The sequence below is a fragment of the Pocillopora verrucosa genome, chromosome 13 (assembly GCF_036669915.1).
Source record: "Pocillopora verrucosa isolate sample1 chromosome 13, ASM3666991v2, whole genome shotgun sequence".
Taxonomy (NCBI): domain Eukaryota; kingdom Metazoa; phylum Cnidaria; class Anthozoa; order Scleractinia; family Pocilloporidae; genus Pocillopora; species Pocillopora verrucosa.
In genome coordinates this window covers 9,202,556-9,266,334 of record NC_089324.1, presented here as the reverse complement: position 1 = coordinate 9,266,334, position 63,779 = coordinate 9,202,556, and the positions used below count along the sequence as shown (strand labels likewise).

Genomic DNA, 63,779 nt, shown 5'->3' with positions numbered 1-63,779 from the left:
TTTAAGGTGGCCAAATTCTACCTGAGGGTCACTTTCATGGTAAGCACCAAATGTTTCAGCGAGATCCAAAAGATTAGATTAGGTTTTTCCAAGCAGGTTGATCTTAGTTTCGCAAATAGATGAAGGTATAGCCCGAAAAAATTGTTCTGATTAACAGGTTCACCCTGGCCAGGAAATATTTGTCGGGTTTTGCTCTTTATTTTTTGTTTTGTTAGTAGAACAATGTGAACAATGAGTTTGGAGAAACAAAAAATACATTTGTAATAGATTTATCCTTCAGATTATTGTGGTTATTTGATTCAAATACCATGAAACATACATCTGCATATATTTTTTGTTGTTAATGTTGCATAACAAGGTAATCCGTTCTTTGTGTTAAGCTGTTTTTCATATTTTCACTCAATTTCCTATAAGCTCCTCGTCTCCAGATGCAAGTTATGCAGTGTATTTGCTCTGAGTGACACCGAAGATTCTGACCTGCGACAGCAATTCCAACACAACCATGACAAGTTATGTAACCAATGTGAAAGTTTGCATTCAACCCTGAATAATGTATTACTGCGGTCGATGAAGCATCTTTACCACAGAGGACAAAGATGAAGCTTTGTTTCTCGCTAGCTCTGCTACCCTTGCCATCCCGTCATGGAAGTGCCATTTTAGGAGGTCGACCCCCAAGATCAGGCTTTTTTGGACGTGATCAATGCCCTTAATTCTGGAACAGTATTCATTGTAAATGACTGGGCCATGAAGTTCTTGCCTCAGAGATACCGTGAGTTGCAGACAGACTGGTTGGTATGCAAGGTATTTCTTGGGACATGTCTGTGGTGTACAGACGGATAAAGGGTGTGCTACAGTGGCAAGCCTTTATCCATGTGATTCAGTCCTGTACCCAGGAAGTTCTGTTGTAACCGCGATTGTGCAACAAGTTCTTGCCACATTGAAGCCAGAGTATCCTAAAATCAACAAGGCCTACTTTAGGCAAGATAACGCTGGCTGCTACCATTCCTCCTGCACGCTAATGAAGTGCCATGAAATTTTAGCAAACACCAGAGTGAAGGTAGTCCGTGTTGACTTCAGCAACCCTCAAGGCAGGAAAGGAGCTGCAGATTGACTAGCTACAGGCTGTAAAAGCCACATTAGGACGTTTCTTAATGAAGGCCATGATCTCTGCTTTGCCAGCAACCTGAAGGAAGCTCTGCTATCCCACGGTGGTTTGGAAGGTGTACGAGTGTTTTCTCTTGATACCAAAGAAGAAATGCCAGACGATGCACAAACCATTGCAGAATCACCGAGTTGAACAACTTTGAGTTTAGTTCAGTGGGCTCTATTTCCTGTTGACGTGCATAATTCTGTCGGCCAAGGGAAAGTGATCAAAATAGAAAAATCCTCTTCTAGTGAGTTCATGGTTCTTAAATGAAACCAGGCCGTCCTGCTAGTTTATGACAGTCTGTTCTGTAATATTTCGATTAATTAGGGAAAAATTTATCCCCAAGGCATCATAAAAGACTTTTCTATCAGAGGTTAAATGTTTACAAAATGCTGCTCAAACAAACAAAATACAAGAAAAAGGGGTGGGTATTTTAAACCCCTCTTACATGGTACTCTGTCATGGGCTGCCTTTGAGGGTTGCGTGTTAATGCAAGATAATCATTTCTTAGCTGTGTGGATGTCATATTTATATTTCTCTTATTACTTTTAAAGGCCCTCGACAAGGATTCTGCAACCATCATATTTTGCAGAGGATTTTTGTTCCTTTAAAGTACCTCACACAAATTGTCAGGGGAAGAAAATGTGGCTGAAGAGATAGTTTTTCCATGGAACATGGCTAGGCAGCAGGGGTGTATTCATGTCCTCAAGACAGCTGCATTTGTATTTCTCAAAAGCTTTCAGCCATACAAAAGTACTTGTCACTTGAAAAATGTACCAGGGTACCAGAAAAAACATTCTTTAATGGATATGGCAAAAATTGGCCACAAATAATGCTTGGAAGAAGGTGTGGAAAAGCTGCCATTGCTTAAAGCCCCTGTGCGACAGGAAAAAATCTTTTGTTTCTCTGAAAGAAGGCTGGGCCCTTCAAGTAGTAAAGAAGGTTTACAGATTCAGTGAAAATTAAAAGTCATACCTTTTATATAAATTTCAAGTAGGGCAGATCTCAGGCCATAAGCTTGACCCAGAGGTAGTTGCACAAGAGATGTGGCGTGCCTGGGGCACCAATTGTACACTACTATTCTAGTCATCTGAATTCCTCACAACCACCCAGATCACCTCTTTCTTATCAAGACAGAGTGCCTTGGTACACCTGAGAGATCCTGATGAGTCTGATATCCAAGCAGCTTAAGAGGAGAGTAAACTATATGCAAGGCAAAGGAGACTGTTGCATCAATACAACTTGTCCATCCCCTGATCTATGATCAATATGATCTTTGTTAATGGTGTTAAATGACTCTTTGAAGATCTAGAAGCTACCCATGTTGTAGCACATGTGTGAAGACCTTGGCCTCCATATACCACCAAAGCCCATGCAAAACATGGCCCGATAATTTTCTTAACTGAAAGAGAATATCAGCAAATGTACTTGTCAAAAGTCATCGTGACGCGAACTTTCTCTTCAGCTTAGCAGAATAGAAAAGTGAGGAAGAAATGACTGAACTGTGACTCATTCCTATTGTCAGTTACAGGTTATCTTAATTTTATAGATGCATGTGGAGTATTAGAAGTTGTTTTAGCTTGTTTATGTTTTTCTCTTAATTATGTCAATATTGACCCTCACTTTCCTTTTCTGGTTTTCACATTGGTAATTTAATTTACTCATCGGTAGACAAACTAAATAGTGAGTGAAGACAATGTAGGTGTTACTCTTGTTTGTTCACAAATCAAATTTTGCATATCATAAAAATTAAGTAGATGCAGTAATTCTTTTGAGTTTAAGTTCATCGAATCCAGTGCATCCACTTGCAAAATATCTGTAAAAGTCACAGTCCAAAGTCCCCCTCAAGAAAAATATTAAAAGATTAAAACCATGCCTTTTCCGAACATTTTCAAAGGGTATGAAAAAATCCTTAGCATTCGGTGGTCTGTATACAACAGAAAACAATGAGGAGCTAGTAGGAAGGTGTGTTTGCAATGGTGTGTTTGCAATGACCTCAGGTGACAAATCTTTTCAATGAACTGCTTAAAGATGCTCTGCATAGTAAAAATTTAAGAAGTTGTTCATTTAATAAATGCTTTGAACCAAGGAAAGGAAAAGCTACTAGTAAGTAAAAGTCAGAGACATAGGCATTACATTTGTTGAAATAAGTGCACAAGAGGCTGTTTATACTGTTCTGCAACTTCCAATGAAAAAGGCATCCAGAAAAGTAATTTCCATAAAACTTCAGCTCCAGAGGACAGAGAAAAGCAACAATCAGTATAGGAAGAGCAGGTTGCCAAAATCCTTCATATATAAACCAGAGCTGGTTAAACTATCTAATGGCAAGGAGCCAGCAATGTACATGCTGCAGTTACAGCAACAAAAACAACACCTGACGACCAAAGTATAGCCAAACACATAAGCACCATAATATACCAATCTCAGACCACAAAATTAGTCAACCACAGTTTAAGCACAAACATCATCATATCACCTGCATGTTCACACTCAGACCACACCATTGCTCAACTGTAGTTCATGAACACATACCATTGCATCACATTCTCATTCACCAGCTCAGACCACACCATTTCTCGACCATAGTACACGCAAACACACCATTACATCATATGTATTCAATAACTCATAACACACCATTACCCAACTACAGTTCACTCGCCCACTATTCTGTCACATACATATCCACCAACTAAAAATGATCAGCATTGGCTGTTAGACAACCGATAGACTTGTTGAATGCTCAAAATATTGGAAGACATAGCTGTTATAAATTATCGTAAAGGAACTCAGAGTAATAATGCTTTAAATATTCTACACATTACACAAAAAAGGGTTGCAGAGATTCTCCTGTCAGTTCCACAACACAAAGCCATAGGGGTCAATGGGATCAGTGCAAAGCTGTTAAAGATCACATTCAGTGCCATATCAAGCCCACTATGCAGGCGGATTAACCAATGCCTTAACACAGCAACCTTTCCTTCCTTGTGAATCTCTATATAGTCACCTCAAGAGTAAAAATATGCTGCACCAGCTTCAATCTGGTTTCAGAAAATCCCACTTGACTGAGACAGCTCTGATACATTTCACTGATCAGCGACGCTTTGATCTAAATCGCAACAGCGTAACTACAAAAAGGCCTTCGATCTAATCAACCATGAAATACTCCTATCCAAGTTCAGTGCCTATAATATTGGAGAAAAAGAAGTTAAATTGCTTACAAACTGTCTAAGTGGTCGTCTCCAGTATGTTAATATTAATGCAATGTTTTCCCACATGAAACCTGTACAATACGGCGTACCTCAGGGGTCTGTGTTGTTCCTAATCTTTGTGAACGATTTACCAGCCATGGTACAACATTCTACCATTGACATGTGGATATTACAACTTTGAGCCATTCATGTGATGTCAAGAATGCACCAGACACACTATCTACAAACTTGCAAAGTGATACCCAGGGAATCATGAAAAGGTCTAATGCCAAGAAAATGATCCTGAGTGAATCAAAAATGAAATGCATGTTTGTCACTGGAAAGAGGCTATGCAAATGTATGGAAAACGATAAACTCTCAACTCAAGTGAATGGGAACAGCTGGGACAAGTTGAGTTTCAAAAACTTCTAGGTGTGTTGATTAATGAAAAATTTAGCCTTGTTGACCACATCAGCGAACTTTGAAAGAGACTGTCACTATGAATTGCTGTATTAAAGACAATCAGGACTTCCTGTTCTGTGGATAATCTCACCAAAGTCCTAAAGCTACAAAAACACGCAGCTCATGTTATATTAAATGCAGACACCAGGGACAATAGTGTTAAGCTCTTCTCTAGATTAGGATGGCTTCCATTTTATGATGAAGCAAAATAAATAAGTGCCCAGTAGGTGATTGCCCTCAATATATGAAAAGTTTATTCACTAGGAATTCAGATATACATCACAGGAGAAGTCGATTCGGAGAATGGAACCTAGTCTGCAAGAGATTTAATAGGGAAACTGAGGGTGGCAGGACATTCTAAGTAAGTGGTGTAAAACTTTGGAATTCATTTCCAACCTGTGTAAAATAAAAAATTAATTTGTCACCTTCAAATTCTGATGTATGTAAATGCCTGTAAGTATTGCAAGAAGGTTCCAAAAACCCAGTTACGCCTTCCACCTCAATCTATTCACTGTCATGCAAGACAATATACATTATGCTGCTTAACCTTGAAGACCTTCCTCCAGCAACTTCTGAGAAAAAACTTTTAGCGTCTGGCGTTGAAAAAAGTGACTTGACCAAAATCTACCTCCTACCATTCGAAGCCATGAGAGAAATTAAATTGACGATGTTCCAATACAAAATCATTTACCAAATTTTACCAACGAATAGCTTGTTACACAAAATGAAAAAAAATGCCTCACCCTCTTGTCTCTTTTCTCCTTCTAAGTGTCAGACCCTGTGGCATTTGTTAATAAACTGCATGCACACAAGTTCTTTTTGGAATAGATTCCAGGAGTGGTACTCAATCTCTAGTAATACAAAACTGCTGCTGCCAGAACTAGAGGTTATGTTCAGAATTATTTGCTGTCACACCTACTGTTTAGCCCTCAACCTCTTCATGATTTTGGGTAAATACTTCTTATATGTTAACACTTTAAATACCATAATGTACCAATTCGATGATTTTGTCTCACTTGTGCACGAAAAAATTTATCTAGAAAAATACATTGCAGTCACTTGTAATAAGGAGAAAGAATTCAGGAACAAATGGAAATTTTTTCTGTCTCTATAAAATTGCATTGTGTCCTTTTTCTTGTTACTTTTTTCTACCTATTTATTTCATAATCTATTAAATTCTAGAAAATTAATACCCTATGTAGTGTAATTCCCAAACAAAAATCTTTTTAGTGACTCAAACAATTAACATGCAAACAAAAATGTAAATGGATCAACTGTAATTAAATTTGACTAGCGTAAGCATCATGTAAGAAGTATAGTGTAAGTACATACAAAAGTATAATATATAGAAAAAAATAAAAAAATAAAAAAAATTTAAAAAATGCCTGAATGACTGCTTTTGCCATTTGAATAAGGACATTCACCATTTTAAAGTAAATTGGCATTGCCATTTTGTTTTACTTTTTAGAATTCTAGTTTTTCTCTTTTTGCATCTTTATCAATGTTATATCCTTTATATCTGTATTTTACATAATATTATTCTGAGTGCACATTTATATAAATAGGATACTTTTAGTATATACAAAGGATATATTTGATGTAGGAGGGCCACAAGTTATTAGTATTGTAACTGTTTCGTGTTACCCTTCATAAATAAAGTTGGATTGATTGATTGATTGATTGATTGGACTGCAGCGCTAATAGGCACACCAACACATCACACAAACATACACCACTAACTGACCACAATTCACATACAACTTTGCAAATGCATTTATCACTCCTTCCCAAACACTTGACTTAAATACATACCCAATACCATTGTCCTGTCGCATGTCTCCTCCAAAAAGCTTCACAGAATTGCTTAAGCTGGTAGATGATGACTGTGAGAATGTGCCATTGGTAGACTCACCTGCTCCACCTAAAACCATTGGCAATTCAATTTGAGTGGTTGAAGGCAGAGGTGGATGGCCTAAGAAACGAAGTGAAAAATCTGAGAAGGACAGTGAGGGAGCTAAAGGTTATAGAGCTTTTGAAGTCAGACTAAGCAAAATCTCAAGTCAAACTTCTGGCAAGTCAGGTGGGCTGGCAATTTTAAACACGAAACTCTATTTTGAAAGAATGAATGAACATATGAATAACTTTTTATTAACTGTATGGGAGTATTTAGCCTCAGCAAAAGTAATGGGGACACTATTTACCATTTGTTGTGATATTTTAGACTTAGACAACTCCCTTTAAAATTAGAAGCTCCTGATTTTCTATGAGAGCAGCCCTACCTACGATCCACCATGTGTTTTTCACTAGAATGAAAAAGGACCAAGTTGTTTTTGTTGAGTTTATTCCTAGCATATACCTTTATTGTCTTGTTTGGAAACATCATATACTATCTTTCAACATGGTGTCAGGAGTGGGATCCCAAAGTATGGAGGGACAGTCGTTACATCCACACAACATCCTAGGATTACCCTGGCAAGTAATGGGAATTGACCTGTTTGAATATGCAGGACAAATGTAATTAATAGTCACTGCCTTCTATTCAAAGTATTTTGTGCTTTGCCAAAACACTGTCACTTGTGTCATCAACAACTTGAAGAAAATATTTGCAAGATTTGGAATCCCAAATGAAGTTGTCAGCAACAGCAGATAACAGTTCAGCAACACAAGGAATTTGTACTCCAGCAGTCATGAGTTTGAGAATTTGCTGAGGAATGGGGACTTTATCACACCACAAGCTCACCAGAGTATACCCAATCAAACGGGGCAGCAGAGTAAGTTGTGCAGATTGCAAAATGCATTTTGAAGAAGGCTTCAGCAGACAGCAAAGATCTATTTGAAGGGCTCCTGAAATACTGTAATACCCCATTCAAAGTTATTGGTGTATCCCCACCACACCTGTTAATGAGTTGATGCACACACACAATTGCACAATGTTACCAACACACAGATGCCTCTTATTGCCACAACCAGTGGACCTGGATTGAGTAGTGAAGGCCCTCAAACTGTACCAAGAAGTTTCTAAGAAAACCTACAACAAACAAATTAGGAATTTGCCTCCACTTGAACCTGGAGACAAGGTATGGATTCGTCCAAACAGAGACAGGGTATGGTGTAAAGCTGAAGTATTCCCACTATCATACTTGATGCGGAATGAACAAAGGTGTGTTTACAGACGAAACAGAAGACAGATAATCTTGCTTCCAGAGGATCATCTCATAACCCCATAGTTGTCTGAGTTCCTGTCAAATACCCAGATTTGTGATATTCCTAAGAGTACATCATCACTTTCAGCTGTGAATCAGTTCCAAAGAAGCCAAATGGAACCAACAGAGAAGCTAACAGGAGATGCAGAACATGAGCCCATTACAACCAGATCTGGGTGTGAAGTCAGAAAGCCACAAAGACTCCATGAGTTCCGTTAGATAAGAGATGTGATATTTGAGAAACTCCTGATTTTCTATGCGAGCCACCCTGCATATGGTTTACAATGTGCTTTTCACTAGACTATAGAAGGACCAAGTTGTTTTTTTTTAGTTTATTCCTAGCATATACCACTATCATCTTGTTTGAACACATCATATAGTATCTTACGACACCTTTAAAGTAATTTAGTTAAGAAGTGAAATTCCTTGTTACTATCCAAAATATTTGAGTTTCAGAATTTTCTGCTAGTAAGACAATTTTTGAACAGTTTTGGCTGTGTGGATAAAGCAGGCCTAAGAATACAAATAATAATAAATCAATGGCTTTGTTTCAAAGTAAATTAAACTTGGAAACATTCCTATTTTGAGATGTTTTTAAATTTTAATGTCAAATGCTTGGCAATCCACTTTTTACATCTTGGATTTAATTAAGACTTGGTTGCTAAGACCTTCTTTTTCCTCAAAGTCACAACCTTCGCATACAAAATACCTCTGAGTTAGATGTTAACTTTCACTGAAGTCTGCATCATAACTCAAAATGATCACTAGTGCAGGAAAACAATACCATGTAAAGATTTGCTTTTAGGAGTTTTGCATGTTTTGGGTTTTTAAACACCAGCTTGAATGACAAACGTAACAGCATTATGTTCTTCAAGCATATATTGATGCTTAGATAAAAACTTTTCTTTCATTTTGGTAGCCCAGGTAAAATGTCAGGTGGGATATAGGCGGCATCCCAGTAATCCCATGCAGGATCCCACATTTCTCAAACTCATTAATAATGTACGAGTTAATTAACCAATTGTGTGACCTCATTTGGGTCACATGGATACCCCTTGATAACCGGTAAAGAACAGATCCAAACATGCATGATTAGATATCCAAACACACAGTTTGGATATCCAAATACGTGTCAATTTACAAAAGAATGCAGTACTTTGTACTGAGTACTCTTAGGCTTTGAGCCTTAGGCTTTGAGTTTCTTTTGAGCAAAGAAACTTCCTCTTAGCAACTTTTCAGCAGTCATTCAGTCAACTACTTCTTCAATTTCTCAAATTACAAACAAGGATGTTGATGCAAAGTGTGACTGCTTTTAATTAAAAAGCTCAAGTTGTGAAAAAAACAACACCGTCCATGACACTGACTAACAACTATGCACATGTGATAATAAAACAAAAAGAAAACAAAAACTGACTTTTTGTGTGGTCTTTCTGTTTTTGTGTCTATTGTTAATTAATTAGGCCCTTTTGAGAAGCCATTTCATAAACTCACCTGCCCTTATTTATGAAATGTTACTTCCCACCTGGGATGAAAATTTGATCCCATCCTGGAACTGGCATTAAATGTGGGATTCCTGCATCCCACCCGTGATCTTAAGAGGGATTTCTGCATCCCACCCGGGATTTTAGGCAGGACTTATGCATTCCCCTTGGGATCCTTTATCCCACCCAGGAAAATACTCTCACTCATGATCTTGGGAAAGATCCATGTAAATTAGTGGTGCATCTTACCTACATGTATGACGCGTAGGTAAGATGATTCCAAAACACGTTCAGCATATCTCTAACATGAAGGGCACAAATGGAAAGTCTCCTTTGAACCCAATGATTCTGGCAGCCACAAAAGGTACATGTAACTGTGCACTACATAATATTTACCTAAGAGTCTTTATGTGTTCCATAATTCCATTCAGATGTCCTGCTCAAGGTTCTGAAATTAATTACTTAAAAAAGCGTTGTGACACTTGATAAATTTTTCGACTTGTTGAATGTGACAATTACTTAGTTTTGATCAAGGGCTGAGTGAGTGCTCATGGAACTTGGTAATTGCTAAAACTCATGGGAGAGTGTTCATTAGGTATTGCAGACTGAAGAATTCTCTGGCTATTATGTGGAATTATCTGGCCATATTTTGATGACCTGTATTGTACCCTTGAAGTAAATTTTTTCTTCAAGATTCACTTGCTACTTTATACTATCCTCTTGCAACACATACTTCAATCCTTAATGAAAACCCTTGATAACTATCAGCAAAAGCTGCAGCTGGAGTATTTTTTGGCTTCTTTTGTTACATTTTTCATTAGACATAGAAAATCAGGTATATACCCATGCAAACTGAATTCCCGGTTTTCTGGGAATTCCTCGGAATTCTCAAAAATTCCAGCTGTGCAAATAAGCTCTGATTTGAAAAGCTTAAAATTACTGGAATTTCTAGGAGAGGAAGAATGAAGAGGGAAGAATCCTCTCCAATTTTGTGACATCTTGAAATTGGTAGGAATTCTCAGCTATACAAACAACCTACAGTTTAAGAGGGTGGAATTCTTGGGAATTGAATTGAGGCAATTTAAATGCCCTGAAGTCCAAATAAATTCCAAGAAGTTCTCAGTACCTTGAATGTGAAGGTTTTAAGACAAGAAGTAATCTTAGAGGCTTAAAACAAAAGGTATAAAAGGTATGCGATGTTGTTTGGTCCAGCTGCAATAAAGCAGATATGGAAAGTCTTGAATCTTTGCAAAGGTGGGCCTCGAAAATTATAGTTAAATCTAAATGTGGTACAACATCCACTGACTATCTTAAATTTCAGAGTTTAGAAGATTGCCGTAACGCTCATACTTTATGTTTAGTAAAGAGGTGTTTAAATAATGTACCACAGTTTTTAAAGAATTATTTTAAGTTGAATAAGGAAGTTATTTCAAGAGAAACAAGAAGAAGCAATTTTATATACTTACCTGCAGTAAGAACTGAGACCACCAAGAAAAGTTTTATTATGATGGCTCAGTTGTGATTATAATTATTTAGTAAATAAGAATTAATTTTAATTGTTATACTGTTCTATTATTAACTTACAGTTACTTAGTTTCTTATTATTTATTTTGAACTTTTTATTAGTTTTAATCTAGGGCTCCTATTGATAACAGATATACTTTTAAGTATTTTAAAGGGATTACCCTAGTTAAATAAAGGTTTGCTACTGCTACTATGCCATACAAAATTTTCAAAGAGATATACATACATGTATATGGTTATAACTTAAATATCATGAAATTTATTATTCAAACTAAGTTTTAGCAAATCTTTACATTAATATGGATTTTCTCATGAAGCAGGAATCAATTAAGTTAAATGCAAATTGCCAATTAATCCTATGTACTCACATCACAGATTTTCTTTCTAGCCTCAAAGGACTCTTGGATTCCATGATCATAAAAGTTTTAATTGTGATGCAAAATTTCATGTCCACAGATGTGCCAAAATCATAAAACATTCATCAGCTGTTCCTTGGTACACAACCTCCACGTGTAACAATAATTACATTGTTATCTACACTTAAAGAACTTTGTTAGATATTATATAAGTTATTCCCTAATCTACATTACTGATTGCCTTTGCTAGAAAAACCTTAGAACAGTCATGCTCAGTTGCCTCAGACACTGAGAGAGGCTTTTTGTTAGGTTATTTTCTTACAAATCATCCACACACTCCACAAATATTTGGCATGTGGACAAAACAGAGGTGGTCACTGTTCCATTTGAGAAACAACACCTTTTAAATGACCTATTCAGTTGGCTTTATTTGAAACTCTGATCTGAAAATATTTTTAAAACAAGACTTGTTAATAGTGAGAAGTACAAAGCAAGTTTCTTTTCAGAACTTAATTTCTTAAATGTCCCAATCACTGGACCTCCTAAAAAATATTACTTCTTTATATTTTTGGTGCAAAATACAAGTCCTTCTTTATATACAAATAAAAAGTGCAAGTCGCACTGCAATAATAACAGCTCTAGAGTTTACTTGTTGTTCTTCTCTAAGTCAACTATCTGCAAAATTGTTTTATATTTTGTAGGTTTAGTAAAAAGCTTTACTTGTTATATAAAATGACAACCTTGTATCTTTGCTGTCAACATCCCCTTCCAAGGTTGGGAACACTTCAGACTCCATAGAGTGAATTTACATCATTATTTTCATCATCATCAGAACATAGTTCTGAGGTATCCATCCTCCGTAAGCAGAAGTCAGAATGGTTTTGGTTGAGACTATATTGAAGGTGTTCGATGAAAGTCCACCAAAGGATGACATTTAAGAACTCAAGACAATTTATGATTAAGGCACTAGAATGCATAATGATGGCAGCGACTATTCAATTGTCTTTAAAAAAATCTGAGATACACTTCCTTGAGGAAAACCTTGAAAATTGTTCTGTTGAAAAACCAGTACTTCTTGGGTTATTTCAATGGGAAAAGGGACAAGTTCAAGGATATGCTGGAGAGGTTTCTTCTTATTAGTTCCACATGTTTTGTAAAGAAGGCCTTGCACTCAAAGGAGCTCCATCAAAAGAGGTTTTCAAAAAATGGTAGGCAGTTTCTTTTATTTTTAGCCAATTTTTTGCCTTTATCAATTTGGCGTGAGCCTTGTAGAGACCTGATCTTTTGACCTTTTGTAAAAACTTACACAATGCACTGGGTGGAAAAGTGTTGAAATATTTTAAAACATTTCATATAATAGAGAGCCCTTGGGAAACACTCTGAGTGTGTAATCTAGAAAGACTATTTCAAATTATGTACTTGCAACGTCTCCTGTCTTTGAACACAATGGTGGTAATGTGCCAATCCAGTTTTTGGCAAACTGTTTACCTTCATAAGCAACAAAACTCAGCATTGACTCAGTGGACCAACAAAGGTGACAATTCCCTTTGAAAACAGAGTTTGAAATATAATAAAACATACCAGTAGTATTCGAGTTTTGCATAACCTGTGAAACTGATTTAATTTTTTTGGGTATTTTAGTGAAGGAATTCTTTGAGCTTTTTGCATACTGAGGGAAAGGCTTTGCTTGATTTGAGTTGACCTGATGTCAAAAGGTCTTGACCCTGGCTGCCATGGAAGCTTTGATAGAAAACATCTCTGTACTGCTCAGTAACTCTAAGCAAACAGAGTTGTGAACAATATTTGTCAGCAAAATTAAAACTAGAGTTGAAAAATATAATAGAAAAATAGGGCAAAACTATAACTTTTTAAAATAAAAAAACAACAAAGTATAAAACAAATGGCAGTCATATAGTCTTCATTGATCTGGTTAATTTTTTCCACTTGCTTCAGGATGGGAAAGGGGGCTGCACTTCAAAAGCCAGCACATTTCATGACTACTCCACAACAAGTCACCCCACCTTACAAAACACCTGGAAGCTAGATTGTGCTGCTGAGATTCAAATATGCTGTGTGTATTTGTCTACCACGGCGTTGACCTTGAGAAGTGTGCCACAGTTAAAAACCTCACAATGGCCAAAAGGAGTATACTCAAACAGCTGGAGGAAAAATATGTCATCAATCCAAAGGCGAATCTCTGCGCACATTGACAAGGTTTTATGTCAAGATTCCTTTACCATCCCCTTAGAGCAGCAGCGATGATTGGCTAATATGTGGACAAAAACATCCTGGAGAAGGATGCGTTTGGAGAATTCATGCACCAAATGGAAAGCCAGGTATCAACCAGTGAGGCACTAGCCATAACAAGAAGATGGAATCCAACCTGGAATTCCAAATTCTTCATGGTTGATTACTTGACCACCGAAATAGCTGCAATTGAAGAACAGTTTCCAGGAAATGTGGCATACATTTGTGACTTTCATAGGATACAGGCTCTTCAGTGGTGGGCAAGATCAAAGAAGAACAATCTATCGTCTGCAAAACAAGAAATGTTTCTAGAGTTCATGAAAGGAATAGGCAACGCATCTTATGAGGATAAAATTAAAGAGCAAGTAGAGGCACTGAGAAAATCCAACCTTTACAGAGATCATGAAACTTTGAAGAACTATGTAGAAAACACCTGGCTATCATGTGCTTATCGATGGGTCCAGGCATTTCATAAACAGCAAGCAAACAACATAGTAAATACCAAGAACAAAATTGAAGCATAGAACAAAGTATTTAAACATGAATATTTACCAAGATCGATGGACATGTTTGTTTATGGTATTACCACCGTTTTAGTGGAATAATTTATTCCAGATTCCTATATCAGCAATAACTGCAAAGCAATTTGAAATTCAGTAGTGCTTATGGAAGGTAAATTTCCTCTGTTCCTGTTTACCTGCAAGACAGACCCCCACAATTCGCGAAGCACTACTCGGAAACTTGCTTTCAGGCTGGCAAATATAAAAGCTGGTGATGTATCCCCTTTTAATTCCAGAAAGGTGAATTTCATGTGATAAGTTCCAGTAAATCGAAGCATAAACATCTTAATCAGTAAACAATTCCAAGGTGCACCTGTGAAGTGTGGCAGAAGTCCCAATACCCTTGCAAGAATTTCTTTGCAGTGTTCAAAGCTTACCACGAGTGGGACTTTAATGCTCTTCCAGAGGACTACAAAACCAGTGTATTTATCACTCTTGACACCAAACATTTCAATGTTACTTTCCTGGTCTTCAGTGAAGAAGATACGCCTGCTGCTCAAATAAGAAAAGACAATTCCATTGAAGAGACAAAAGATGCTTTTAGTGAAGGCAGCTCGTCAGAACTGCTGGATATCATAGAAACACAAGTTGGCAGAGGACCAACTGAAGGGATTAAAACTGGTCAGCCTTCCCTCAGCACAAGACTTAGAGAGAACCTTCAGGAGCAACTAAATGTTGTGAAAGATGTTGCTTTTCTTGTAAATAACAAAAATATACTCAGGGAAGTGTAAATTGGTGAAAAGGCAGTCTACAACATGCTGACGAAAAATTGTCCCAAAACCTCGCTATGCACCCACAAGTGACATTTCACTTTAAGTTTAATACAGAAGTCACTATTCTCAGTAAATCATGAGGTGTCAAGGTACGAAATCTTTACCCTCACAAGATAATAAGTATTACCATTCGATAGGCTAGCTGCTGGAAGAAGTGCATTTGATTAAATATACCTTAACAACTAATAGTTTCTGCCTTTAAAAGAATTTAAGGGAATACTGCATATTCTTAATGCATTTTTTCCAATGATTAATTGTCATTTTTTATCGTTTTTTTTTAGTTTGCAAGGTGTTTGGGCAAAGAATCTTCTGTTGATGCACTCCTTGACATGGCAACTGAACATAAACGAATAACGTCTATGGTATTTGGCTGTTGTAAGACGTACAAGGGGGGAACGTCCAGTTCTTTAGCCTTGAGTTTGGCATACATGTAGGTATCACTAGCAAAAAGGTTGTTATAAATCCCAGTGTTCTTGGGTATTACTACAAAATGTTAATGTAAGTGTTGCCAGTATTAATTTGAATTAATATTGGCATCTTAGTGGTATAAATAAAGGAACACTTGTGTGTACTTTGTCTTCTAATAAATTGGGTCTTTAGTGTTCGTTTTGAAACACCTTTTTTTATCCTCCATTCTTTCGTTTGCTTAATGATTATTTGAATAACATTTTTTGGTATCCGTAATAATTACTTAATAAACGATGTTATGTAAGTTAGATCGTGTTACAGGTTTGATAAATAAGTGTCCTGATTATGTCAAGTTTGTTGCTATTTGCTGCCAAGAGAGTGCTATCGTGCTATCTTCTAAGCTACAAGATATTTTCAGCTATCCAAGCTACCATTTAGGAGCTTCTCCAATGTAAGCCATGTCGTTTTCTGTTTATGTTTCGCATGATTTAATTGTTAATTTGCTTTATTGTTTTTTTATCGGTTTATTTACTAAGTGTCCTATTTAACTATCTAGACAATAGTTGAGGTCACACTAGGCACTTTTACCCAAGGGAAAATTGATTTACCTGGGGAAAACTTAGCTGAGTCCACCTGCGGTAAATTTATGTCAGGTTTCATTTTCCCCAAGTGAAAAGGTCACACTGAAGAAAATCACATCCAGGTTTTTACAAGGGATTGATGGGACTAAATTTCATTCAGCATAAACATATCTTCTGGTGCATAAATCGAAAACATGTTTGAGAATCATGCAGATCAAAGAGAAATGGTTCTCCTTTTTCCATTCCTTTTTTTTATGTTGTTGCAATGAGCAAAAGCAATCACAACAACAACAGACAGATTGCTCAAAAGTCCCAGAGAAGACAACAAGCTGCTTCACGCAGTGTGTTAACTGCTTTTGCTTGGCTGGAACGTCGGCCTTGGTGTATTGCGTGGGTTCTTCCAAGCCCTAAGTACTGGTTCAAAAACTTGCTCAATTCAAATGCTTTGAACATGTAGTGGAAAGAAAACTTGTGGGTTACAAGGGAAACATTCCATTTCATTACACAGCTGTTGCTCCTCTTATCCAGCAACAAGATACTATACTTTGCGCAGCCATACTGATCAAAACTAGAACAGTAATAGGCTTATGGAGGTTAGCTACTGGGGATAGTTATTGTTCTTGTGGTCTTATGTTTGGAATTGCCAAGTCTACTGCTATTGAAGTATGCAAGGACTTTATTCAAGCACTCTGTCAGCTTAAAGACCAATTCATTAAATTTCCAACCTCTCCTGCTCAAGTGAGGTAAAAAATAATTTGAGGTTTCAGAGAGAAGTCAACTTTTCCCAATGTTGTTGGTGCAATTGATGAAACACACATACCAGTATCAATAAGAGCTCCAAAGGAAAATCATGAAGATAACTGTGACACTATTAAAGTTTCATCATTCAAGGGATTGTTGATGCCTCCTGTGCCTTTTTGTCTGTATCAACAGGCTTTCCTAATAACCAGCATGCATGATGCGTGTGCATTGTGACTAAGCAATTTTTTCTCACTAGCCGAAGAGAATAGAATCTTAACCATGCCATGCATGGATATAAATGGAACACAGATTTGACCCCTCATTTTGGGTGACTCTGCTTACCCTTTCGAGTCATGGCTGATGCATCCCTTTTAAGAAAACAGACGTGGACAAAAGAATTGAGAAGGACACAATGAAGATTCCTCAGACAATAACTGCATATTCTGTCTCACACAACATTGTATTGTAATGAACAATGATTTTGGCATATGTTTTAAATAACCATCTTGTGCAGTATGTTGAAGAAGATGAATTAGAAGCCAATGACATAAGACAAGCAATTGTTGATTACTGGTATTAGTTACTTCATTTAAATGTAAATAGACAGCTGTTTGGTAGAGAAATAACTCAACAGAGGAACTATTAGCACTAAAAATGTTTCAGTTCAGTAAAACAGTTCAGTATACCAAGTGATCATGCTCCTCTGCTTTTGTCAGCATTTGTTGTTGACCCTGCAGCAATGCAGTCAGACTTTCTCGTTTGCCAGTTTTCTTTTGTTTTTCCAGTTTTTTTATAATTTGGACTGGCTTCTTATTGTTTTTTATCTGCGGTGCACTTTTCTGCTTTTTTTGGCAGAGCTTCAAGGATTTTCACCTGTGTGGCTTTGTCATTGTCCACTTCTGCACAACCTTCTCCATCAGAATTGGAACTTCTGCCTCTTGTTGATGGTGAAGTCAAGTCTCCTGTTGAGGAATCCTTGTCTGGATTATCAGTGCAAATATCGGTTTTGCATGTGTATCTTGGGCTAATCTTGTCCCTGCACCCTAAAATGGAGTCAAGCTCTTCCAAGAATTTGAAAGACTCACGTTCTCTTCTGGTGGCTTTGTTGTTATCTTTGATCTTCTTGTAGTTTTCAACAAGGCTATTCCACTTCTCCTTTAGCTGCGTCAAAATTTCCTCGCTTTCAATTGCTTTATCCTGGCAGCTCTCTTTGAATGCTTGTAAGATAGTTTGCCATATCGCCTTTTTCTCTAGGGGCTTTTGGCTTGCCTTGGCATCCTCCTGGTAGGACAAAATTAATGTTCTTGACTCGATTGAAGACCAATGATTGCAGCGTTGAGCAGCATTGCTTGGTTGTGAAGTGGAAAGAATTTTGCTTGATGAAACTATGCTTGAGTTAAATGAAGTGAAGTTTTGGGGTGAATTAATTTTGTAGAAACACTCCACTTGGTACTGGATTCTGTGAATGTAGCCGATTGAAAAGAAAGCCATTATAGATTGGGTCCTGTTTATCACCATAAGCATACTGGTTTCTGAAATGAAATACATAATAATAATAATAATGATAATAATAATACAGTATTTATAGAGCGCTAATTCCCAATGGTCCAAAAGCGCTTTACATAATAAAAATAACAAAATCCTAAACCTACAAAACTACATTGTCATTCTATAAAAATTCCCAATGGTCCAAAAGCGCTTTACATAATAAAAATAAGAACAAAATCCTAAACCTACAAAACTACATTGTCATCCTATAAAAACATCATCATTCTATACAACATCATAACTTATTTTAAAAAGCCACGTCTTGAGCTTAGATTTAAAAGAAGAAAGGGAATTACAAGATCTAAGTTCGAATGGAAGTGCATTCCAAACAGAAGGTGCGGCAATAGTAAAAGACCAGCCACCATAAGTTTTAAGATTAAATTTAGATGTAGAAAGTAAAAATTGATTGGAGGATCTAAGAAGTCTACCAGGTGTATAAGGCTTGATGAGATCAGTGATATAGCTAGGTGCAGCACCATGAAGCGCCTTAAATGTAATTACTGCAATTTTGAAAGTTATTCTTTGTTCAATTGGTAGCCAATGAAGTTGAATAAGCAACGGCGTAACATGCTCATATCTACTAGTAAGGTGAATAAGCCTAGCAGCACTATTTAGGACACTCTGTAAACGTTTCAAGATACATTTAGGCTGACCGTAGAGCAGTGAGTTACAATAGTCGATCCTTGCAGTAACAAAGGCATGAATTAGAGTTTTACATGTATCGTAAGAAAGAAACTTGCGAATCTTAAAAATATTGCCTAAATGAAAAAACGAAGACTTGCAAACAGCAGTAACGTGCGGCAACATCGATAGAGAGTTATTAAAAATAACTCCAATATTTTTAGCAGTAGTTGAACAGTCAACAGTGTCAGAGGCAATCACCAGGTTTGTTAACGCAGGACGTGGGCGATAGGAGGATGAAAAAACTATAATTTCAGTCTTCCCACTGTTCAGCTTCAGCTTGTTATTTAACATCCAAAGGTCGATATCTTTAACACAGTCATCAAGAGCAGATGTACATGTTGACATATCCTCAGGCGATGACGCTGTGTATCATCAGCATAAAAGTGATAAGATAGACCATGAGATCTTGCAATATCACCTAAATGGGAGGTGTACAAAGAATACAGCAAGGGGCCCAAAACGGAACCCTGAGGTACACCATAAGGTAAGGCATGCACATCAGAAGAGACATCTTGGATTCTGACATACTGAGTGCGATCACATAGATATGAACGAAACCAGTCCAGTGCCTGGTCACAAATGCCAAAACGGGTAGATAGTCTAGCAAGGAGAAGAGAATGATCAACTGTATCAAAAGCAGCAGACAGGTCCTGTAGAACCAAAACAACAGATTTTTGATTGTCAGTGGACATAGCAATGCCATTGTAGACTCTGAGAAGAGCCGTTTCGGTGCTAAGGTGAGCACGGTAGGCAGACTGAAAGACTTCACACAGACCATTGTTGTCAATGTAGTCAACAAGCTGCAAAGCCACTACTTTCTCAATGACTTTGGACAAGAAGGTGAGGTTAGAGATCGGCCGAAAGTTCTTAAATTCTTGATAATCAAGACTCGGCTTTTTCAACAAAGGACGAATTACAGCTTGTTTAAGTTCAGTGGGCATGACAGAGGTCTCCAAAGACAGCTTAACAATTTTCCAGATCACAGGGCAAAGGAGATCAAGACAACCAAGGAGTATTCTAGAGGGGACAGGGTCAAGTTCACAAGACTTTGATGCCAAAGGGTGCACAATTTGAAGTAAGGTCGAATATGAAGGACAGCTCAAACGATGGACTCTAGTTGTTGCTACTGTGGCTTCATTAAATAAATAACTTCATGTCGAATAGTAATAATCTTCTTACCAAAAAAGCCAATGAATCTATTTGCAAGATCCACCACGGAAGAGCAAGATGGATACTGCGGTGCAGGACTCCGATGTAACAGCTTACCGACAATGCCAAACAGTTTCCTCTGATTAAGGCAATTATCATCAATAAGTTTGGTGTAATATTGTGAGCGGACAGAGAGTAATAGCTCATTGACAATACGATTTTGTTCAATAAGATGCAGACGATCTTCGGGAAATCTAGTCCTACGCCATCTCCTTTCCAGTCGGCGACGAACTCTTCTCTCCAGTTTAATCTCCTCACTAAACCATGGAGCAGCGGGACGAATGGTAACCATGCGCGATTTTAATGGCGCATGCTTATCCAAAACACTAGATAACTCCGAATTATACAAGTGAAACAGCGTAAGTAAATCATTGGATGATTCAGACAAAAGAGGAGAAATTGCAACATCTTGTCGAAAATGCTCCAAGCTGATGGCTTTTAATTTCCGACCACAAATACGCTTCCTTTCCCAATTAGGCTTAAAACGAAGATCAGCACAAACAGTGTAATGATCCGATATCTCTGAGGAATTATCAACTGAAATAGCATTTAAAATATATTCAGCATCACGAGTGATGACCAGATCCAAAGTATGTCCAGCTCTGTGGGTGCAACTACGAACATGTTGTTGTAAATCAAATGACTCCAATAAGCTCAGGAAATTAGCCGCCGCAGTATCAGTTGTATCATCAACATGAAAATTAAAATCACCAGTGATTACAAGTGAGCCAGTTTTAGTGATATAGGATTCTAACAGCGACGAAAATTCATTCATAAAAAGCTCAGTTGAAAGATTGTTTCCAGATGAGGGTGGAGGACGATAGACAATAAGGATGGAAACAGATTGCAAAAAAATCTTAACTTCACTGTCGATGGCTTCAAAGGAAATGAAGGTGTCCAGATAGACCTTTGATGTCTGCTTAACTGGCAACGAACTTTTGAAAAGCAATCCGACGCCGCCACCTCTTCCATCACGAGCAGAGTGTAAAAAGCGATAGCCATTTGGGATAAGACTTCCGATTACTAAATTATCATAATCCCCAGTGTTGAGCCAGGTCTCGGTAATAGCAAAAATATCAAAATCCTTGTCCACAACATAGTCCTTGATAGAGAGATACTTATTGCGGACTGATCGACAATTCAGGAGGCCAAACAAACAAAACTTCGGAGCCGATAAAGTAGATTTGTTTGAGATAACAGGTTTCCTGTTCGAAGTAATGCAAATCTGCACGAGATTATTCTTGTTAACAGCATTATGCAAATTTTTAACTTTAGAAGGAAAAGTTCTTCGACTTTCCACAGTATTGATAGGCCAAACCCTGCCGGTAATTCCACTCTTGACTTCCAATCCTGACATAGTCAGATTAGTTGTCGATGTTCTAAGATGAAGATCAGAATCACACTTGATTTGCACGAGGTTACAAGGGTTACGACGTCGTTGCATTACATGGCGCTGCCGAAAGCGATTTGTTGTAAACGATGTAATAGAAGGATCAGGGTTAGGATTGATGTCACCACTGTTTGCCCGCCGAAGTCGAGTAACATTGAAAGTAGAAATAGAGTTTAGTGTGTAAGGTATTCGCGAAGTAAAGTAGCGACTCGTCCTTGTTGAGGATTGTAATCCAAGATGGCGGGTCGATTTCATCCATGACGAGCAAATTGCAAGGTACAAATCCATTTCATCAATGTTCATCGCAACTTCACCATCGCTTAAAACACGACAAAAACCAAAAAGGAACGTACTCGGATGACACAACGAACGACTTAGACAACAGAACAAGAATAAAAATAAAATTGAAGCGGAGCAAATACAACTGCGACCAACCGCCATCACTGATATTTAACAGTTATTTCCTTCTAGTCCATGACCTGTATAATTAAATAAATACATGAGCCAATTATTAAAAGCTATAGCAAACAAGGTAGTTAAGTCGTGATGAAATTCAGTCAAATGAAAAGTTTACTGATTGCAAATGATATATACTTACACATTGGATCTAAACCATGTCATCTTCTTCATTTGACACACATACAAGCACACGACAAAAGTGTTTCACTTTGATGTTTTTCAAAAAAACGTGATGCAATAAAATAAAATCTGTCATCAGCGCATTTACCGATAAGCATCTATTGGCTAACTACCTTGGAATTTCAGTTTACCCCTTCAATACATGTAGGGTTAATGTCAAGGGAAATTCTATTGTTCTATCTTGTTCTCTTGGGGAAAAATCAGTCACACTTCTAAATTTAAGTTTCCTTGGTAAAACTGGCAACAAGTTTACAAAGGGCAAAAGTGCATAGTGTGACCACAGCCAATAATGCTGCATTTTTCACATAATTATTCAAACTGCTGTCAAGTTATCACTACAGAAACCAAACATCTTTTAGCCTATTCATTTGAGTACCAACTCTAACTTATTACATTATCCTGTATTACTATTCCACTTGTAATTCAGAACTAGTGCAACCTTGATTAGAAAACAGCCATCCCTCAAATGGTTCGTCGTCACCACAAAACATACAAAATCAAATTGTGCATATCATACAATTCTCAAACTGATGTTATTTTTCTATGCAATGCCAGTGGCATACCACGGTAAAAATCCTCTTGACAATGTTTTTCATTAGACAAGCAAAACCCACTAATGAGAATACATAAAATTTTAATCAACTTTTCTTCATTGATTTCTTTGATTCAGTTCCCCAGAAGAACAATGCTTACTCATTTGCTCCTCATGGTGCAAGTCAGAGGAATGCAAGGTGGTCATTACTCTTTTTCAGGTTATTTAGGCATAATTTAACCCTTCTTATGTACCTTCCCATCCATAGCCCATACATATATCCTCAACCTACTGTGTGCTTATGCTTTCTCACCACGACACCAACATCATTAAAACCAAAACCAGGATCAGACTGAATGGATCATGGACTGGATCATAGGTCAGATTATGGATCAGATCAGGAAAAGGCACTTGTGCACTCCAGTGGTCATATATAAAGCAATGTAACTCCTCACCTCCGCTCTTCTCCCGAGTCTTCATAACCAAGCTGTCACTTTTTTCTCGTCATGAAAACCTTCCTAAAATCTTCCTAACCTTGTAATGATTTTAATTTTTTGAGCTCTTTGGATGTCTTTTGCTTACTCTTCTCTAGTTTTTTTCTGAAGGCTTCAAATTTTACCTCAAACTTTTGTTACTATCGCTTGTAGACGGTACAACAGAAATGAGTGGTGGAGCCGTTTTGGGAGTAGCAGGTGTTAAGCTCTTTTTTTTGCTTTAGCAAGCTGATAGAGAAGATTGTTGGTAACACTTTGATTTAAAAGACCTTCAGAATCATCATAATTACCATCTACTGCTACAGCAGGTCCTTCATTTCCAGCTGTGAGAAATGTTCTTTGGTGACGTGTTAATTTTTGCTAGCTCTGTAATAATTCTGTCAATTGAGGTTGTTTCAAAGCTTGCAGTATTTTTTTATCATCTAATAGCACATGTACTTTGGTGGCTACTTGTCATGCTTTGTCTAATAAAGCACTTTCTGTTAATTTGCCCTTGTAATAGTCAGTTAGTGCCCGTATTGTGGAGATTATAGTTCCTACTCAAGGCATGAGTGACCATTACCCAGTATATTTTGTGCATAAGTATCGTGGCATTAAGTCTGGAAAATTCTCACATGATGAGATCTCCCACCGTAACTTGAAAAAACCTGAATCACAATGAGTTTGTTGCCGACCTTGACAATGCTCCATGGTCTCTTCTCAATATGTTTGATGATGTTAACGAAAAGCTCGACACTTGGGAATGGATTTTCAACAATGTGATGAATCGACACACCCCCATTGTCAAGAAAAGAGTGAAACATAAGCCTTTATTGCCGTGGATGAACAATGACATCTTACAGCTTATGTATCATAGAGACCAGTTCAAAGCACGTGCCAAATCAAACATTCTTGCAGGCATAATGTGCAGGCAAAATGGCCAACACCTTCCATAAACATTTTACTAATATCCAACAAAACGCAGATACGGTTATCCCAGTAGTGGATACTAACAAATAAAATCAACAACTCACTGATTTTGTTGAAAGTCGCATCAATAATTCAACCGTATTCCACATCCCACAAATTATTTTGAAACAGGTGGTTGAAGATCTAAAGAACATTCCTGATAATAAAGCCACAGGACTTGATAGAATCGGAATTAAACCCTTAAAGGTAGCTTTGAATGCTGTCGCTCCTTCTCTAACCCACATCTACAATGCTGGTATTGCAAGTAGTTCTTTCCCGGACAACTTTAAGAGAGCGAAGCCGACTACTGTTCCCAAGAACAACTCAATCCATGATAGAAACAACTATCACCCCATTTCCATATTGCCTGTAATATCTAAACCACTGGAGAGGCATGTTGCATGATCATAGCTTGATTACTTCACTGTTACGGGAAAATTCATTGATTTTCCCGTGTGTGTTATTCGATACATATTCATTCGTAAACTTTCACATTTAACCATTTCAAGTCCTTTCATTTTAATACATCAAAAAATGCCTAAAAAACCACAGTAGCTTTTGAATAGATTTTTGTTGTTACTCGCTTTCATCATATGCACCTGCTTGTCGGCACTTTTGTTATCTATTACATGGTTTTTTTTTTGGGTAAATATAAGTGTTAATGGTCTTTCTGGAAACATTGGTTTTCATGGTAGATAGCAGCTGAGTTTATACTCATAAATTTAATTTCTTTTCATGCGATGGTTTCCAAACCAATCTTGCATAAATAAGCAGAAACTTTTAATTGCTTTTCCGTTTTTTTTTATTTCCTGAGCTGCGCTACTGCAATTAAGATAGGTATTGTTTTCTATATCAGCTGTGCGCAGGCGCCGAGTATGGCGGCCACGAGGATATTGGCTCCTCTTCTATTAGCTATTTTAATCAATTTTAAGCTTCAATTTTATTACAATATATACTTGGATGAAGACTTTGACTCTCTCAAGCCTATTTGGAGAGGAAAAAGTTCGGTTGGTTGCGACGTCTTTGGAATTTCCTTCTCAGCTCGTAAGTGCTACTCAACAAGGGCGCACCGCCATGATAGACTTCGAAGGCCTATCATGAAATGGGTTAAACATGGTTATATACTGCTTGCGGTGACGGATTGCTCCCTGTTAACGATAGACATTACAGTTTTTATGGATGTGGAGACGAACCCTGGTCCTATTTCTTCAGAGAAGAGCTATGATCTACGAAAGCAAACCTGGTCTGACGAAAGTAAGATTCCATGTTATGGAAGAAACTATTTACTCGGTTTGAGAAAGAAATCTGGTAAACCTTCGAGCCCTGTCTTAGAGACGCTTAAGAAACTACAGCTGCTCAGGTTTCGTGGTAATCGGGGAGGTTTGAGAAAAAATGTTCAGCATGTGAAGGAGAGAACTATTCAGAATATTTCTGTCGTCATTGGACGAAGGGCGGAAAGTGGGTTTGCTATTCCCCGGCTGCGGGTTGAAAAACGACGAAACCCTAGCAATCTCGTCAGTGTACCAAAACAAGTGGTGTCCCGCGAACACACCTCTATTAGTTCTGGTCAGCTTGCTGTCCCTAAACTTTTGTTTATTAACATCTGTAGTTTGGGGAAAACAACTAGTCGGGTGCGAGCGGTTGTGGCTTTGGAGGCCGACTTAAGAAATAATGACATCGATGCTTGTGTTGTGTCGGAAACTCATTTAAAAATTGAGGTACCCGATACGGTGGTTAATATCTCGGGTTATAATATCTTCAGAAGGGATAGGAATTGGTCTGGATGCGATCTAAGGAATGGGGGAGGTGTTGCTATCTATACAAGGAGTAATCTTTCAGTTATTGATGTTTATCGTTCTAATTTATATGAGTTTATTTGCCTGACTGTGTTGCTGCCAAGTGGGAATTACATTCTTTTATCTGGTCTTTATCACCCCCCGAAAACATCATACCAGCAATGCGATTTAATGGATTATCTTCTTAATTTCTTTGACACAATGCTGGATAATCACCCAAACGCTACTATTGTTTGCGGTGGCGATCTTAATCACCTTGATCTCACGAGACTTAAACGCATTACTGGTTGGACCACTTTAGTGGATTTTCCAACACGAGGGGATTCATTTTTGGATAATTGTCTTACAAATAGGCCAGAGCTCTTCGGAAAAGCTTTATCTATAAAGATGCTGATTAAGACGGATCACATTGGATTTATAGTTCCAACGGGCAAGAAACTCAAGCCTATTCGTAAGAAAGTGCAATTTAGGGATTGTCGTGAGCATAGGAAGCAAGCTCTTTACCTTGCCCTCGCATCAGAATGCTGGGATGATGTTTTGGAGGCGGATAGTATCGAAACAGCTGTGAACATCTTAGAATTGAAGATCCTGTCAAATATTAACTGGTGCATGCCTTTACGAACGGTTTCCCTTTCGTCCCGTGATCCAAGTTGGATGACACCGCTAGTTAAATACATCCTACGTAGCAAGTCTCGCATCTCTGTTTTACGCACTAATAAGCATAGAGAGCTTAGTAGAAATGTGTTGAAGGTTATTGGCGAAAACAGAAGGATGCTTCTGGAGGGCAAAATGGGGAGCAGAGAATGGTGGAAAAACGTAGACTTGATATCTCAACGCCGGCGGTCCACAAATGTTTCGCTGGATAGAGAGACCGCTCAAGATTTGAACGAGTATTTCGGTGACCTGTGTACGGATGGCGATTACGTTGAGCCCGCGTTACTTGAAATTGGTCCTGAAGTGAAAGTCCCAGAAATTAGTGAACGATATGTATGGAACTCACTGAGTACTCTAAAGAAGACTGCAACTGGTCCTGACCAAATTCCGTATTGGGTGTGGAAAGACCATGCGGAGATCTTCACTCCAATCATTACTAAGCTATGGAATTTGTCTCTCGCTACGCACCAATGGCCTAGATCGTGGAAAAGGGCAAGTATAAACCCATTGCCAAAAGTTGATGTTCCAGTGGCAAGAGGGGACTTCCGGGGGATCAACGTTACCCCTGTAATAGCAAGAGCCCTGGAAAAGGCAGTCTATAAGATTCACGCCCAAAGGCCGGTAGAAGAACAGCTGTTGAATAGTCAATTCGCGTATAGAGAAGGAGGGAGCTGCACAGATGCTCTGCTACTTATACAGAATAAGATCTGCAAGTTTGTTGATGATCCCAAGTGCAAGGCAGTGCGGATGTTTGCGATGGATTTCAGTAAGGCCTTTGACTCTGTGAGCCATCAACTCCTTGCTGAGAAACTTAAGAGTCTACCACTTAACCCGTATATCATAAACTGGTGGTTAGGTTTTTTGCGAGATAGAAAACAAAGAGTTATTTTCGGGAATCATGTCTGTAATTGGAAAACAGTTAACAAGGGCACAACCCAGGGTAGTGTTTCAGGACCTTATTTGTTCAATATATTTCTTAACGATCTGGAAATTAAATTAGGGAACGAGACACTTGGTTTCAAATACGCTGATGACTGTACGATTATTGCTCCGGTATATTATTATAAAGATCACTCTGTAGACTTAATAAATCAGTTTTTACAGTGGGCAAGCCAAAATAGAATGAATTCAAATTCTACTAAATGTAAAGAGCTTATTATGTATAAAAAAGGTCACACTGCTGAGGCCTACAAAAGTATTTTTGGCATACCTCAGACTAGTACAATAACCATTCTTGGTCTCACGTTTCAGCCGAACTGCAAATTCAGTACTCACCTAAAAGAAAAGTTAGGTAAAGCTAATAAATGTTTATACGTTATCAGATGCCTCCGCAAAGAAGGATGTAGCCAAGCAGAAGTAGATGTTTTATTTAATTCCATTGTCCTACCTAATATTACTTATGCTCTATCTGTGCATGGGGCCTCTGAGTCAGAGCTAACTATAGCCCAGCAGTTTTTAGATCGTTGTTTCCTACTTTAATGGCCTAGAGTTTATTGCATCCGTCTTTTTAATTTTGAGATTCTTTCCGTCGTAGAAACAGATGGAATATTTAAGTAGTTTTCGTTTAACTTCAAAGAGACTTTTTTCCGCTCCTTTGTGTCCTTATTCAAATATTGCAATTTCTGTAACAATAGCACCTCACACCAGTTAGTTCTTAAGCAAGTACCTTGTACAGCTTTGATGATTACAAACTAGAGTATGCTAGAGGTCGTGTCGCTTGTTGGCCTGACCTAGAATTAAAGTACTGTGGAACCAAGATTGTCTTATCCTTGACGTCCGTATAAGCTCGCTCGAAGTAGATCTCCGTGTACCAGGAAATCGTGACGAGTTTCCGTTCTCGCTGCCGAGTCGTCTCTACAGAGTGATTTCCCCCAGTCGTTGTTGTTCCGTCCGTGAAGAGTCAGTTTTCCAGTTTTGGGGCGAGAAAAACTTATCGTCACATAACATCAGATACGCTCTTACATAGTAAACAGTCAGCATATTACCTGTATCATTCTTGTGAAACAGCACTTTTAGTCTTCCTGACAACTGGCTCAAAGGTATGGACTCGAAAGAACTTGTTGGCGCAGTATTGCTGGACCTTAGTAAAGCTTTTCATCTGGTAGACCACAGCTTACTTTTATCAAAAATCAGTATGTACGACACTGATAATACATCTCTGCGGTGGTTTGAGTCTTACCTACATGATCAAACACCGCGATGTTGTATCAATGGATCATTGTCTGACACACTACCAATTACTCGAGGCATTCCACAAGGGAAGTCTCAACAAAGCAAATCACTGGTTCTCGCTAAACAAGATGGTCCCAAATGCGAAGAAAACAAAATCGCTACTTCTTGGAACCAAGCAAAAACTTTCCTACTGTACAAACCCATCGCTTAACCTTTCGTTGCGAGGCACTGCAATCAAAGAGGCCATGAACAAAAAGCTGCTTCGTGTGAAGATAGACAAGCATCTTCATTGAAATAGCCATATAGGTTACATGATCACTAAATTAGGTTCTAGGGTAAATCTTAAAAGAGCCAGAAAGTACCTGAATTTATCACTTAGGAATTTGCTATACAACGCTAATAAAACCAATTTTCGAATATTGTTGTTCAGTGTGGGGAAACACTAAGATTGATAATTTACAAAGGCCCCTCATAATTCAAAAACGTTGTGCCAGAGTAATTTTAAATGTAAGCACTGAAAGATTAGTGGGCCTTTTTTAAGAGATTAGGTTGGATTCCTATTAGTAAAATGTTCTGATTACTTTAATCCTTATATTTGTTATGTTAAATATTGACATCGTTACACAACTCGGACGTCAACTAATATGGACATATCCACACCTTTCTTTAGCACTATGACCAGCAAACGTTCATTCCTTGCAAGTGGCACTAGATTATGGAACAACCTAGACAGTGCCACTAGGGGTCTCACTTCCCTTTGTAAATTTAAAAATCAACCATATAAGAAATATATAGATCGGAACTCCAGAGTTGATAATTTTACTATAAGCAGAAATTTTAAATTAATTTTTAATTAATTTTTAATTAATTTTTAATTCTAATTTTTAATTTTTTACTTTATTTTTACTTCATATTTTTGCTATTTCAATTTGAAGCTTTAGTGGACCACAATGAGAACTACTGGTTCCACCGATAATTGTGTTATCCAGTAAAGTCATTATTTATTTATTTATTTCAAAATGAATACCCATGCCATTAACGGTAGCTACTTCTTGTGAAGACATGAGCAAAACGCGTCATTCATCCCTGCCAACATTTTGCACCTTCCTGCTTGAAAAGTGCATCATCTCTTTTTAAGAGAAACACAATTGTTCCAATTTTACATAGGACTGTTCTATACTTGCATAATTGAGATGTCATGTAGTCCTAAGGAAACACACTCTTACAATATGTTTAACACAAATTCACCCATGGCATTAATTTGATCTTGTTTGGCATGAAGATTTCTTACATTTTAGATTCTGCATCTCGATCGTATCAGTGTGACCGCTGACCCCTCCCAACGCAGCAGCTTTCACAGTAGTAGCAGGGTCGTTTCCAACTGGCATCGTGCTTTAGAAGGTTTTATTTCCTGTGCTTTAGCAAATGCATTAACACCTCCCAAACTTCCTACTCAGCTTGGATCTTCATGAGAAACAATTTCTTTTTGCCCTTCTTTGACTCGATTATTATCTTTACGATCTATACGTTACAGGCAAGGACAAAATCTCTCCACAATGCTATCAAATAAACCCCAACCCAAGTACTACTAAAATACTAAGTGCAAATGTCACACCACCTATAATAAGTACACTTGTCTGGAAACCATCTCATGAAGACGCAAAGATGAATCAATCTACTCTTTAAAGCATATTTTTGTGGCCACATGACACCTTAGTGGAGTTGTTTGTAACAGAAATTGTCTACCAAAGAAAAAGGTGGTTTTTCCACCTTCTCAATTTGCTTGTCCACCTCCTCAATTTCCTTGTGATTTAAAAATCTTGTTATCTTCTCAAATAGCCATGCAATAAGCTTAAAATGATGAAAAAAGGCTATTCTTGCTAAAGAAGGTGTAAACATCATGAAATCAAATGTTAAAATGAAGGTCAGACTTCAAATGCTTAATTTTTACGAATGTAAAACCCTTCTACCTATGGGACCCTCTGCTACTTGGGAGTCTGTTTTGCCTTTGACTTTCCGCCATCTTGTTTCTGTCATGTGTTGAGAAGATGTGAGGCAAATTCGGGAATATTGGAAAATATGTCAGCAAGAGAGCAAAGGTACAATGCCCAGGAAGCTCTAGAAAGGATTTGGAATGATTCGGGAGATGAAGAAGATTTCGACGGTGATGAAAAACAATGATGAATCGTATGAGTTGGCAAGTGAAGACGAAAGTGTCGAGTCTGAAGATGCCTCTTCATCTAACGAGGACAATATTGCTCAGAATTCTGCAGAAAGCAGTGACGAGGAAGCTTCCAATGAAAGAGATAGTAGGAATCGTGTGAACTGTGTAAGGCAAAGAGCAGCAAGGTAACAACATGCTCCCCTCACTTCATCGTTTATCAGAAGGATGGTCATTGAAAACCGTTCCTGGGATTTCAATGTGAAGTGATTGCAGCCCTTCTCTTTGAAAATGAAAATGCTGCTGACATGGAGATTCCAAGAGAGAACATCATGCAACTTACTGAACATCAATTTGTTTTGCCAGTTCCAGAAACAGCCTCTAAACGAAAGCCTCAGAAGAGACGCAAAGTGTGCTACAAGAAAGGAGTGTGCAAAGACACGCTACAATTGTCAGAACTGTCCAAGCAACCCAGGACTTCATTATTTTCCGTTTTGAACTTTACCACACTAAATTCAATTACTGGGTTTGAAACTCAACTTGATCAAAAAGTTCTCCTTAGATCTAATTCTATTGTACACAGTAAATAATCTAGTGAAATTTAGCATGACAGCATATGAATGTAAGTGCCATTTGTGTTCAGATTTTATTACTAAATGTCCTCTTTCAAAAATTGTTATTTGGTAGTTCTCTCTGTAAATAATACTAGTCCAAGTTATTCAAAAATTGTTTCAAGTTGCTTTGGATTACCAGTGAAGTAATTTTCCAAGCTAAATAAGTCTCAATTTTATATTTGTACCCCCAAAATGTTGCTTATTTATACTAGTTTTTATATTCAGATGACGTCATCAGGTATCAAATTTCAAAAATCAGCAACTGCACAAGCTAAAAATAAAGGTTTTTTTATTGCAGTCTCAGAAGATGTATACTTTTCTTGGGCTAGGTTCTATTGCTAAATAGTTAATTACATTTGATTCTAAGCAACTTTAAAATACCACAAAAAGAGGAAGATAGGCCCTGCACAGGGGGTAACAAAGGGGGGCCGGCAGTGAAGGGGTTAATGTTTAGCCCCACATGGCAGAGTGTACCTAAACTTTGAGTATTTGAGGACAACATCTTGCCTCTCTTAAACAAGCACCAACTCTGCATCAATAATTTCATGACCTTGGTATCTGACTAAAACACCACAAAAGCAATCGATAAGAGAAGAAGAGGATATCATTTCAAACTTCTTGAGTCAAGACCCTGACCTGTTCCTTCAAAGCATTTCAAGAAATCCAGTTCTCTTCAATGTTTTTTGGATTTCTTTTGCACAATTTGTAAACAAACCTTACCATATTTTATTATATGTGCAAAAGTATAGTTAGGGAAAATTGTAGCAAGAAGAATTCTCGGCATTTAGAATGCCTCCAAAACCAAGCCATGCAGCTCATCTTAATCTTGTTCTCAGGACATCAGAGTAAGTCACTTCTTTTCTCATTAAGAAGTCAACATCATTTGTTAAGGCTTCATATTATCCAGATCAGATGTCTTCAGCAATAGAAAAGTCTTCATTTAAGTATGATGCTGTGCAACACTAGAATGATCTCTCAAAAGGTGTAAGAGAACTTAGCATCCTAGATGTTAAGGTTGTTTTTTAGATGTACAAATGAAGGAACAATTTAACTTCCCATTACATGGAGGATATGGCATATTTGCCATATATATCTCATAACTACAGTGCTGATGACCAGGTTATACCAGCTGTTCCCTCCAGGTTCAGCTGATTGCTTCAGGTAACCTCTCAACCTCTACATGGCGGGCCGACGTGTCTTAAGATGCTCCATGCTGCTAGTGCTCGTTCTAACACTTATTTCAACTTTGGATACTTTCAAGTCATCTGCAGATCCTACCTAGCAGTTATTGTTAGCAACAGTTATATTGTCCTCTGAGCTCTGCCAAAACACTCCTGATACACTTGATGAACTCGTTAACAGCTATAACACAACCTCAGCTCATGCTCTCAACAGTTATTGGTCGCTATGTAAAGTGCTGAGTCTAGACAGGGAGTGTTATTCAAGGTTTACTGCAAAACTAGTAAACTAAATTCTCTACTCTCCCACTCATCCTGTCTCCACAAGCGTGTTTCTGTCGTTTTGTCCCCTGAGCCATTTCTAATCACTGGCGATTTTAATATTAATGTGAATGTTCCCAATGATTCGGATGCTGCTTGTTTCCTGGAATTGCTGACTTCAATGGGCCTTGAGCAGCTTGCTGACAAGCCTACACATATTTCTGGACGTATGCTGGATCTGATTATCACTCGATGCTCGGACTCTTTGTTCTTTGCTAAGCCTATGACTGATTACTTATCATATTACTGTTCTATGCGATCTTGAGTTGGGAAAACCACCCCCGAAAGCAAAACAGGTGTCCAACAGAAAAATCAAGGACATTAACAGAGAAAAGCTACAGGTTGATATATTGTCCTCTGAGCTCTGCCAAAACACTCCTGATACACTTGATGAACTCGTTAACAGCTATAACACAACCTTAGCTCATGCTCTCAACTGGCTGCACCATTGCGTACAAAAGTGATACGCTCTAGGCCATTAGTTCCCTGGTTCAACGAGGAAATCAAGGTGGCAAGGTGGGAGAAATGGAAGGCTGAGAAGAAGTGGCGATGAACCGGCTCTAAGGAGGATATGCTGGCGTACAAAGTAAAAAAGAACAGTGCGAATGCTTTGATGAATGAAGCTCGACGCAAATTCATAACTTCATCCAGGATAATAGCAACAGTCAGTGCCACCTACTTTTAGCGGTGAAGAAGCTACTCAATCAGGGGGATAACAGGGCAGTGTATCCACCCATGGACGATAATAGTAACTTGCCAAATCAACTGGGAACTTTCTTTTTTCAGAAAATTGAGACCATCGGTTCCAATCTCGATAACATGGCGCAAGGGCTACCAGCACTCCCCAATGATTACGCCCCAGTATCACCTCCCCCCTTAGCAAATTTATCCCCATTACGGAAGAGAAGTTAAGAACCTCGGAAGCTGGCTTGATCCAAACCTGAATATGCACCACCATATCACTAATGTATGTACCACCATATCACTAATGTATGTATGGCAGGTTTCTTCTACTTGCACAATATTAGACACGTTAAGAAGTATTTATTGAGAGACAGCTTACTCACCCTGGTACACGCATACATCACGAACAGGTTAGCTACTGTAACTGCCCAAAGAGCAAATAGCCAAGTTACAACACGTGCAAAATGCTGCCGCTAGATTAATTATGGATACTGGGAAATATTCTCACATCACTCCAGCACTCTATGAGTTACACTGGTTACTTGTGCCAGCGCGTATACATTTTAAGATTTTATTATTAGCTTTTAGAGCCATTCACAGCCTCGCACCCACATATATTAGCAATCTTTTGGTCATCAAACGTAAGTCCTCGTACAATCTTAGATCTAACTCAGGTATTTTATTAGAGCCACCGAGAGGCAAAATGCTGGCAATGCTGGGTGAATGTGCATTTCAGGCAGCTGCACCGCATCTATGGAATGAGCTACCATTACAATTACGCAATATTGGATTTGTAGAAATTTTTAAGAATTCAATTAAGACTTCTTTTCAGGCAATTCTTCAATAGTGGTCAAGTTATGAATTGTAAATAGCCAAGTTAATTGTAATATGTAATTATTTTTGAATAAGTTGAGATTTTAATATCTAGAGGCACTAATTGTAAAGTGCTATTGATCTGTCATTGTAAATAGTGCTCTATAAGAAATAAATTATTATTAATTATTATTATTATTATTGCTTTAACCAAGTTAAATAAACATTATTCTTATTATTTTGCTTGCACGTGTGTCAAATTGTGCATAGCTTCTGGTGGCCTAAGCATCTGAATGGAAGACAAAGTTAAGAAGTAACTCCAAAAGTGATTTTACATGTTTATTTAACATAGACCAGTTTATATTGGGCAAAAAAGCTGATGTGGCGGAGGATCTAGTCCTGCAAATGTTCAACATGGCAGAAAGAATATCAGCACAGCTCACTCAAAAATGTTGACTACAACTGCAACAATTGGAGGGCATTGAAGGGATTCTCTATCCTGGAAAAGACAATTGAGTAGATCCAAGTTTAGGTCAGCAACATTGAATTTTAAAGAGTTCGTCATCTTGGGAGAAAGAAGGTTACAGAGGTGAGAACAGTTATTGCCAGTTTTTATGAAGTGCCAGGACCACAAGTTCATCTTCCATAGCACAAGAGAAATGGAAGAGGAAATTGACACAAGTGTCTATGTGGAGTTAGGAGGAAGCAGCGGCCAAAGTTAAAGGCAAGAGAGGAGGAGGGGAAGACTGTTTTCTTTTAGTGAGCCTGAACCAGACAAGTTATCCAGTGACAGCAAGGCATTTGACTGTTTCATTTAACTGTTTATTGAAAGAGCTGTTTGATGTGGGTATAAGAGGTAAACTGCTTTCCTGGTTTAGATCATATTTAACATGTAGACACCACAGAACAGTCATTGGTGGTTGTGAATCATCATTGTTACCAATATCATCGGGAGTGCCTCAGGGGTCCAATTTAGGACCACTTTTGTTTATAATTTATATGAATACAGCTCCTAAAGCTATACACTCGAGCACCACTGTAAAACTGTATGCTGATGACATGAAATGCTTCAGAATCATAGATAACATTAATGATGTTCAACAACTACAAAGTGACCTGTGAAATCTAAACAATTGGTCGGCTGATCACTTCATGGAGTTTAATTCAAAGAAATGTAAATATCTTACAATCAGAAGGAAAAATAATATTGTCAATTCAACCTATACGCTCAATGGCTCATAGATTCTGTCAGACCTTGGTGTGCATGTTTCTATCAAGTTATCTTGTAATAATCACATTGACATCCTCATCAGTAAAGCCAACAAGATGCTGGGCATGATCAAAACAACTTGTACCAATGAATGTGATCAGAAAACATTGATAATTTTATACAAATCACTTATTTGATCACAGCTGGAGTGTGCCTCACAGGTCTGATCACCTTACTCTGAAGAAAAGATCACTGAACTTAAGCGTGTACAAGGACGTGCAACTAAATTTATCCTGAAAACTGACTTAAGTTATCCAGAGAGACTTGTCAAACTGAAACTTTTTTCCTTTAAGTGCCTAAAAGGTTAAATTGATTTCAATGTTTTGTCATATGTAAATTTTAAGACACCCAAATATGACATCAGAAATAATGAAGCTACAGTGGTGAAAGGCCTTTTTAAAACTGATGTTTTTAAGTTTTCTTTCTTAAATCGTATTGTAGACCTGTGGAATTGCCAACCACTAGATATCAGAACAATTGAACATTTCTCATCATTTAAGAACAGTATCAATAAATTTTATCTTAATAAATTTAACATAAGGATAGATTTTTATAATTGATTAACGATATTTTGTCATGATATTTCATACTATTTGAGCAAACTTATATATTTTTTATGTATATATATATATATATATATGTTTTTTTAATAGAGGCAGTTTATTTTTAAAACGAATCCTCTTAGTCTGTATAAAGTGACCTAATTATTCAGATCTTGTGATTTTTTCATTTTTTCCTTTTTATTTATTTTAATTGTTGATTTATCTACAATTTGTATATTAAGATCTGTATAATTAAAGTTGAGTAAATAGACAGTCAATATATTCCATTGTAAACTCGTAATTTTAAATGCTTACCTCATGATATCTTAGAACCTCTTTGTTTTGTTTGTTAAAATTTCTAAATGGAGTAAGTGTATGACATGCATCTGGCATAAACAAGCACAACTCATTAGAGTTCATTAGAGTTCCGTAGTTCCAAATTCCCTTGCAACAAAAGAGGTATTCTTATAATCAAAATTATTGGCTGTCTTTTAAATATTACAAATGCATATCTGTATATTTCTACTGGTCTTAAGAGCTAATGTCAACATGCATCAGACAAACAGCGGCAAGTCACCCAAATTCGTTTTCTCTCCTACTTTCATATTTTGTAGCCCGATATGTCCGAATAATTGTGGTGTAGTTTTTTTGTGAAAATGTATTTTAGTTTTTGAGAAATTAGTTTTTTCGTTCGACCACTCAAATATGCAAATTTTCACCCTGAATATTACCCGAGTTGTGTGACCTCCTGTAACGAATTTACTTGATCTCCGGTATTTCTGTCGGCATAATCCTTTGTTTTATCATCTAAACTTAATCCCCTGTCATTATTGAAGCTGGCAAAGAAATATTTATTTTTTGGTGAATATTTTTGTCCGACATACTTTTTCTATGTCGAAAAGTAGCATCAAAATAAAGACAGTTTTAACAATGACCGATATGACAGAATCTACTGAGCTTCTAGCTTTTAAAAGACAAAAGGATGATTATAAAGTTACTGTAAAAATTTCCTTGTGTATTTGTGTCGTTATATCGTGAGACGAACTCAAAGTCCGGCAAAATTTACTTGCTAGCGACTATGAAGTATACATGGTGTGTCTACTTGTCGCCACCGTTTACTGGCATAAATCACTATAGTTTGTAAAGAAATCAAACATAACCTCTTACCTTATTTATTTATGATTTTATTAGCTGTTTCGGTGATCAAGTTATGCTCTACCATATTTTAGCCAGATTTAATTTACAGTTTGTAAATCTTCTCCACATTATTATATTAGTTGCATGACAAACGTGACACATAAATTCAAAGATGAATCAACCTCCGAATCACGAAGAGATGGGTTTTTTTCCTCTCTTTTCATATCTATAAAAACCTTCCAAGAATTGCTGTATTCAGAAAACTAAAATGTCCAGATCCATCAATGATTCCTTTGCCGGCGGAAGTCAAAGAATGTTTACAAAAGTCAATTCGATTGACAAGCTACACACCGTTTAACCAATTGATCTGTTGTATAAGCGTCTCATCTTACATGCTAACAAGGAGATTTGCTGTTCATTTAAGCCGTTTGCTTGTAGGACTTCATCCTTTCTCAGTTTGTTTCTGAGAAGTTCGAGGCATTTGTCTCATCTAACAGTATTCGCTATAATGCATCATAACCACGTTGTCTAGCTACAAATGGTCTTGTTGAGAGGTCAGTACAAACCTTTAAGTGTCATGTGCAGCAAAGCTCAAAACTGCTGATGAAAAAGTTGGTGATGTTCCTCGCAGCCTATAGAAACACTCCTTACTCAACTACTGGTGAAAGCATTGCAGTTACTCCTTGAAAAAAAAACTGCTGATGGAAAAGTTGGCAATGTTCCACACAACCTATAGGAACACTCCTCATTCAACTACTGGTGAAAGACTTGCAGTTACTCCTGCTACCCACTTGCCTAGATTTGGTGAAACCCTACTTAAATCCCAGGATGGTTAACTGCCAGTGTCAATCTAACTGGGTGCACTACAAATTTTAGGGATGCCCATGGCACATCCACTGCAGATGGCTTCTGTTCCCATACCTGCAGCTGCCAATCCTCCTGAAATGATTCTAATCAGTCTGTGTTGGAAACTGTAGACAGTATAGGTCTCAACAATTCCTTTGTTTTGTCACACTTAAAATACTGCAGTCCCTTTTTATTGGGTGTGGGCAAAGTGCAAGTAAGTTGTCTTTAGGACGCAAACTTTTATATTTCGAGATCTGTTTTAGGTTACAGTAAAACTCACATATCTAGTATTGCCTGAGATTGTGAAAATGAAAATTTCTGAAACATTGGAGGATTTGCAGTTCTCTTTTGTTACTTTATAAATCTTTACTCTGCAACAGAACTAGGTACATTTGTGACTTTTTTAGTTTTAAAGACTTAACTTGTAACTTAAGAGGTAGTGCTGTTAATCTTAAGAGGTAGTGGTATTGATATTAGCATGCCAAGGTTTAATCTTACCTGGATGAAGAACTCTTTCACTTACCAAGTCATTAAAATCTAGAACTCACTTGAACTCAATGTAAAGAAAGGAAACCTATCCAAGTTTGCGACATTGATTGAGAATAAATCATTTTAATTCCATTTTTTTTAATCTTGTCTAATAGGATCAGCTTTTATCTATTCCATTCTTATTTAAATTAATTTTTAATCTGATTTATGCCTAATATAGTGACATTCACAGTTGCACATGTTAGCTTTTTATGATAAACCTTGTCGTTTTAAATATATATTTTTAATTCTGTACGTTTTAAGGCTATTTAAAGATAGCACATATGTATTTTAAAAGAGCTTTCCAGCTCATTAGACGCTACAGGAGCCATGCATTTCAGGAAATGTGATTACATTTACCTTTGATTGTTTTGATGAGTAAAGCTGTGCTGCAGGTTGTGGAATGACTACACAAACATTTTTGCAACAACATATCAATGTTACTGTATAAAACAAATGGTAACCACCACAGCATACACTATTGAGTAATGGATGCATGCAGGAGGTTTGCTAAGAACTCCAGAACCTTGATTCACTCTCTTCTATCACCTCAAGCAACTCTTATGCTTCTTTTGTGCTCAGCAACCAAAGCCCAAGAAGGGAAATGCTAGAAAAGAAATCAAGGAAGTCAATAACTCAAAAAGAATTCTTAACACTGGTTGCAAAGTGACTCTGATACAGAATGCAAGGAGTAAAAAAAAGGACTAAACAGCAAGAGGATAAACAAAGACGTTCATTTTTAAACACTCTGAGAGTCTAAGAGAAAATAAGATAAGATATCTTCCTGGTAAATATTCATTTAACAGATTTAAATTTCTAGTCAGATAGTGCAAATGTGCTTTTTTGGATTCATGGTAGAGGAGGATGGTTCCATCCATTTGTGGCAAATAAACTGGAGAAAAACAAACCTTACATTGAAACTCAAACAAATTTGTTCCTGTGGAATGATTATCAAAGACTCTAATGACAATAGGTGGAATGGACCACAATTTATTCTCAAAACAGAGACTGAATGGCCACAAGTAAAGATCAAGGAGGGTCCAGAGTCAGAACCCTTAAAAGGAAGGCATTCCAAGTTCCTCAAACACAGTTTTGTCTCTGACAAGGGGCTAAATATTCCAGGTGGAACTAAATCCTGTTAATTGGCCAAGTTGGTTAAGAATGAAGGAAGTGAAATCATGGATGCAAGATTTATCAGGAATTGCCATACAAAAGAGCGCTTGGTAGGCATGTTTGTCTAGGACAACCTAACATGTAACCAAATGCACTCAAGTGTGGCATGACATCAGCAGTCTATTGAGTGAATTGGCAATACTTAATCATTCCACAAATTCCATGATAAATATTCCTGTAAATCCAATTTCTTACAGTATTATCAAGTAGTTTGTGCTATTCCTAAATGCTCATGATCTCCAGCCAAAGGCTTTGACACCATCAACAAATCATTCTTTACCCAAAATGATATCTTTTCCCTCAAAAAATCAACCCAAATTAATCTCTACAAGGCTAAGTCAAAGGACTTCTATAATTTGCTTAGCATCAAGATTCACACCGAAGATCAAACGGGCCCTAAACGTTGGAGCGAAAAACTCTCTTTGAAGAAAGACGTATGGACTAAGATCTTTAAATCACTGAAAAACATTTGTAGGGAAACTAAACTAAAAGAATTTCAATTTAAATTAATCCACAGAAAGATAGTAACTAAGAAAGAACTACAGATTTGGTAGTAAGGTGGATGATGAATGTGTATACTGCGGAGATAGAGATTCAATTGAGCACTCTTTTATCAAATGTATGTTTACCAGATTGTTTATCCAAAAGGTCTTGAACTGGTTCAACCAAGTGAATGTGTGCCAAATCTCTCTTGCCACAGAGGAGACCCTGTTTGGTATTACCGCAAGCTCCTAAGACACAACAATAATACAATAAAATGTAAAAAAAAAACAAATGGAAGAAAGAAAGAAATAGGAAAAAAAGATGATCAGGCTTTAGGTGTCACATCAATTAAGTTACTTAGGGATTTCATTGCTTTTAGGTTTCCTAATAAGTTGGGAAAAATTCAAATTCTTTAAAGTTAGTCTAATTAATGTGGTGTGGTGGTAGCTGTTTGAACTCGTCTTTTTGTCTTCCTGCTGGCAGACAGTTTATTTCCATTCTCAACTATCATTTGTAACTAAACTGGATTTTTTTAGGGTCACCTGATTCCTTTTCAAACTGTCTTAGAAGAAGAATCTTTGCTGAATCAACCATCCCAGCTGGATACAGTCTAAGAAACACTAAAAAATGTTGGAGCTCCAACGTCAACAATTGGAGGGCATTTGGGTAGATTTCCTATCCAGGAAAAGACAGTTTAGTTCCAAATTGAGGTCAAGTTGCTTGCAGATAGGACTAAGGGTCCAAATGAGTATGTTTTGGATGTAAAAATAAAATGAATTTTGCGTATGTAGCATTAAGGGAATTAGAATAAGATAAAGGGTTAGTTTACCAACTCCTGTATTTCTTTGGAAATGCTAAGGACCATGGCTTCATCTTCCAAAGAGCAAGAGAAATGAAAAAGGAAACTGACATGAGTACCTATGTGGAAATAGGAAAGAGGAGGAAGAAGCAGTGGCCAAAGTTAAAGGCAAGAGAAGGAGGTTTGTTTTATTTGGTTAGCTTAGACCAGACAAGTTATCCAGTGTGTACTAAATTTTTCAGTACCCAAAGAAAAACAGCACAGACAAAAGTGCAGTATATATATAAAGTTTGACCAGTTATAATACACAACCTACATGTAAATGAACTAAAATGACAAAAAATATCAGTGAAAAAGCTTGTTATCATTATCAGCTCCAATGCCAAGATTTCAAAACACCACATCATGAACATTTCAGGACTCCAAAGTGAGCAGTCTGGTTATCTGCAACTATCATCACTCAACCTCACAACCCCACAACTGCAGCCATGTCTTTTTAAGAGCCTTTTCTCCTTCCATCAACATCTATAAACAGAAATCGAAAAAATTCCACACTGAAAAAGTGGCAATAAAATAGCTCTTGCAAATTAGTTTTTGCTCTGAAATTCAGTCCATTTTTTAAATGACATCAAAGGATGGTTTCTACTTTCATCTTACACTTTGCTCCTAATGGAGCAATGGCACCAATTGTTTACAGGTACAAAGCTCAGATTTTTTTTTAAAAATAAATTTCAGGAACCGTGATTATATTTGCTTTGATTGTATTGATGAGTAAGGCCATGCTGCAGGTTGTGCAGTGGCTAGGTTATGCACTCTTGTTTCTTGTATTGTCTGGTCAAGTAAGACTGTACAAACATTTTTGGTTCAATAGAAGGGAACCCTTTAGCTGCATTCTATCGATGTTGTGGTTTAAAACAAATGGTAAACACCACAGCATACACTATTGAGTTATGGATGCATGCAGGAGGTTTGCAAAGAACTCAAGAAGTTCAGGCCCTAACTTTTAGCACCTCAGACAACTCTTATACTACGTTCTTGCTTACCGAGTAAATCCTAGGAGATAACTCATGCACATAAATAAACAAAGTTCAAAACAATCAACAAAGATAAAGTTGCAACCAAAAAGAAATGTTTATCGCAGGTCACAAAGTGACTATAAAGCACACTGCAACAAGTGTAAAAAAAACAGCACCAGACAGCGAGAGGATAAACAAAGATGTTTGACTTCAGACACTATGAGAGTCTGAGAGAAAACAAGATGAGATGTTTTTCATGTGGAATTTGCCAGACAAATGAGAGTGAGAGTATTTTGAAAGTGTCCTTGTCTCAGGTGTATGCGTGTTCTCATTAAAGTAAAATTTTAAGCTATTCCTGTTAATGATGGTACCTCTATGAAACATCCTCTTGGATGTGGAGTTCCACAAGGATCTTTAGGACCCATTTTACATCCTATTTACACGTCATCACTTTCAGACATAAAATGAATATTCAGTTTGAGCTATCATTACTACATTGACGTCTCACACCCACATTTTTCCATTCAGCCAACTATACCTGGTGATAGGGATCTAGCTATGTCTAAAATAGAGTGCTGTCCGATTGAATTGAATCACTGAATGCTGGTTAATAGTCTTAAATCTAAACAGAGTCAAGACTGAACTATTGATAACCTTCACCAAAACACCTTTTAAGACCACTTCTTTGAGATATCTCAGTTGTGAAGAAACCATTCAACCATTACAGAAAGCCAAGAATATGTAATATTTGATAGTCATTTTTGCTTCATTTATCATTTACGAATCATCAACTGCATTAGGTAGTACCTAATGCGGACCATCACTGAACTACTTATTCGTGCATTTGAGTCCTCAAAGTTGGATCACTGCAATGCTCTATTTTATGGCCCTACCTCACTGCACATCCAGAATGCTGCTACTTGACTCAAGAAAGAATCACCATATTACACCCATTCTTTTAAATTTTCATCAGCTTTCAGTGAATCATTGCATAATTTTAAAATTTCATTCATAACCACAAGGCACTCAACAACTAGCACCATTGTACAAAGGCAATATGCTTACACCCTACGCTTTACTGGGTTAATTACATTAATCATCAAGACATCTTTTTACTCGTCATACAACTTAAAAAAATTGTGGGACATGATCCGTAGCAGCCTCAACACCGCAGAATGCTTTGCCACATGACATCAAACACAGTTTTGCATTGTCCATTTTTAGAAAAAGACTTAAAAAAGCTTTTTGTTACTACTTTTAGACTGATTCTTTTTAGAGTTTTTAAAGATTTTCAGTGGTGTTGTAAAACTCCTTTGAACTTTAGAATACTAGTGCTACATAAGACCTATTATGATTAATATTATGATTGCAGCAGAATTGCATTGCCTTAAATCGCTACCGTAGTCCTCCCTTTGGTCATTACCAGTCCCTAATTGTTAATTTTGCAAAAACACACAGAATTGCTATTTTAGCATGGTTTGAGTTGTTTTCATGAGGTTTCATCAGAAATATTTGTTGACAGGCAAGATTTAAAGCCCACCTGCAAACATGAGCAGGAGCCTTTTAAGGTACTCTGGCCAACAAGCACCCAATTATTTTGCCAGAAACTCTTCTATTCTGGAAGATGGTTTTGACTCTGACATTGAAGGATTTGAAACATGAAAAGGACAAAGCCACTTCACAAGCCAGATAAATTGGTCACAGAAATGTTAAAATTACTGAGCTTACATAAATTAGAGGATAGACGTAAAGTTCATTGGTTGAGTTTATTTTACTTAATAACTTGATTGTAGTGCCAGTACCTGATTATTTCTTACCTAGACAGTATTTAACTAGATTTTTTCATAATATTTCATTTATTCAACCAAGTTACAATCATGATTATTATCTTTATAGTTATCTTCCAAGAACAATAAGGGACGAAATACTTTACCAAGTGACATTCATGCTAGTTCAAAGTACTTATCATTTTAAGATAACTGTGCCTTGTATATCAGAAATAATTGATCGCTGTTTTATTTTCTTATTTGTATCTTGTAGATTTTTTTAATGAAATATGTTCACCACTGTAATATCCAGTCCAGTATTCCGAGATTTGCAACATAGTTCAGTTCGCACATGCGCATTAGCAACACTTTGCATTACCACGTTGTCAGCTCGAGTCGGAGAAGTTTGTTCTATTAAAGCATTGTTTATACTGAGAAGACTAGCGGTTGTTACACTGGCGACGAGGATACCACACTAGATTGAGCACAAAGAAGAAAGAAGAAAGCTAGAGAAACCAAGCCAGAGAGTTTTGAAGCCCAGCGAGAGAGGCTAACAAGACAAATACGTCAACGCTTGAATCAATCGATCGACAAACATGCCCGACACCGAAGAAGCAACCGGCGGCACCGCGCCAACAGCACCAGTACAAGTTATCACAGCGACGAGAAATCTCAAATCTCAACCATTCAACCCGGGAGATGACCCAATCGGCACAGGTAAAGCGTGGGACGACTGGCTCGAAGAAATCGAGCGCGAATTCAGATATTTCAAGATTACGGAACCCCTCGACACGAAAGGTGCACTCATCATTTATGGCGGGAAGGAAATCGCTCGTCTGGAGAAAGGCTTACCAAACCCAACGGATGGCGGTAACGACTATGAGAAGCTGAGGAAAAAGCTGAACGACTACTTCAAACCCAAGAAGAATAAACACCACGCAAGATATGTATTCCTCAAAATGAGACCAGCACATGGCGAAACAACGAACGCGTACGCTGCGCGTTTAAGAGAGAAAGCCAACGACTGCGAATTTGAAGCAAACTGCGATGAACGAATCCTAGAACACCTCATCCAGACAACACAGAATCGTTCGCTAATCCAGAACGCTATTAATAAGAAATGGGATTTAACACAGTTCCTCACCGAAGCTGCACAAATCGAAGACACAACACTTCAAATAAGCGACATGAAAATTCCCCAAGATGTGAAGAAGGTCGTAAGACAGTCTGGAAAGTGGCATCCGCCCAAGAAAGATGGAAAAGACAAGAAAAAGCAACCATGTGGATACTGTGGACAAACAGGCACACACGAGGAAGGCAAAAACTGTCCAGCATATGGGAAGAAATGTATGAAATGCCAGAAGTTTAACCACTTTAGCTCAGTATGCAAGTTCAGAGGACCTCCCAACAGCAAGAAAAGCCATGGGCACAAACACAGTCGAAAACCACCAGAAACCTCGAGGGACAAGCACCGTGTCAAGCGAACCACAGAAGAAGATGCTGATAACTCAACAAGTTCTGATGACGAATTTTTCTGCCAAGCTGTACGTCATCTTAAGCAGGTGAAGAAAATCAAAACAGATAACGAGAGCAGAACTGTGTCAGTGAAGATAGAAGATGTTGATGTTAGAGTTGAGCCGGACAGTGGTGCAGAGGTGAATGTTATGGACGAACACCAATTCAAGGCATTGGCAAATCGATCAAGCGTAAAGCCAACACTACATCCAAGCAGAGTGAAGCTGAGTACCTTACAAAGTGAGCTTCCCGTGAAAGGAGAATTCACAGCGACCGTAAGGAACCAGACCTGCGGAGCAGTCGTAAGATTTGTTGTGGTCAGGGGTAGAATCAATTCCCCACCGCTCATCAGCAAAGACACCCTCAAAGAGCTAGGTATGCTACAGATCCGCGAAGATGGCTCTTTCGCCGAGACCAATGACCTGAGAATCCAGGAAGAGTTGCCAGACATCAAGAGTGTCAAGCAAGCTGTAATACTCAATCCCGAAATCAAAGCAATCACTGATCGATACAGCGATGTATTCAAGGGCATTGGGAAGATACGAGACATCAAGAATGGAAAAGAGTTCTATGCTAAATTCAGCATGAGACCAGAAGCTGCTCCTGTAGCCCAGAAACCAAGACCAGTCGCATATTATTTGCAAGATCCCTCAAAGAAATGGCTTGAACAGTGTGTAGAAGAGGAGATATTTGAAGAGGTGCCTGAAGGTGAACCAGTAACATGGTGCTCTCCATTAGTAGTTCAGCCAAAGCCAAAGTTCAGCAGCGTAGATAAGGAAGACCTAGAACCACACATGATTAGGGCCAGCGTGGACCTCAGGATACCCAACCAACTCATGGAGAGACACAGGATAACCCAAGGAACGGTTGTTGAGGACTTTATGTACAAGTTCCACGACTGTACCATCTTCTCCAAATTTGACACGAAGCAGGGGTACCACCAACTGCTTCTCGATCCAGAATCCAGAAAAGTCGCTACCTTCAGCACACCATGGGGGAACATGCGACCAAAACGTCTAATCTTTGGAGCAAAAACATCGCAAGGTCTCTTTGATGAAGCTATCTACCGAATTTTCGGAGACATACCAAGGTGCCTCAACCAGCGCGATGATATCCTGATAGGAGGGAAAGACATAGAAGATTGGAAGCCGTTCTGCAGAGAGCAACAGATTTTGGTGTCACTTTCAACCCTGAGAAATGCCAATTCGGAGTGGAAGAGATAGAGTTCTATGGGCACAAGTTCACGAAGAACGGATTAAAACCAAACCCAGAGAAGGTCAGAGCCGTGAAGGAAAGCAGCCCACCAGAATCGAAAGAAGCTGTGCGAAGCTTTCTTAGCATGACTGGGTATTTATCAAAGTTCATCCCCAAATACGCATCACTAACCGCACCTTTGAGACAGCTGACCCACAAAGATACGAAGTTCAAATGGGGAGCAGAAGAGAATGAAGCATTTGAGAAGCTCAAAGCAAGCATAACAAGTGAAAGCACAATGGCGTACTTCAACCCAGCCAAAGCTATTGTTGTGAGAGTTGAAGCCAGCTACCATGAAGGACTATCAGCCGGATTATTCCAGGACACAGGCAATGGCCTACAGCCAGTCCACTTCATTAGCCGCAGCATGACTGACACCGAGAAAAGATACAGTCAGACAGAGAAAGATGCCCTCTCCATACATTGGGCAAAGAACAGACTCAGCATTTACCTTCTGGGAGCGCCAAAATTCAAGATCATCACAGCTCACAAACCATTACTTCCATTGTTTAACAAGGCAGCCATGCGACTTCCATCAAGAATAGAAAAATGGGTAATGGGAATGCAAGATGTCGACTTTGAGCTAATCTATGAACCTGGAAAGGATGAAGCCGATCCACTTGACTTCCTGTCGAGACACCCTTTGCCAGAAACTGGAAAGGATACCATAGAGAGAGTGATCAAGTACACGGTGACAGCCAAACATGCTGTTGTTGTAGATCACATCAAGGAAGAAACTCTCAAAGACACCCAGCTTCAGAAACTTTCCATCAGAATACTCACTGGAGATTGGGAACAACACAAGAAGGACCCAGACATTGCACCATTTTATAGTGTACAGAATGAGTTGTACGTAGTCAATGACCTAATCTTCAGGATGAATCAGATCATTGTCCCAACAAGCCTACAGAGAAAGGTCATCAAGGCAGCACATCACCTGGGACACCTGGGAATGAAAAAAACAAAGCAGATGTTAAGAGCAAAGTATTGGTTTCCAACCATGAACAATATGGTAGAGCAGATCATCGGTCAATGTTAGGAATGTCAGGTAACCACGAAGCAGCACAGACAGGAACCCATCAAAGTCACAGACATACCAAAGAAACCCTGGGATGTCATATCTGTAGACTTCAGCGGACCCTATCCTGACGGTCATTATAACCTAGTGGCCATTGACAAGAGAACAAGATACCCTGAAGTCATGAAGACTCACTCGACAGCATTCCAGCCGACCATGGAAAAGCTCAAAACCATGTTTGCCACTCATGGGACTCCAAGACAGCTACAAAGCGATAATGGACCACCATTTAACTCCAGAGAATTTGCCGAGTTTGCCAAAACAGAGGGATTCCACCATCACCGAGTTACCCCAGAACACGCACGTGCTAACGGAGAGGCGGAAAGCTTCATGAAACTACTGAATAAGACTGAGCAGATCGCTCGTCTCAATGGGGGAAAAAGCAGTGTAGCTGTTCAAGAGATGCTGACAGGCTATCGCTCAACACCGCATCCTGCTACTGTCGTGCCACTATATGAAGCCCTAATGAACAGACAGATCAGAACCAAACTAGATCACCAAGCGAGGGAGTGCAATGAGAATCCCCGTGACACAGCCATCGATAAGCGGGATGAGAAATACAAAGATAAGATCAAACAGAATGCCGAGAACAGGAACACCAAAGAGCACAATTTCTTAGTCAAAGATCATGTCCTGTTGAAACAGAAAAAGAGAAACAAATGGTCTACCGCATTTGAACCAGCATTCTACAGAGTAACTCGAATAGACGGATCAAGCATTGCAGCAAAAAGGATCACAGATGGACGCGAAGTGTACCGTGACGCAAGCCAGTTCAAGATTGCTAACTCACTGATCCAGGAAAACACCAGCGAAGAAAATGAAGACCAGGAAGAACAAAAGAACCAAGAGGATTGGAGAGAGAAGATTCTACTGAATGCCAACCCTCACTCAGTCCAGGAGGAGACTAAGGAAAGCAGCGCAAAGGAAGCAGCTAAAACCAACACCAGTGACAAAGCGGACCATAGCAGACAACCTATGCCAGCAGCTGCGACCAGACCAAGGAGTGATCGAAAACGTCCAGAGTATTTGAAAGACCTTGTCACCTAAAGACTGTACTTTAACTGTACCTAAAATGGAACAGAAAGGACTGTGCTTTAAAATAGCATGCCTAGTCTAAGTTAGGACACATGTTTTAAGTTGCGTTGTTTTTCACTTAAGGAAGAGACTATCTCGAAAGAAAAGGAGAAATGTAATATCCAGTCCAGTATTCCGAGATTTGCAACATAGTTCAGTTCGCACATGCGCATTAGCAACACTTTGCATTACCACGTTGTCAGCTCGAGTCGGAGAAGTTTGTTCTATTAAAGCATTGTTTATACTGAGAAGACTAGCGGTTGTTACAACCACTATTTTAAATTGTAATTATCATTATATATAACTTATGAGTATTTTGTCTAACTCTGTTGCTGAATTAATTATATTGTAATGTATTTATCCAATTATTAACTTGATGTGAAAGCATTGTCAATAAGTAAATGTACACGTAGATGTTTCATTTAAAACCAAAATCGACTAAACATAGCTAAAATCAGAGTAGACATCGTAGATAAGATTATCACTTCATTTCTTTTAATACTTTTGATGTACTTCTTAAAAATTAGTTCTCGAGACTTTACTTGTTTTCATTTTTGCCTTTTAATACAGTTTTAATATCTTATTTTCAGTCGCTACTACTCAATTATGAATATGCTTCCACCTAGAACTGAGAACTCTTTCCACAGCAACTTGGCAACAAATGGCAAAAGAGGGGCTACTTGTCACACAATGGTTGTGTCACCATGTGGAGGCTCCTTAACAAGGATGTAAACAGTGTAAGCCTCACAACCACATGGATAAGACTTTTCTTGAATACCAGGCATGGTTATTGCCAAGCTAAAGCCTGAATGTTAGACTAAGTGAGGATGATTTACTTCAGTAGTACCTACATGGCAAGAAACAGAATCAAAACAGATCTTTTAAATGAGATGGAGTGGCAGAGAATTTCAAAAGAAATTAACATTGGAAGTAACACATTAAAACTAGGACTGTATGTGGCAGCTTCTCATTTCAATATTGGTACAGTTGACATTCCTCCTTGCAAACATACTGAAGAGGATTACAGGCTTCAAGATCTGCTCAGTGTAGATGTTGCAAAACATAAAAGCAAGTACCAAGAGGAGATGAAAACTGATCAGAGGCCTTAGAAGAGAAAGCATGATCAAAATAAGCAGAAGTAAGAATTATCACCTTCTCCATAGAGATACCTTCTCCAACTGGGCAGACACCAAAAGAGGAGTTCCACAAGGGAGCGTTTTAGGACCAATGCTTTTTAATATATTTATTAATGACTTGTTTCAGCATGTGAAATATGCAAAACTAAACGCATACGCAGACGACCATCAGATTTATTCATCTGACCTAGACCCACTTGCACTGGAAAAGTGCATTTGTCAAGAAGTTAATGTCACAAATCGGTGGTATAAAAACAATGGCATGATTGTTAACAAGAAAAAGCACCAAGCTCTAATCCTGGGAAAAACTGACCACAATTTTTGTTTCCCAGTAAATAACTCGATAGATATATTTGGAATGACAATAGATAATAAGCTTTCTTTTGATAATCATGTATCAGTCATCTGTAAGAAAATTAATAATCAAATTAACGTAATGCTTAGATTTCGGAAACTTATTAATAAGGAGACGCTATTGAAGCTTTATAAAGTCTTTATTTTGCCACATTTTTACTACTGTTCTTCTGTTTGGCATTTCTGTGGTGCGCGCAATGCCGACAAAGTAGATAGTCTAAATAAGCGCATTCTTAGGTTTATACTACAGGACTACAGCTCTCCATATGACATTTTATTGAGCAAAGTCAACTTAAAATCTTTATTCATTAGATGCCTCCAGAACTTCATGATCACGTTATATAAGAGTCTATTCTTTACGAATTATCCAGGTTATTTAAAAGATATGTTCACGGTACGGTCTTCATCTTACAATTTGCGCGGAAATCATATCATGTCCCTTCCCAACCCAAAAACAACGACATACGGTCTGCACTCTTTTTCATACTTAGCTAGCAAAATATGGAACTCTCTCCTAGACACTTACAGAACATTAAATTTTCTAGAATTCAAGCAGGAGATCCTCAGATATGAAGCTTTTCCTCAGTAGGTCTACTAGTTATGTTTCCCTCTTAGTTTTCTCTCTTAGCTTTTAGTTGTATATAGTTTATAAATAATATTGAAATTGTAAGATAGCATATTTTTATTTCATTTTAGCTTTTTTTTCCCGAAGATATTAGTTCTACAGCTACACTGAATTTCGAGCTTAAATAGAGTATATGTATGTATGTATGTATGTATCACCCTAGTCATTTCTGAACAGTTTATTCATGGTAGTTCATGTATTAGGGTTGCTTTACAGACAATGTTTCTTTGTTTAATCAACCTGAGATTACTGATGAGCAGCTCTTTGAGGTCAACAACACCTTGGGGCAAATGCTTTGTTTCACCCATGTACAGTCACAGGTACACTTCATAAAATAGGCAAATGTGGCCCCTTGGCACACAGAACAGCTATTCCAGAAGTAACTCCAAGAACTAACTAAAGTGGAAATAGAGGGGTGAGAGGTAAAGCATATCAAGCTGAAGAAACTTTCAGAGAACAGCTTATGTCAGTACAAAGCAAGTGAAGATGTTTCAAAGTTAGATTACTCATGGACTGGTAGTTTCCTAAATAACCAAGGGAGGGAAGTATGACAATATTAACACCAAAAGAGGTGATGCAAAACATTGAGAAATCACTTAAAGACTCAGCTCTGACTAAGAAAGAAGGCGAAATGCTATTTTCCCTTTCAAAAGACACAATTATGTACAACTTCTACAAGTATGCTAAAGACCATTACTAGCACCTATCAGCTCCCAAACAATCTCAGCATAGGCCTAGACAGGACAGATTTGTACATAACTGGTTGTTCCCCAAGAACCACAACACTTACATGAAATCGGGTCCAGCTGACCAAGAGGAAAAAGAATGTTTTGTTTCTTATGCAAGCAACACAAAATTTTCAACATAACACCCTTCGAACAGTTTATGAGAGGATCCAGCAACATAGAGATCCTATCGAGTCTGAAATACAGGGACAAGTCTCTATATTTCATTCTAAAAAAGTGCATGAAAAGAAACTTGTCAGAGATGACCTCATATTTAAGGCATATAGCACAGTATACTGGCTTGTCAAAGAGAAAGTTTGAAATCCAAATTCCTTATTATTGGCTAATCTACCAACATTGTTTGGTTTTCACGAAATGCAGTACTCAGCACAGGGTTCCATTGGGGAAATATTTTTTTTTGGTACTGAGCAGCTCTCTTAAAGACAACTTGTTGGAGAAGGTATAGAGTGCAAATTGCTTTGGTCTTCTTACTGCTGAGGTCACATGTATCTTTCCTGAAACATAACAGAGAACATTAAAACACATTCCTTGTGGATTGAAAATGTTCTGAAAAACTACACATAGCCAATGCAAAAATCACCCTGACACTCCTCACAACTCCAAAAAATAAGCTCAGTCAAAAGGTGAAAGACTGTAGCTCTCTGGTTTCTGATTTTGCAACACTGATAACTTGTCACTTCAATGGCGTGGCTTATCACCTAAAGAAAATAAATCCACACATGATTTCACTGCACTGCTCACGCCCCAAGCTTGCACTGAAATACCATAGCAGATTTCATCAAATTTGACAATCGGTGGGCTTTGTCAAATGACCAGTTTTGTTCACCATTCCTTACCAACACCTTTCGAAAGATTCAAAAAGCCTTCAGAGCATTAAAACAATACAGCAGCCATACAGTAACACTATGACCACCATTTTCACAATAGCTGAAAGGGAAGAGATGAGAAGCAGAAGCCGTTCAAAGTCTTAACAGTTTGTTACTTTTACTTAAATTTTGTCTTCTTAGTTACTAAATTTATCTAAAATATATCTCTCGAGAAACAAACATGAAATCTCTTCAACAACAATTACATAAAGTCAATTGTTGAAAAGAAAATTCTGACAGTTCAAAATAATACTTTATGAGTTGAGGTGTATACATCTATAGAGAGAGGCTTGTGTTGCTTATTTTAAAACATGTAAAAACAACCACAGTTACTAATGTAATATATCAGACTACAGGAAAATGAAGGAAAGTACCAAAAATGTATCACTACAGTGTCTAGCAAGTTAAAAAATATAATTACCTCACATTTTCTCCAACATCATGAGTGTACCCTAACTTAAGTATCTGTGCAACTCTAATTGCCCCATGATGCACTTTATTGCATTGCAGTCTACAGAAATGTTGCTGGGTGGCTGTTGCTATTCACCATTTAGTTTGATTACATTTGATAATTCTAAATTTATTTTTAATAGAAAGAGAAAGTAAAACAGAAAGCTAACAAAAACTAGAATTAGGAGGGCCATATGAACCACCACCACAAGCTCAGCCTGTTAAAAGTTGTCAGTATGGTGAACTGCCTCACTTTGGGAAAAAATTTGGACAGGATCAGATGCATTACAGAACTGCAAGTACTCATCAATTCCAACCTCACCCTCAATACTATACGAACAACTGACTACACTTTAAAGGTTTAGTTAGTTTACATCGTTATTGAAAAATCTCAGCAACCAATATTTCCCTGAGTGCTAACCTATTTTGTTGCATCATCTAAGCAGTATAACTTTTAAGCCACTTAGTTGTCATCTTTTTTTTCTCATTTTTTATTATTTAATGCAATCAACGTAATATGCACAGTAATGTACTATGTGCATCTTGTAATTTTTTTGAGGGCTCATTTTGTGTTTGATATTTCTTTAAGTACTTTGTTCTACTTAGTATTTTAACAGGATCCTATTTAATTCAAACTTGCTGCATAACTTTTTGCACTTTACATTGGTTGGTATATTTTGTATATTTAAATCACTCTCTGCAGGCTCTCATTCATTCCACCTTGCCAGCCTTGAGAAATGCCGCTAATAAATTAATATATAAAACAAATTTCCACATTCAACCTGTACAAATTACCAACTCAAAATTGCATTATTTAATAGAATCAGATTTGTTAAAATGTTTAACTTTTGTTGGATTTGTTTTTGACATTACTAATTATATATTATATATATTTATAAATCCATTTCATAATGGAGACCTCAGGGATGTCAGTTACAACCACACTATGAAGAGCTATGAAGAGGTCAAACTGCTCTCCATGCAGGCCTTCAAACTGTAGCTGCATAATTTTTACAACACAGCACTGAAGCAAAGCAAAACTCTCCCATGAATACCTGTAGGTGTTCAACCAACAACAAAAAAGAAGAGCAAGTAATGTTTATTTGCTGGCAGCCAGTTAGGAAAGAGGAAGTTTGGAATAATTGAGCAACTTTTTAAACAGCCCTTTGCCTCAAAGGAATCCCCATGGACAGCTCTTAATGCATTTTAGAAGAACTTGACTTCACATTTGGTATATGGTAGGCAGAGAATTTGACAGAGAAAAGAACTGTCATGCTTCTCTCTAATGTTTCACCACCTTTAACAGTTGCAACTGAGACTATACCATGTGGTTCCTAAAATATGAACATTACAGTGGTACAAGTAAGAGTAAGTCTGTTTATTAGAAATATGGCTGATGAGGCCATACCACGAGTTGATGAAGAATATTCTGGCACGAGAAGCCCCATTTTTTTTTATCTACATGTCTATGAAACTGCTGTGTCTACATACTGTAGATTATTCATCCAACTTCCCTGGTGTCAATTACCAGAGACATCGGGCCAGTTATTTAAACAAAGTCTAAGTTAAACTGTGTTTAGGGCCAAGCCACAATTTAGACATTGTCTCGATAAAGGACGGTTAAACCATGTTTAAAATACATTATTAAAACGCCCTTGAACTGCGTTTTTTCTAGTGAATGGCTAAACAATGTCTCACCAGGAAATGTATTGTCTGTGGTGTTATTTGTATGCACATTTCCATATTGGAGGTTATGAATGCCCAATTTTAGTGAAGAAGAAATGCTTTTGGTGGCAGAATTGGTAAGAGAATTCCCAGAAGTGGAGAGTAAAGGCTACAATAATAAAACATTGAGAAAGAAAGCAAATACTTGGGAAGAAATTTTGCAAAAATTCAACTCCTGAAATCCAAATGGAATCAAACAGGACATGAATCAGATCCAAGGTTGCTGGAGGCCGCTGAAACTCCAATCCAAACAAGAACACAATTTGCAACATCGTGAAGCAAGAAAAACTAGCAGAGGAAAAGCTCCTGCCTCCCCAAGTGAAGTGAGTAAATCACTTGCCAAGTTCTACCAGCTTCAGTGAATCCGCTAGAGCAACCATTTGATGATGTCGCAGGAGAGGAACCTAATTCAAGACCAGACAAAGATGAGAGGGAATCTACCATATGCGAAGCGGGGCCAAGTGAACTTGCTGATGTTGAAGTTTTTAGCAGGGAAGGAGCAAAACTTGCAAAAAAGGAGGACAGTCAGAAGTACAGTAAATTTTGAATGCCGCTGTAGTCCATCCTATTTAAAATGGCTGACCACAAAAAACCCATCTAACAACATTTAAAACTACCTGTGAGCAGGTCTAAATTACTGTTGTTCCTTAGCTGGTGTTTAGACAAAGTCTAACACACAATTGGAAGAACAACGTTTAAATAATCATTATTCATGGTTTAAACATGGGTTAGACCACGACTTTCATAAATGCTGTCTAAATTTCATTTAAATAACCAGCCCATCGTTTCTAACAAAAGTAACAAAGAAGTAACCTGAAATAAAATATTACAAACATTGTGTCTCTACATCAATCAAATTTTCGTTATGGATGTATTTCTTTTTTTTTTTATTGGTAAATGCCATTACTGATCAGATCCTGTAGTAGCCTGGCTGCTTTTAAGAAATATCTCTAAGCATTTTCTTTTTAGGAAAGCCTTCAGTGCTAGTTTTTAATACTAGAGGTAATGCAAAGCACTTTTGAATATCTGCATACTTTTAAAAGTTATACAAGTGTTTATTACCAATATTAAAAAATTATCAAAAATTATTCTATATAAATCCAACTTTAATTTTTGGAATTTTAATTCATTTCGACTCTGGCTAACTGCAGCCAGACATTTCTTACAATAAAATCAGTTTCAAAGCTCTAGTTTTAATTGTAATTTCCTAAAAATAGGCTATTATTTTAACCTTTCTTGTTCTTTATTAAGTTAAACACAGAACACATGGGATGAGAAGTGGATGAATATTCTCATGCAGTAATTATTAGATGCTGCAGACCCAAGTAGACACATTCGTAACAAGTCATTTCCATGGGTCATGAAAATGATCTTACTATGAAATCAGTGTTGGACTAACCACTAACCAATTTTCAAGACCCATGAATATATCATCTCATGAAATTCCTGGGCTTTAGCATACCTTTGCGAGGATTGCACTAAGTACTTGTTGTCCATGAATTTAGCTATCTAAAAACATATATTTTCACGGCCCATAAAATAATGTTTGATTGCAATTCATGTGGTATGAGATTCATAGTGGTGAGTTTCAAGGAAAATTAATGTTTGGTTTAGAGCTGATTTGTGCCTAATCTCAAATTACCATCACATTGTTGTAAATAAAGTAGTTAGGAGGCTAACATTTGCTTTATCATTCATTGAATAAAAGTCACCAGTAATAACATCTGTGCTGACATTCTCCATCGGTTCTGTTCACGCATCTACTGTTTCACCAAGGATCCCATCTTCTTTGAACTTTTGTGGTTGGCCCACGTTAGTCTCCTATCCCAGAGAAGCTGGTTAGCAAGATCAGGTAAGGGCAATTCATTGATATGGCTGACCTGCTAGGTGACAACCTAAAGGCCCCAGAAGTGGAGCTGCAAACTTATCTTGACAGTAGACTTTTGGTGAGTTCATCAAAGAAACAGATACAAGAGATCACTGACATTGTGACATGGGTGAAGGCATTAGCGGTCTACATGTGGATTTCCTGCTGCTCACACCCTTCTAGATGGTAGGGTATGACGCAGTACAAGCTTCTGATTATGAAGACCTACCGCCAGTTCCATGGCAAGGCCTGGCTTCACTATGACACTGCCTTTTGGAAGGATGCACCTGCATCAGGCCTGGCAGACCGGTCATGCAAAAACCTCAACCTGTACAATTTCCATACTTGTTTGGTGCCATAGTCCCAGCCATCAGCTGCATCTTCTCCATTCCCTAACTCAGGCAGCTTGTCATCCAACTTCTGCAGATCACGAAGTGATAGCATCTGTCACTGGCCCTTCGGTCAATGCCGGTACTGTCACTGCTGTGATAAATGTGAAGGGGACCACCCCAACATCAACTGCCCCTTTCGTGCCTCCAAATCATATGAGCAGCACTCCCAAGCGACTACCTCGTCTTGGTACAAATGCCAGCAGCATTGAGGTGGTCTATAGATCACCAAAGGCCACAGGGCATTCCATTACTGGTGCTTTTCAGCAAGATTTGGTCTCTCCTTTTAGAGTTACACTCACTAGTGCAGACAAACTGCAGGAGGAACTTTGTTTTCATCCCAATCAAAGAAGAGTGGATTTTGTGATTTCTGGTACTACTGGTGGTTTTTTTTCTTGGCTTTGATCCTTTGGCAGTATCATTGAGGTCTACGACCCAGAACATGCCATCAGCAGCACTTCACCCTGCCGTGATTGATCAGTATCTCTTCACAGAACTTCAGAAAGGTCATGTAGCTGGCCCCTATGCTATATCTCCAATTCCAAACCTTCATGTTAGTTTCTTTGGAGTGACCCCAAAGAAGTACCAACATGGAAGGTGGTAGCTTATCTTGGACTTATCTAGCCCAGTGGGCCATAGCATCAACAATGGCATTCCTAGGGAGCCTCGCTCTTTACAGTACATGAAAGTAGACAATGTTATCGGTGGGATCATGTCATGCCCAACTCACTTGTCTGCCAAAACAACTTGGATTTGTACATTCCACTTTTTGGGAACTAAGGCATCCCCCTTCACCTAGATAAACTGGAGGGGCCATCCACCTGCTTAACAGCGCTTGGTATTGAGCTGGATTCACTTGCCCTTCAGGCTTGTCATCCATCCATTGTTGGATACTTGGTCTTCCAAACAGTACTGTCTGAGAAAAGAGCTGGAATCTCTCATCTGCAATCTCCAACATGTAAAGTCATTCCTCATCGGGCATACCTTTTTACAGCATATGATCAACTTATTATTAGCGTTCCAAGGGGATGACCACCCCATAAGGCTTAATCAAAAATTTCATTTAGACCTCTCTTGGTGGCATGAATTCTTCTATTCTTGGGATGGCCTCAGTTTTTTGTTTACCCCAATTGGGCTCCACTACCTGATTTTTCTGTTTCCTCAGATGCTGCCAAAGCCCAAGGTTACAGCACACCCTTTGACCATCAGTGGTTTGTGGGGAAATGGTCAGCCTCTCAGCTGTCACTATCAATTGCATACAAGGAGCACTTCCCAGTGGGTCCCTCTTAGCAGCCCACCATTCCTTTGCCTTTGCGGCCTCTCATACTGCTAGTAGAGACAATTTTATCGCTGATGCCTTATCTCATTTTGATTTCCAGGGTTTCCATTGTCTAGCTACACACACAGCACCTGTGGCTACATCAGTCCTGCAGTCTTTACTGGCCCAGCTTCCCATGACTTGAAAGCAAATTATCCAATGGTCTTGCACCCTCCACTCAGCAGTCTATGGCTCTGCTAAACACCAATACCTAGCCTTCTGTGGTCAGGATACTCCTAGCAATTTATGTCATCCCTTTCTAACTGCTAGTGAACAAACAGTGATGCATTTCTGTGCATACCTTGCAGATTGTCTTCATCACTCCTTCTATTAAAGTTTATCTGTCCGCTATTTGCTCATTACACATTGACTACGGATATCCTGACCCACTCACTGACTGTCTTCAGATACAGCGGCTCTTAAGAGGGTTTAAACAACATCAGGGTTCCAATCTCCCCAGTGTCTGCCTGTGACTGCAGACCTTTAGGCCATTGTGCACAAGTCCTTGGACTTCTCCACCCCTGAATATGTCATACCCTGGGTGGCTTGTTGCCTTGGCTTCTTTAGGTTTCTCAGAGCTGGTGAGTTTACAAAAAATGGGCCTTTCTATCCTTCTGTGCATCTGACAGTAGCAGATCTGCAGGTAGATTCCTCAAGAAATCCTTAAAGTTTCAGGGTGTTCATTAAATGCCCAAAGACTGATCCTATTCAGCAGGGCTGTTTCATTTTCCTTGGCTGTGGGTCCACATCTCTCTGTCCTGTGACTGCTTGTACTGCTTCACTGTGGAGGGCCATGCAAAGGGTCCCCTATTTATTTATCAGGATGGCCATCCTTTTTTGCAGGCCCATCTATCTTCATTCTTACAATCCACACTACAGACAGCAGGCATTCCAGAAAAGTTCTCTGGTCACAGCTTTAGAATTTTAGCTGCAACTACAGCTTCTCAGTGGGGCATTCCTGACCACCTCATAAAGAACATGGTGCTCACACTCATGGATAGCATCCTTTCAGTAGCAGAACAAATTTCATAGCAGGTATAATACTCATAATTTCTCACTTCCAAATCTGACAGCGGGTGCTGTCAGATTTGGGCAATTTTTCTCAGGGCCATGGCCATCTGTTGCCATGAACCCCATTTCTCAGAGCTGACTGCACTCAGCTCAGAGGTCCTTCAGCTTGTTGTGGGGGCTCATGGACGGGTTGCCAGGATTTGCCAGCCATGAGAGAAGTATCCATCTACAGCTAGCTGCCAATAGTGGAAGCTCCTGAATGTTTCAGGCACCCAACCTCCAATTAGTGATGCAGTTGTTAAATGCAGGTAAATGCAATTTAATGGCATTAACAACAAAAAACATCAGTCTAATATTCAGCAGTTTTCACATATGCGCATGCACCAGAATTCTGTATTCTCTTTGTTGGAGGCATTCTTGCCTGTACTCTGAGTACATACTTGTAGCATTGTGAGGAGTGGCACCTCTTTGTCCAGGCAGTTTTTCCACACCCATTCCCTCCCCCTCTCCACTGTCTATTCAATATGACAGGTGCCTGTTCCCCTTTCCTGTGTTGGGGCTCATAGCTGGGTTGCCAGGATTTACCAGCTATGGGAGAACTCTCCATCTATAGCTAACTGCCAATAGTGGAAACTCCTGAATGTTTCAGGCACCCAACCTCCAATTAGCAATGCAGTTGTTAAATACAGTTAAATGTAGTTAAATGCAATTTAATGGAGTTAACTACAAAGAACATCAATGTTTTCTAGTAGCCAGTGGTTTTTCACATACGCACATGCACTGGAATTCCATATTCTCTTTGTTGGAGGCATTCTTGCATGAACTCTGAGCGTGTACTTGTAGCATTGTGAGGAGTCACAGCTCTTTGTCCAAGCAGTTTTTCCCCACCCATTTCCTTCCTCTTTCTACTGTCTATTCAGTGTGACAGGCACCTGTTCCCCTTTTCTGTGTTGGGGCTCATAGCTGGGTTGCCAGGATTTGCCAGCCATGGGAGAAGTCTCCATTTAGGAGCTGGTCACCAATAGTGGAAGCTCCTGGATGTTTCAGGCACCCAACCTCCAATTAGCAATGCAGTTGTTCACATCATACTGCAATACTGCAAGACACCATTATCTCTTAGATAAAACCAAAATCTAAACCATTTCTCGCCTTACTTTTTTTCAAAAGGCATGCAGCAAGCGAGCACAGAATTTCTGCCAGAGATCAGTGAAATCCATCGCTTTCACAAATGGCAGTAAGTGTTAACCATCGGTCTTTCTCTCCAAAAAATCACATGTTGACAAAAAGTTCTCTGCTAGCACTGCTTGAATGTGTTTGGTCCTAGTTCGTGCAAGGCTTCATCTTACCAACATCCTGCCAGACTACCTAATGTACATCAGCCTAGACAGTTTCTTTCAGTAGTTTCTTAGAAGCCTTTCATTGATTTCTTATAAGCAAAGCTTATAAGAAATAATTGTTATAAGCTTTGCTTACAAGAAACAATTCTTATGAACAAAGCCTATAAGAAATAATTCTTCATTACTTGAGAAATTAATGAAGAGAAAAAGATTAAACCAATTTATGCTCCCAATATGTTTGCAGCACCATGTTTTTGGCTCCTTTGATTTGTTTCCAGTATTCTCTTATTAGTCACATTGTCACTAACCACTCATGGGTCACACCATCATTAGTCAGTCACAAGTCATGCAAGCTTTTTTTGTGTGAGAGGATATAGTTATTCTGAATCCCACAATGAACTACGTGAGGGGGTTGTCAATGTCAAAATAAACTGTTTTGTCAGAATAAAATTATGATTGACTGTCAAAACTTTTTCAAAGTTTTGTTGTGCTTATCTACAACAAGGTTTTTTGTTCCCTAAATTTCCATTCCTCTACCCACCTTTCACCAAGCAGACTCTTAAAAACCCCAGCTACTTTTTTCATTTCCCTGCCTACTTGAAAAATTATTGACAGCCCTGCAAGGGGTTAATACTCCAATCACCAATAGGACTCAAACCCAGCAAAAATGCCACGAGTTAACAACTGTGCAAAAATAACAAGTGAAAATATTAGATTAAAATATATCTTTTAAAGTACCATAATCCAAATTTAAATACATGCTACATACATGTCACTGAGGTGGCTCTGTAACAACCTTGGACCCGGTTGTACATAACCCGGTCTGTCCTATCACATCGTAAATCTGCCGGGTCTGCTATTCAGGATTGTTAACTCTCTCGTTAGATCGTTGAATTGCTCGGCAACAGAACTTTAAAAGATCCAATGCACTTGTTCTCTACTAAATGAAACTATGGTGTTGATTTCCAAACACATTCTAAGTTGGAAGGAAGCGAAAGGATAGCTGAATACCGTGGAATCCCGGTCCGCCTGAACAAGCGACTAAATACAGGAATGGCTCCGATCTGTGATTGGATGATAAAAATAGTAAAAGTTAATAAGTTATATTTTAACTCCTTGCTCGTGAGTATTGTTTACCGCGTGTCTCAAAGCGGAACAATGAAATATCAATGCGACTGAAAACACCGATGTATCAAACAAGAAATGGTTACTTACGTAGCGAAGGGAAGGCAGCCTTTCTTGTTCAGCGAGGTCGTTCAGCGATATTCCGGCGATGAAAAAGTCATATGCTGACTTTAGTCCTGTATTTCACCGCTGACAGGAATAGCTCCGACTCAAACGTTTATTAATTTTTTTTCAATAATTTTTTAATCATTTTTAAACAATTTTTTTTTAAAAAAAATTTAAAAATTTTAAAACTAAACTAGTGAGCAGCGCTGAGCGAACAGTAGTTGTAAAACTTCTTTATTCTCTGACGCGTTTCGCCTAACTGTCGTAAACTTCTTCAGGGAGTTTTACAAGTGAACACCAAACGCCAATATTTATAAGCCATTGTTAGCGGCCATTGTTGGGGCCAATGGCCATAAGGACTTGGCTGGACCTACGAAAAGGAATAGGCAAAGTTGCGAAAAATTTGAAAATTTCTTCTGAAAATTCTTTAGGCGAGGTGAGAAATATTTTTGGGAGCCACGGTTTTAGCTAAAAATTTTAAAATTTGAAAAATTGAAGCGGTTTTTTACAGATGATGCCTGGAAAGTAGTTGGCAAATTAGGTTAGGATGGCTCGTGTACTTTACAGAAAATGTGTTTTATGCTCTACTCATTCTTTCTTAAATTTAAGTGGTATAAATACCTTGTCTAAAACAGTACTGTGATACAATAGCAAACGAGATATACTCGTCCCAATACAGCGTCATGTGATGAACAGTCTTCATTAATTTTTGGAACAAGTTTTATAAAATCATTTCACTCTTTCTTGTTATGGCTGAAAACTGTTCGAAGATTGGTTGTACCATTACTGCAAACAGTCAAGGTACTTCGACATGATTCAGTGCGAGAGCTACTGCAACTGGTTTGACTGATAAGACGTTTTTTTTGGTTGGTTTGCTTTTTTTCCTTTTTAGGTCTAGTGGAGTTGTTAGAAATTACCAAGCAAAATTAATCCGCGACTTTCTTCCTTTAGGTGTTGTGCAAAAAAAGATGAGGAGCCCGATGAATGGTTTGTCCTTCATATGAATAATAATCTAGAAAATCAGTTTTCCACGAAAAAAAACTCCCTCGATTGCGGCCAAGCCTTATTTCTCCAGCAGAGAATGCCGTAAATTAAAAACATTGGTCGCAGCGTCACGCAACATTGCGTGATTTTCCAAACGTGACATGCAGTTTTTATTATTTTTTTAATATTATTAAATCTCCTAGTATCAGTTAATATTCTTGTAATTAAAATAATTACATCAAATCTTGCAGATGTATAGCAGATTAATTTTTTCTCTGAACCTCCTAACATTTTACCATTTGAAGGGACTGGTATTGGCTATAAAAGTATAGTAAAATAAAAGGTTTTTGCACAACCTATGCATCGAGTTTTTGTTATAAAATATTGTATCCTTCTCAAAACTAGTTTATCAGAATAGGAATGAGTTACCGGGAACAAGTATGGATTTCATGATGATAGTTTCCAGATTTGTAAAAAACGTTACTGCCTTCTAAAATACTCAGTTCCTTTGCCTTGCTAGCCCAACCTCATGAAAACATTGCCAACAGGAGCGATTAGCAAATTATTGATACAGACAAGAGGGCCTATTCTCACATACATCCTCCTCAATCCTGTTAGCTCACTATGGTCATGACCTTTCAAACATGGTATATATGCCACAAGTTTCCCATTTCCCTGACTAATTACTTTGTAATAGTGTTTATATGTTGACGAAATGGTTGGGTTGAAATATAATACAAAGACTTGCC

General features: G+C 38.1%; 1 protein-coding gene and 2 pseudogenes across 1 annotated transcript; 2 read left to right on the top strand and 1 right to left on the bottom strand.

Moving 5' to 3' along the window:
* Window positions 1-3,047: 3,047 nt before the first annotated feature.
* LOC136277580 (uncharacterized) lies at window positions 3,048-6,847 on the top strand (annotated as a pseudogene).
* Window positions 6,848-17,351: 10,504 nt separating this feature from the next.
* On the bottom strand, window positions 17,352-22,126 carry LOC131773908 (uncharacterized; annotated as a pseudogene).
* A 2,867-nt stretch (window positions 22,127-24,993) lies between these two features.
* LOC136277579 (uncharacterized) lies at window positions 24,994-28,047 on the top strand. Its single transcript, XM_066159959.1, has one exon. The coding sequence runs from the start codon at window positions 24,994-24,996 to the stop codon at window positions 28,045-28,047; it is 3,054 nt and encodes a 1,017-aa protein (XP_066016056.1).
* The last annotated feature ends 35,732 nt before the right edge of the window (window positions 28,048-63,779 follow it).

What these genes read in the sequence shown, in the direction of transcription:
- LOC136277579 (XM_066159959.1), top strand. Translation starts at nt 24,994, where the DNA reads ATGGCGGCCACGAGGATATTGGCTCCTCTTCTATTAGCTATTTTAATC.